This window comes from Mesocricetus auratus, unplaced genomic scaffold (genome assembly GCF_017639785.1).
Source record: "Mesocricetus auratus isolate SY011 unplaced genomic scaffold, BCM_Maur_2.0 Super-Scaffold_100003, whole genome shotgun sequence".
NCBI classification, from domain to species: Eukaryota; Metazoa; Chordata; class Mammalia; order Rodentia; family Cricetidae; genus Mesocricetus; species Mesocricetus auratus.
In genome coordinates, this window is record NW_024429188.1 from 72,892,977 (window position 1) to 72,963,892 (window position 70,916).

At 40.8% G+C, this 70,916-nt stretch overlaps 2 protein-coding genes across 4 annotated transcripts; both read right to left on the reverse strand.

Annotated features, from left to right (window-relative positions):
- Positions 1-4,269: 4,269 nt before the first annotated feature.
- Positions 4,270-31,295, reverse strand: LOC101837690 (T-complex protein 11 X-linked protein 2). Of its 2 annotated transcripts, XM_013115216.3 has the most exons (10): positions 31,211-31,295; positions 30,681-30,800; positions 18,062-18,191; positions 15,537-15,657; positions 14,637-14,857; positions 10,837-10,973; positions 8,830-9,047; positions 8,556-8,737; positions 7,385-7,548; positions 4,270-4,697 (listed from the first exon to the last, which is right to left on the reverse strand). In XM_013115216.3, the coding sequence occupies exons 2-10, from the start codon at positions 30,787-30,789 to the stop codon at positions 4,465-4,467; spliced, it is 1,515 nt and encodes a 504-aa protein (XP_012970670.2). In that variant the 5' UTR covers positions 30,790-30,800; positions 31,211-31,295; the 3' UTR covers positions 4,270-4,464. The 2 variants fall into 2 exon arrangements, with proteins under 2 accessions (XP_012970670.2, XP_040600345.1); XM_040744411.1 differs by lacking the exon at positions 30,681-30,800 and having other exon boundaries at positions 31,211-31,256.
- A 24,020-nt stretch (positions 31,296-55,315) lies between these two features.
- Positions 55,316-58,737, reverse strand: Tmsb15a (thymosin beta 15A). 2 transcript variants are annotated; one of them, XM_005072577.4, is made up of 3 exons: positions 58,650-58,737; positions 56,017-56,121; positions 55,316-55,395 (listed from the first exon to the last, which is right to left on the reverse strand). In XM_005072577.4, exons 2-3 carry the CDS (start codon positions 56,114-56,116, stop codon positions 55,358-55,360), a joined length of 138 nt encoding a protein of 45 aa, XP_005072634.1. In that variant the 5' UTR covers positions 56,117-56,121; positions 58,650-58,737; the 3' UTR covers positions 55,316-55,357. The 2 variants fall into 2 exon arrangements, with proteins under 2 accessions (XP_005072634.1, XP_021084278.1); XM_021228619.2 differs by lacking the exon at positions 58,650-58,737 and adding an exon at positions 57,848-57,954.
- Between the last annotated feature and the right edge of the window lie 12,179 nt (positions 58,738-70,916).

Below are 70,916 nucleotides of genomic sequence, written 5' to 3' on the forward strand. Positions count from 1 at the left end.
GCAACTCCCTACTCATTTCCTAGAATCATCCTGGAGTCTTAGTCTCACCTATCTTGCTTCCCTATTGGCCAACATTGTTTTATTGATCAACCAATAGGACAGACATATTTACAGAATGACATCTCCCATCAGTCAGGGGTCCTGATATGTGTTAATGTCTACAGGCCATGTTACCAGCAAAGCATGAGACTCTTAATCTCACGGTGGTGGGTTCGTGCCCCACTTTGGGCACCAAAATGTAAATGAAGTTCTTAATTGGTCTAGATAATAAAGACTTGGAGTCAGATATAGAAGAAAATGCTGAGGGATCAGAGAGAAGAAGGAGAAAGCCAAAGCTACACCTTACCTCCAAAGTAATGATCTCAGCAGACAAGAGATCATTTATCTGTTTCTCTCTGCTTACATCCTATTTCGGCCCAGCTACCTCACTTCCTGTCAGTCTGTACAGACCTCTATGGTTAGCAAGTGGCAAGCTCTGTTCTGACCCCCGAGACAGGCTTTATTTGTACAAACATGACATCTCCACATAGCCTATTGAGGGAGATTTGGCCTACCCCTTGGTGGCAGCTACATAGCTCTCCTCAGCTCATGGCTTCTGGCACAAATGCAGGTGAAGAAAGACGCATCCTCCCTTGGGGACTAGCCACAAACACAAAATGGGCTTTTGTTTTGTCTTTTCAGGGGGTTCATGGAATGGGGGAAGGGGTAGACATGGGAAGACTGAGAGCTGAGTGCAATCTGGGAACGTGATGAGATATTCCCAAATAATCAAGTAAATAATATTTTTAAAGAGTAAGCATTTTTAAAAAACAGTCAAGATTAAACACTTTTAGTAGCCACTATCAGGAAATCAAAAAAGATTTTAACTGTAATGATAAAAGAAATATGCAGTATGTTGCTCTTGAATGAAATGTTCTGTAAATATCTGTTCGACTCATTTTTTCTATAGTATGGCTCAAGATATTTCTTCATTGATTTTGTCTAAATAATATATCCACTGAAGAAAGTAGGATACTGAAGTCCCCAATTATTATTGTATTCAAATCTCTCTTGCCTTTTACATCTAATATTTGTTTGGTCACATACCGAGGGCATATATCTTTATAATTGTTATTCTTTCTTGATGAGTTGATCTTTCAATAATTTATAATGACATTTGTTGCTTCTTTTTACATTTTGTTATTTTAAATTTGCTTTATCTCATATGAATCCTGTCATTCTCAACAACCTGGCATGAACTAGAGTTCACTATGCAAAGTGAAATAAGCCAGACAAAGAAAGGTTAAGACCACATATTACCTCTCATTTTCAGTAATTAATAAATCATTCTCAAGGTAAAACAGAATAGAATGGTTGTCTCTGTCCTTCTTTTATCCCCCTCTTTTTCTTGGTTTTTCTCTCCCCTCCCATGATGTTCCCAAGCTGCTCAGGAGATCCTGCCTCATTCCACTTCTCTGGGGTATCATGTATATCTCTTGGGAACCTCCCTGTCTCCAAGACTCACTGGCACTGGGATTGTAGGCTGACACTCCTGTGGTCCATGTCTAAAATCCATATATGGGTGAGTACATACCATGTTTGCCTTTTTGTGACTAGGTTACCTCACTCAGTATGGTTTCTTCTAGTGCCATCCGTTTGCCTGCAAATTTCTTTTTTTTTTAATATTTTTTTGTGTTTTGTTTTGTTTTGTTTTTTTGGTTTTTCAAGACAGGGTTTCTCTGTATTGTCTTAGAGGCTGTCCTGGAACTTACTCTGTGGACCAGCCCAGCCTCGATCTCACAGAGATCTGCCTGCCTCTGCCTCTCGAGTGCTGTCATTAAAGGTGTGTGCCACCACTGCTGAGTAGTACTCCATTGTGTAAATGTACCACATTTTCTCTATCCACTCTTCAGTTGTGGGGCATCTAGGTTTCTTCCAGGAAGGCATGGGGGGGCAGGAAGGCTGAGTCGATGTAAGAAGAGTGTAGGATGAGAGATACCAAAATAGATGGAGTCATTATAGGTTTGAGAACTGACACTAGTGAGATTTCCAGAGATCTACAAGTATAACACCAACTGGCAAACTAAACAATAGTGGAGAGACTACATTAATAGCCACTACCTGATGATAAGGTTGATGACTACCTTATATGCCATCCCAGAACCTTCATCCAGTGACTGATGGAAGCAGAGACAGATACCCACAGCTAAACACTGAACTGAACTCCTGGAATCCAGTGACAGAAATGGAGGAGGGATGAGCAAAGGGGTCAAGACCGTGATGGTGAAACCCACAAAGACAGCTGACTGGACAAGGGGAAGCTCTTGAACCCCAGACTGATGGCTGAGAGGCCAGCAGGGGACTGATCCAGACTCCATGAATGTAGTGTCAGTGAGGAGGCCTCAGATATCTCTGGGGCCTTGGGTAGTAGATCAGTGTTTACCATGGCGTACAAATGGACTTTAGGAGACCATTCCACATGGAGGGATGCTCTCTCAGCCTGGACACATGGGGAAGGGCCTAAGTCCAGCCTGGATGAAATGACAGACTCTGGAGATTCCCCCCAAGGAGGGCCTCACCCTCCCTGGGGAATGATGTGGGGATTGGGTGGGGCACTGGTGGAGGGACAAGGGAGGAGGGGTGGGAGAGGGAGCTGGGATTGACATGTGAAGCATGCATGCATGTTTTAAGACATAATTTATTTTAATAAAAAAAAGAACACTGGCTGCTCTTTCAGAGGATCTGGGTTCAATTCCCAGCAATCTACATGGGCAACTCACAACTGCATGTAATTCCAGTTCCAGGGGACCTGACACTTATGGCTAAAGCACCAATGCTTATAAAATAGAAAATAATAGATTAAAAAAGAGATTCCCTTAAAAAAGAATAGCTGTCTCTGAACAGAGACTTGGATTATGAAGTTTGGTGAATGATATTGTTCAATTCTGTGCAATAAAACACACGTAAACTGGAAAATGGAAATCTGATTCTTCTTTAACATACTCAAGTAACTACTGGTTGAAAAAAATCTATGATATATCTCTAAATCACTAGAAGAGTATGACATTTCTGACACTCAAAATAACTGTTGAAGGCGTGGAAATGCATATTACTCTATTTTGATTATTATACACTGTAAGCATATATTGAATTACAGTATTTTACCACATAATGGCATCTTAATAGTGAATTACAATTTTATACTATATAATAGTATGTTAATATACTATCTGAATCAAAATGTGCATCACTCTTTCAATTGGCTATGCCACCCAGTTGGAATCTGTCCTTTGGAGATTTCAATTAGGTCGTCATGGGACTAAAAGAACTCAAATCCCATCAGCTATTTTTCTTGAATAAATCAAATTACATTCAGTCCTCTCACCATGAGAAACAGTAAGGACATTCTTTCTTGGAATTGGGATATCCTGTAAGTATAATTTGTTCCTTTTTTCATTCTAAACAATTCCAAGTTAAAATCTCACCTTTTTATAATTTTCGATATAACTGTTTCACATTGCTTGACTATGACAGAGTGAATATAATCTTAGAAAATAAACTAAAGTCCTTGTGAACCTATAACATTTGTGATGCTGGTTTAGTCAATGGTCATAACTGATACTTGAGAGCCCAAGAACATAAGTGGTAAAAAGCACAGTGACTGTCCTATCTTTGAATACTCACAATACTCATTCAAAAATAAGGTATTCAAAACCTAGAGATATGGAAACAGAAGCAACATTACATTATAACAGGAACAAGAATAGACTTGACACAAATCAATTACTGAGCTGACTTCCTAGGTGTGGGCCACTGTCAGTAACTGCAATCTCAATCTGTGAGATCACTTTAGAGAGAGAAATCCTATGGGTAGTTGAATCTTGGTTTTATTTGAATGTAAGCAGATAACAACTTCCATTCTTTTCGAATTTTCCTAATGCTTCAAATCATATGTCAAAGTAGGATGTAGTAATATTATCACTATATCCTTTAAATTTATAGACTTCAGTAGCAATGTTGTTTTGTATTCTCTTTTATTTTATAATTCAATATGTTTCTGATTTCAGAAGCACTTAATTCTAGATACCCTTGTAGATTTTTTGTACCACTTAAGGAAACTTTTTTAACTGAAGACAATGATGTTATTATCATTCCTTGGTGCCTGTTCAAGGTACCATACTGAAAACTGACCTGCCATTGCAGAGGAAACTGAGAGCCCAGTGTTTTTTCTGATAGTTAGGGAAAGGTGCAAGAGACATGGCTTTGGTTGCATCATAAAAGACACTGATATTTTCTTGCAGCACAGGAATTTATTAATGAAGGGGATCGGGCCATTGGGTATTCATATGTTTGGCCCCTGCAGTTGCATCCTGGCTGTTAGTGAGAAAGAGGGCTGCTTGTAATTGCTGGCCACAGATGATGTCATTCTGGGAGTATGATAAGCCCTCTCCATTTTCTTCATGCCAGGACTGTGGACCAACATTATCAGATAGGTTTTTCTTCATTTTCTTCTGCATTTGTTGCAGACATGATATTCTTGAGGATCTCAGCATAGTATGGACTAAATACATGCTGATTGTGATGCATCAAATTAACAAACTTCCAGCCTAGTTCTGCCAACTCTGGTTCAATGAAAAGAAGTCCTCCAGGGAAGTCTAGAAGAGATTCCCGCATGCCACGAATCAAACAGCATTTAAGAAACAAATGTATCCGTTGTTCTGTCATAGGGAAAAAATGAAAAGTAGAAAGAAGAATTTTGAGAAGAAACTCACCATTAACTGTCTGCTCTCAAAAGTGTTTCACTTTTTTTTTCAGTGTGGTGGTTTGAATAAGAATGGTCCCCATAGACTCATACTTGAATGCTTAGTTGCCAGGAAATGGAAATGTTTGAAAGGATTATAGGGATTAAGAGGTGTGGTCTTGTTGGAGAAGTGTGTTACTAGGGGTAGGCTTTGAGGTTTCAAATGTCCATTCCAGGTCCAGTCTCTGTCTCTTTCTTGCAAATCAGTGCTGCATTCTAAGCTACTTCTCCAGCACCACTCCTGCCTGCTGCCATGCTCCCTGCCATGGTGATAATGGATTATGCCTCTGAAACTGTAAGCAAACTTCAATTCAGTGCTTTCTTTTAAAAGATTTCCCTTGGTTATGGTGTTGCTTCACAACAATAGAGCTGTGACTAAGACAGAAGTTGGTCCTGAGAAATGAGTTATTGCTATGACAGGCCTTATCATGCTGTTTGTTTGTGGTGTAGACTTGGATTTGGATTAAGAAAGCAGCTGAACCCAATGCCATGAGAGTGAGCCAGGCCCTGACAGTGCTTGGAGCACCAGCACCCAGAGGCTGGATGATCCAGAGACCTAGGATAGAACCAAACACAATAGGAGGAAAAAAGGCAATGTAATGAATGATGCCTAATGGTACTCTGCTATACCCATAGATTGGTGCCTAGCCTAACTGTCATCAGAGAGACTCTACCCAACAACTTATAGAAACATATGGAGATACCCAAAGGCAAACATTAGACAGACTTCGGGGAATTCTGCAGAAGAGGTGGAGGAAGGGTTGTAGGAGCAAGAGGGGTCAAGGACACCACAAGTAAACCCACAGAATCAACTAACCTTGGTTCATAGGGGCTACAGAGACTGAAATGACAACCAGGGAGCCAGCATAGGATAGGCCCTCTGCATATATGTTACAGTTGTATAGCTTGATCTTTTAGTGGGACTCCTAACAGTGGGAGCAGGGGCTGATTCTGACTCTTTTGCTGGCTTTTGGGACCCTTTTCCTCATGCTAGGTTGCCCTGTCCAGCCTTAATATGAGGGGAGGTGCTTATTCTTACTGCACCTTGATATACCATTGTTGATATCAATGGGAGGTCTGCAATTTTCTGAATTGAAGCAAAGAAGGAGTGAATGTGGGGCACAGAGAGGAGGAAGAGGAAGGACTGGGAGGAGAGGAGGGTGAAATCCAGTTACAATGTAAAAATAAACAAAAATAAAGCAGTTGAACATTTTAAGCAGGTCTTAATGGGTCATACTGGTAAGAGTGTGAAAGGCAAAAGTGCTGAGAGCAGTTTCGATTATGATGACCCAGCTCAAGAGGTTTCATATGGGAAAGAATATTAGTAAGTGGCGTAGAGATGGTTTTTGTGGTATTTTGGCCAAAAACATGGCTGCTTTTTGCCCTTGTCTTAGAAATCTTCCTGAAGCTAAAATGAAGAGTTTTAGATTAATGTCATTAGCAGAGGAGATTTCAAGACAGCCTAGTGTTGACTTTGTTGTGTGGTTATTAATGGTCACTTTCATGCAGATCTATGATGAAAAGGATTGAAATAAGCAAGAAAAAATACAAAATGTACAGTTTGGGGAGATAAGAAACATCAAGAAGTGTAACGGAGATAAGTGCAGTGCTGAGATAAAATATTTAAAGAAAAGCCGGATGCTAAATGAAATAAAGAGAGTGGCGGCCTCAGGGCAAGACTCCACCCAGCTAAGCTTCCAACTTGTGAAAACAAAGAGGAGAGCTTAAGTAGTGAAGGAACCATCAAAACCAGAAATATGATACACATGTAATTGCAGGAGGGGACCTTGTTCCAGTCCCAGCAAGCCACAGAACTTGGCAAGCTGACCCAGGTGGTTCCACCTTTAGAGTCAAGGATTCAAGAAAAGAGTTGTGGAATCTTCCTCTCCAGCTAAGGAAAGCCACTGAGGCCAAGTGTGTAGCAGGAAAACCCTTGAATGGTAATCTGGAGAGGCCACTGAGTGAAGCTGCGAAGGTGAAGCCTGGATTATATTAGAGATGCCAGAGTCTTGTGATATCTACCAAGGAAAGCTGCAGGCTGGATGTGGGACCAGATCAAGAGAGAGAAGCATGCTGTAGAGAGGAAAGTGTTCTCTGACATCAGATGTGGAGATGCAGAACTTGGAGTTTTCCAAGCTGGGTATTGGTCTTGCTTTGGTCCAGTATTTCCTCACTATGCTTCTTTCACCCAGTTTTGGAATATTTATGTATATCCTGTGCTATTATGTTAGAAGTATGTGATCTGCTTTTTGATTTTGAGTTACAAGAGTTTACAGCTAAGGGATTGCCACAAGTCTCAGAGAATGTGAACTCTGGACTTTTTAAACAGTGTTGAGAATGTGACAGGCTTTGGGGACTTTTGAAGTTGGACTGAATGATTTTTTTGGCATTATGATATGGCTACAAACCTGTCTGGGTCAGGGGATGGGATGTGGTGATGTGAATAAGATGGCCCCATAGACTCATACGCTTGAATGCTTAGTCACCGAGGAGCAGAACTCTTTGTTAGGATTAGAAGGAACTGGAAGTTTGGCCTTGTTGGAGAAGAGTTCAACTCTCACCTGGCATGTTATTTCTATTTCTTACCATATTAGGGACTCTTACCAATGATGGTACGAATGCAATTCTCTTCCTTGGCAATATTCCGGAGTTGGCCTACAAGAGATGCCCTGTTTTCACTGCTCAGAGCAGTGAGCCCTGTGTCCTTGAGCCCTTGATGGATTTCCTGAGATACCTGGTCACTGACACTGAGCATAGACTCTTCTGGCCTGGACAGTGAAGACAGAAAAAAAGTTTCCCTTGACATAAGGACCAATCCCAAAACGCCCCATGCTAGAAATTAGGCATACCGAAGAAGAATTGTGACCCTCTCACCATCAACAGACAACATGAATCAATGAACATGTAATTCTGTTATTATCATTAAGGTACCAAATTATTTATACATGTAGTACTATATGCCAACTTTAAATGGAACAATATATACTTGGTAAGGGCTTGGGCACATCCTGAACATTAAAATATTGTTGAAAGATTCTTAGAGATTTTATGTAGTATTCTTTCCTACTTTACCAAAAGTGCAAATAAACTAATAAAACTAAATTTCTAATTCCTCTTTCTGCTTTGACATGGAATCTCTGCATGCAGGGAATTAGCAATCAATATTAATGACTACATGATCAACTTCTGGGTATAAATAACAAAATTCCACTGCCCCTTGATGAAATATATAGTCTCACTGTTACAAAACATAAAAATTAATATTTGTAGCAAAGTAGCCACCTTATTCTCCTGCTGAATAGTATATTGTTATTCTTCTCTATGCCAAACCTAAAATAAAAACAATCTTTTGGGATCTGGTTCCCAAAGGGCCTTTGTGTGAAGAATAGTGGGATGTTATAATGCCTGTCTATGGCCTAAATGTCACTCTAAAAGAAATCTGAGAGAGCTAGGAATCTCATTTGGTAAAATGCTTGCACACAAGCATGAAAACCTGAGCTTGGTTCCACAGTAGCCACACAAAAAGTCAAATGTGATGGTGCATGACTGTAATCACAGCACTATGGAGGTTGCTCCCTGGAACTTGCTGCCCAGCCAGCCTAGCCTAATTAGTCGACTTCAAGTTAAAAAAAAGACCCTTGCAGTTGGCTTCTGGCCTTGACATGTGCACACACTTTCATGGATAAATGACTGTGAACATACATGTTCATGTTCACACACACACAAACACACACACACACACACACACACACACACAAAGGTTGATGAAACATACTTGGAGCTAAATTCTTCTGTTAGAGCCTTGGTTATGCACTTCAGTTTATCCACAAATTCTGGTGAGCTGAATAAAACACCACAAGAGAAACTTCTTGCCACAAGTAAAACTGAAGCTAGAATAGTCAAGTGGCGTAATTTGGATTTCATAATCTGCAGTCGTGCTTTATCCATCAGTAGAGTCTGGTTAGGCAGAAAACAATAGGCTTTTAGGAGAGTTGTATTCGAGCTTCGAAGTAACAGACAACAAGGTAATGCCTCAACAACATTCCTACCTCAGGGAATTCTTCATTCCCATAGTCCCTGAGGACAAGGTTTAGATAGCCTTGGTATAGCACTGTTGTTAGACTAGGTGGCTCTCTGTCAGTTTTTGAATATGGAAATGAACTTATTGTGCCAGAAGAGGAGCTTGGAGACACAGATGTACTCGGCAGTGGTGTAGTAATATCTGTGGCAGCTCTAGTCATCCATTTGGTGGTGCAATCAAGGAAATCTATGAAAGGCAAGAGAACATATCTGTTTAAACTGCAAGGTTTTAAGATAGCCTCTTGGTGAAGAAAACAGTAATTTTAAAAGCTGGAACGGAACAGGGTATTTCCTTCCAGAATGGCTTTCACAGTACAAGAAGGGGTTATGCAGGCCCCTGGTAGGAAACTCACCACAACCTGCGGATCCTGTTTACCACAATACCAACTTTCTAGGCAAGATCTGAAACCTAGTGCAATGCTAACATGACCAATATAGGGGTAACCAATAGCTTTCTGATACAATTGGAGACCCACTCCATGGGTGAGAGTTCATACCGGGCTTTGTGAGGCTGGCAAAGACCCATGTATAAGGAGTTCATAGTCCCCAGAGATGAGCCCATTGCTTCATTTTTCTAAATAAAAACGTTGTTAAATTACCTCTAAAAGCCGGGCAGTGGTGGTGCACGCCTTTAATCCCAGCACTCGGGAGGCAGAAGCAGGCGGATCTCTGTGAGTTCCAGGCCAGGCTGGACCGACAGCCTCCAAAACAATACAGAGAAACCCTGTCTCGTAAAAACCAAAAAAAAATTACCTCTAAATATTTATATCCATACCCATGTGTTGTTCTCAACCTTGATCAGAGATGCTTCTATTTGCAGCAAACAGCAATTAGTGCAAAGATTTGTGGCTACTCCAAATGCTAAGAATAAGTAACTACTTTTGTATACTCAGCTCTAAACAGAAAGTCTATCATACCTCTTCCAAGAATCAGGGAATACCATAGAAGAGAAAGCAGAAAGAGTACAGAAGTAGGATGATAGAGAGGATGGCAGTGAATTGTTATATTCTGGACATGGCACGCTTACGACAGTTGTGATCTCAAAGCAGATAAGATAGCTAGGCTGTCCTGAGTATGAATAAGACTGGGTCTGTTAAAACCAAGCCGTGGGGAGCAGAGGGGCTCATGGAGCTGTGCTGTTTTCTAGGAACTACCTGGAGGTGGCATTGGTGGAGGAGTCATTCAATGACGTACCACCAAGTAAGTTGTTCCTACTCCAGTGGATGGTTCCATAATCATGATGACGTGGGTAATCTCCAAACTCAGGTGGTCATAAAGCAAAAAGACAGCAAAGTAGGACAGGGGATTCTTTGAAAGGGGAATTGTGGAAGTTGGGGGCATAAGAAAGACTGAAGTTGGGAGTGATCAGATTGCACTGTGTACATGTATGATATTGTCAAAGGATAAACTAATTTTTTCAATATTGAATTAGGTTTATTATAATAACTAAGAAGAGAAAATGATCCATTGAAGGAGCTTTTTATATATGAAAGGTATTCTTTTATGGAAGACCTTTGAAATTCATAATTGAGTCACCCTATCCCCATTAATGATATATTCATCACACAAATCTTCAGGGTACATGTCTACAGTAGTGAGAAGTAATTAATAGTGATAACAGGTAATCAGTCCTTAGGGAATCTGGAAACCCAAGATTATCAATCACAGCTAAGTTTAATTTGTATGATGGAAATTAAGTATACTTACTTAGGTTTAAACATTTACCATTTTATTTTTAGTAACATAAAAGTTGTGAAAAGATTAAAAGATAAATATTACTAGGTGTTTATGCCTTGTATAGGCATAGATAGATAAACTTAATTTTTAAAAGTGATTTGTATAGGTTTTTCTGTCTTAGAAAAGTTTGCTTCTCTTCACTCTTGATCCAAGAAGTAAACTTTTTATTCAAAAGTAGAAAAATCACTGTAAAAAATATCAAAGGCCAATTTCCCCCTCTACTTAAATTTTAAACATACTGGGCTGCTTGTCAAGGAGTTCCTGGAATTTAGCTCGTTCATATTGAACAGAATGTTCTTGCAAGTATGGCCGAATGTTCTTGATGGTATAGTTCATCATGTCCATTTTCATCAGACCAAGAACATGGAAGATTCCCCTGTCACAGACAAAAACAGAAAATTTATAGTTTGAAAGGAAATCCAGTGTTGAGGATTGGAGCTCAAGGAAGAAATAATACAATCCTAGTACTTAGAACAAAAATGGGCCTGTAAAGTATTTACTTCAATTACAGCTAGTATTTGAACATGTACTACAAAAAATATTTAATAGCTTTGAGTGGGGACCTATTAAGAGGTGTTTATGTTATTAGGGCTAAGTGGATTAAATTATAAAAGACCATGCAGCTACGAATTTAATGTTGCTTTATTTGACCAGGTAATGTTTTCCATCATGTTAGAATGCATTAAGAATGTTCTCGCCAGGCTGGGCGGTGATGGTGCACACCTTTAATCCCAGCACTCGAGAGGCAGAAGCAGGGAGATCTCTGTGAGTTCTACCTGTCTGGTCTACAAGAACTAGTTCCAGGACAGGTGCCAAAGCCACAGAGAGACCCTGTCTCAAAACACAAACAAACAAACAAAAAAAGAGGTCCTCACCAGATTCAGTTACTCAGTATTAAATGCTACGTCCTCCAGAATTCTAAGAAATAAGTCTGTGCATTTTAGAAATGACTGAAATTTCAGTACTTTGCTACAGCAAAATAAAACAGACTAAGGGAGAAAAATAATACTGAAAATTAGGACTGTTAATCTACCAAATACCTGGAAATGTGGGAAATGGGCAAAATCTGAATGAGTTTGGAGAAACAGGCTATAAAAATGTTAATACAAATGGAGTATCGAGGATATTTCAGTTGAGAGAGAATATCTGCAATATGTCTAATATTCTTGGACAATCCTAAGGTATTCATGGTCAAAATGTTGGTAAAAAACATACTAAGGGTCACTATAATGAAGTTTCAAATGAAAATGAAGAGTCTTACTGGAAAACATAAAGGCTTATCTAATGGGAAAGTAGAGTAAAAGTCATCCTTGATATGAACCAGCAAATATCTTGAATTTATTGTGTCCATATTCAAAGCACTTTACCCAAGGCAAGTTGTAAGAGCAATGGCCTGACACAATTAGGGGGAAACGTTTCTCAGCATAATACTGAAGGAGTTACATGGCTACTTTTATCATGTTCAGAAATACATGAAAGAAAAATGATTTCAAGATGAGGTTCATAATTGAATCATGAGGAGAGCAGAATAACTTGGAAAATTAAAGCTTGACAATGTAAGTAGTAAAGAGGCACCAAGAACAAACCAAATATAACCAAGTGATTATTTTTCTAAAGAGATTAGTATAGATAGAAGGAAATAGTGTGCTGTTCATAAAGGCAATGGGAAATATCCCCAATGAATTTCAAAGATCTTTAAGACAAGTAACGACCTTTTAGTGTAAGATTATAGAGACACACCCATTTGCTTCCCAAAAAACCTAAAGATTCTACTCCCTGAATTTCTGGATTAGTTTCCCTCAACCAGCAACACTACAGTGCAAACAAGCTGAAATGTATCTTCGGCTGACTGTGATTCCGATCAAAAGTCTAGAGAAGACAATGGTAAGACTTAATAACACCCTTGTGGGACTAACTATATAAGCATAAGAATACATGAGCTATGAAGCAATAACAGTCTCTGCCTTGATTCTCTCTCTCTCTCTCTCTCTCTCTCTCCTCTCTCTCTCTCTCTCCATATATATATATATATATATATATACACATATATGTATATATACATTTATATATTATAAAACAGGCTAAGAAAAATAAATATGTCATTCAGGGACCAAAGGTCAGAGGGTGACTTGATAGAAGATCTAAAAACAGACATACAGTCTGACTTTTCAACAGCCAGTGTAGAGATTTTTGCACTGTAGCTATTCTGATACGTTCAGAAAAGGTTGATCAGCAGAAGGGTCAAAGCACTAAAAAGTATCTATGAGTGGTTGCAATGTGAGTGATTAATTTCCAACTCAAACGACTCATTTATTTTTCTTTTCTGGATCCTATTTCTTTCAGCTGTGAAACACTGAGAGTCTTCACTTCTGTTTCTGCATCAAGTTTAGACTTGGAGAACTAGAAGAACATTTGAGATTGAATGGGTGGAAATCTATAAAGCTAGTACTATACTTAAATGTCATAAGAATATCATGTTAAATTTTCAAGTAATGGATGGAATCCAAATGACCAATTTAAATGGCATGGAAATAAATCAGAGAGGCTGTCCTTGACAAGTAAAATGACAGGGAATTTAAAAAGATGTTAGCCAGTAGTGTGTCTCAGCTTGGGACATAGAAGATGCTTTCTACACTGCATAACAGTTAATGCAGAGACAAATGGCAGGTCAAAGTGCTAAGAATGAGTGACTGGCACCCAGACATGAAAAGGACATATATATCAACCTCTTCATGGTCCAGCAGACACCACAGGTGAGAGAGCAGAAAGACCGTTAGAGCTGAAGGATGAAGAGGAGTGCTAGGAAATGCTGACTTCTGGGTTTGGCGAGTCCATTGCAATCATGGACACACAGCAGTAGCAGTTGCCTTCACACACCCTGCATAAACTCAGACAAACATCAAAAGAGGAACAATGGGGAAGAAGGGGACCATCAGGACTGGAAGAGGGATGATAAAATATAATAAGCATAAAAGAGAAGCTGGAGAGATTGCTCAGCTGTTAAAGGCACTTGTTGCTCTTGCAGAGGCCTGGATTAATTCCTAGTAATAACATAGTGTGTCAAAAACATGCAAACTCCAGTTCCAGAGGATCTAACACCGTCTTCTGACCATCACAAGTACTAGGCATGAATATGGTGCACATTAACACATTTTAGCAGGAAAAATATTCATACACGTAAAGTAAAATAAATATTAATGAATAATGTTAAAATGAAAAAGTAAAAGTAGAATATAAAACAAGTAAAAATGGCGTTAGGATGGTTAGGATGTAAGGGCGATCTGGCTGCGACATCTGTCACCCCATTGATCGCCAGGGTTAATTCAGCTGATCTGGCTGGCTAGGTGGGTGTTCCCTTCCTTCCTCACTGCTCCATGTGTGTCCCTCCCAAAGCTGCACCGCTAGGTCAAAAAGGATGACCTTCCCCACATAGAGGAGGACCGGTCTTTGGTCAAAGGTATACAAGTAGCTGCTCTCGCCTGCTAGAACCTCCAAACAAGCTCTCAAAAAATGGCATTAATCGGGTCTTCAGCTCAGGAGTAGAACAAATAAGACAGAGGTCTATCATAACATCTGGCTCAAAGTGTTTTTTTTCATGGCACACAGGGTAGATTTTAGGAACAGTGCATGCTATGGTTTGAAAATAGCTTGCTTCTCCAAAATGAGGAAACTTTAAACCCAACTGTGAGATACTGAGAGGGTAGAAAACTAAATCCAACTATGGAGTTTATGGATGATGCCTTCAGACCATCACCGGGATTACACAAAAATGGCAGGCTATAGCTCACATGATTGAAAACATGTGACTTAACAAAAAGATAGGAAACCCAGGACACACACAGGCTTTTTTTCATCATGGGGTGCTCCATACCACCTTGAGACTCCATCAGCATCAAAGCTTTCACTGGATGCAGCACCTCAACCTTGAACTTGTAGGACGGGAGCCAAAATAAATGTTTCTTTTTATAATTTACTCACACTGTGATATCACGCTATTAACAAGAGAAAGCAGATTAAAACAGCATGACTAGATTCTTGCCTCAGTAACTCTACTGGATCTTTTATGCTCCCTAGTTCCTGTACAGCTTCATCTCTAACCGGTGCACACAGGAGGGCCATCAAGTTGAGAATATAGTTAGAGAGATGAGGAACATCCAGAGCCCCATGCTCTGTTTCTTGTTTTAGGAGATCCATGTCTAGTGCTTCCTCAATCTCGTTTCTTAAACGATTCTGACGTGGTAACAGCAGTGACACCAAAATCTGCCACAAAGGAAAATCAAAGGAGACGCATTATGCTTATTATCCTAAACTTACACCCAATGAGTAGTGCTTTCAGGCTAAAGGTATGTCAGACTTTGTCTTCTAGGAGTCAAGAAAGTGGGTCTCTAAATTTCATGGACAGTTATTTATCTCTTTTTGGAAGACAATTATAATTCTAGACTTCACAGAAATCATTTATACAGTACTGATTATTTTCAAGGCAGAATGGCATAAAAACATGAATTAAAAAGAAGAATGAGGCAACAGTTAAGTATAAGTTACTACAACATATGCACCTCTACAGAATGTGCATCCTTAACAAAAGTTAAGGACATTTTTATATTTTTGCTCCAAAGACAAGGGTGAACCAAGCAAGGTATTCTTAAACTGTCACTTGAAATAGTTTTTTGACTCAAAAGGTAAATTCCTTGTGGGCAAGAGCTCGTATTATTTTCTGTGCTTCTGAAACACTTAAAACGTAGTGAAAGTATGTTTTTATTGAATGCTGTATTATGTTATTAAAATAATATCCTAACATACAAATAAAATGGAACTCATTCCATCCCATGTGTGTCCATAAAATAAGCTACTTAGAACATTAATAATGTTAATAATCTTAATAATCCAAGGCCTAAAGTCCAGAAACTTTGTATCAACAGAGAAAGGGCTGGCTACTCACATGTTTTATGTTGTTTATAAGTTCAAGAGCACAAGAAAAGTCGGGAGGAGTACTTGACAGCTGATCTTTCAAGTGGTCCCAAAATGCATTGTACATCGACTCCACAAACTTGCTTTCCAGACTATCAAGAAAGTTAAATGTGCAAAATGATCTTTACCTAGAGACTTGATACAGGAGTATGATCCTTCAAACAGCATTTATAATCATGAAGAACCATTAAACTGATAGGTCAGGCATGAGCTACATTTAGATTTGAGAATTGCTAAATAAACTGCAGTTATTCTCAGATTAAAAAAAACAACCTTAAGTCATTGCAGAAAGACACCAGAGTGCACAATCAGACTGCCTCCTATCCCACACCCCACTCCTTGCCTGCTTCTCCCCTTTCCTCCCAGTATCTCCCTGTGTCTCTCTTGTCTCTTTCTAACTTCTAATTCTCCCTATCAACATATCTGTCTCTGACCCTTTCCTTCTCCCTCTCACTCTTCCTTCATCTGTCTGTCTGCTCCCCCCAACCCTGCTCTTCTCTCCTTTCCCTCCCCCTACCGCCTCCCTCAGAAGAACCATAATTTAATATTGGGTTCGAACTCTTTGACCCTAATCCTTAAAGTAGCCTAAATGTGTGATTTCATTTGTATTTTTTTTCAGATTTATTTATTATGTATACTGTGTTCTGCCTGTATGCATGCCTGGATATACTTACATTGTTTGCACACACGCACACACAATATATGTATAGAGTTAAAAGAATGTAGTAATACAGTTTTTTTGCCATAATGTTATTTTATAGCTTTTTAACTTGCTATCTTGAATGCCTCTTTTATTTTGCCACTTTAGAGATTCTGCTACAAAAGCACCATGCTCTATCTTGGTTCTTGTGATTCTCTTGTGTCTTGGATTTATTCTGCTTGTTGCTAATAGTGACATGCTAAGTACACCTTCCATGGAAGGAGTTTTCACCAAAACATGTGTATCCTTCTTCATTCAGTTCAGAGTCCCTAGAATCTGAGTTATATTTATCTTTCTTGATTTACTTTCTAGTACTTAACATAAATGCCATTGCCATTCATTCATTTAACAATCATTTATTGAGCACTTACTAGTTGGAGAGAGAGAGAGAGAGAGAGAGAGAGAGAGAGAGAGAGAGAGAGAGAGAGAGAGAGAGAGAGAGAGAGCACATGCCCATGTACACACATACAAAGTGTCACAGAATCTGTGTGGAGGTAAGAAGATAAACCGTACAAGTTGATTCCCTCCTTCCACCATGCCAGTCCCAGGGATCAGACAGCTTGTCAGGCTCAATGGGGAGCACCTTTACCTTAGTCATTTTCCTGGCCCACATTTCACTGCTAATGATCCATGGGCAGTCAACTCATACCTACTGGATGAATTTCCTTCTCCAGCCTCTATATGCGAACCCTCACAGGAGTACATAGAGTGTACACACATACACCAGTCACTCACATTTATGTATTTCAATACCAATGTAATTGTGAAGAACTCCAATAAGGCTCATATTTTCTTATTAAATCAGAAAATGCAAATACTCTGAAATGTCTTACTCATGGCAAATGGCAATATCATTACTAGAAAAGTTGTTTGTGGGGTTAGAGAGGTGGCTTAATGGTTAAGAGCACTGGCTGCTCATCTCCAAGGCCAGGGTTTGAGTCCCAGGAATCACATGGTGACTCACACTGTAACTGCAGCCCAAGGGTATCCGATGCCCTTTTCTAGTCTTCTTGGGCACTGTATACATGTGATACACAGAGATATATGGAGGCAAAACACTCATACACAGAAAATGAAATGAAAATTGAAAAAAAGAAAGTTGTTTGTCTGCATTCACTTAATTTTCAGGGAATTAAGAGAAGCTTCTAGCAGCTACAACTTTCAAGTCTATCTGCAAGGATCTGAAATTCTTTTCTAAAAACCAAGAGTTAACATTCTGACAATAATTACAGTGGTTTATTTGGTATTTAGATGTAATTTGATACTTTGACACTTTGTGTGTCTATGTGAGTGACTGGTGTATGTGTGTACACTCTATGTACTCCCGTGAGGGTATGCATATAGAGGCTGGAGAAGGAAGTTGAATGCCTTTTCCCATCACTCCACATCTTACTCCCTTGAGATAGGGCATCTTAATAAACCTGGAGCCAGGGTGGCAGCCAGCCAGGCCTGGAGATCCTTTTGTCTTGGCCCCACATATTGCTTGGGTTACAGAGCATGGGTATACAACACCATGCCAGACATTTTACATAGGTTTTGGGGATTTGAACAGATGTCCTTGTGTTTGTGAAGTAACTGGTTCTAGACACTTGTTCACCTCTTTATCCCCACCTGAACACTTTTTTTTATTTTCCTTCTTTTTTTTCAAGACAGGGTTTCCCTGTGTATCTGTGGCTGTCCTGGATCTCACTATTTAAGACAGACTTAATGAAGCACTACACGTTTTAAAAAATTAAACATGACCAAAAATCATCTACATTATGCAATTATTCCAAGACAAGTATGTAAATATGTACCTGTTTTCAGACAAATCGTTCTCCTTTACAGCAAAATCTTGGTTTACTATGATTTCATGAGCAATACTCAACTTGGAAGCTTCATTAACTGTCTCTATATCTTCAGTAGAAAGAACTACAGGCTGGCTCGCTGGAAGAAAAACATAGTAGTCATTAAAAGAGATCCCACACACATTTGCAATTAGAGGGCAAACTATGCACGTAGAAAAACCATACTAAGAAAGTGTGTAGTATAAAATTGTATTATTAAAATATGTTAAACTGATTCTTCTTCTCAGCGGGCATCAATCACTTTTTTGTTGTTTTTAGCAGACAGGATTTCTCTGTATTGTTTCGGAGGCTATCGGTCCAGCCCAGTCTCAAACTCACAGAGATCCGCCTGCCTCTGCCTCCCGAGTGCTGGGATTAAAGGTGTGCGCCACCACCGCCTGGCGCATCAATCACTTTGAGATGACAACTGATGTTGGCAGTGTACAGGTCTTGTTTAAGTGACTATATTATTCTGGTTTCATGAGAGCAACTCCCTGTTATATATAGAAAAGTGCCCCACATCAAATATTCTGGTCTTCTGGTCCCCATCTTCCATAATGTTCCTTAAGCCTTAGGTACAGAGGTTACATCCACTGATAGGTTATCTGATCCTAAATGGTCACCCCTAAATACATATACACATACATATGCATATGTGCAACACTAAATGGACTTGAAGATTGTATTTATAGATGTTCATACATACATATATACATGTACACAACTGTCTACAATTCCAAAGGATACAAGGCCTTACCCTAGCTACCACAAGCACCTGCACTCATATACACATACAAATGCATGCAAGTATACAAATTTAAAAATCTGTCAAAGTCAACATGGTCTCTGACAGCAACATGGCCCAGGGACATCAATATGATTTCATGAGGCTGCATAGCCTATGGACATCCAAACGGCCCTCAGTGGTAATATGGGTCATGGTCGTCAACATAGTGTCTGGCTACAGTAGAACCATAAACCCACATGGCTGCCCGGCACTGCCACCTGAGGCCTTGTTGATGTCCATGGGCTGGGCTGATGTTGGACACCATATTGGCGCCCTTTTTTCAGTGTTTCCCTGGGCAGTGGTGGCACATACCTTTAATCTCAGCACTCAGGAGGCAGAGGCAGGTGGATTTCTGTGAGTTCAAAGCTAACGTGGTCTAGAGAACGAGACCCAGGACAGCCAACACTACACAGAGAAACTCTGTATTGAAAAACCAAACTAGAGACAGCAGATCCATATCCCACCCCAACGGAATTCAGCTCACCCAGAGACTGCCAGCTTCCAAGTCCCAATCTCTACCCACAGGACAGGGGAGGTGAAGCAAGTCTAACTTCTGGTGGCCTGAGCAGAAACACCAGAGACCTGAGGACTACTCACAGCAGATCCGGATCCCAGCTGGATAGGATTCAGCCTATCCAGAGACTGCCAGCTTCCAAGTCCCATAGTCCACCCACAGGACAGGCGAGGCAAGGGTTCAGCCTACCCAGTTTGCTAAGGTCCCAATACTAGGATGGCCTCCATCCACGCAAGGGGAAAGCCACCAGGGTATTGGACCTGCTCCCACCAACTGGAAAGGAACCGTGGTCACAAACCCACCAGGGGAGGAAGAGACTCCTTCTGCACCCACAGGAAGAAATGATGGGAAGGAGACAATACAAAAACACACCCACCAGCAGAAAAATCAATATGACACCACCAGAAACTAGAGAATCTACACCCACAAGACTTGAACAGTCCATTGCAGAATAAGCAGATGAGAAAGACGTTAAAAACAACTTTATGAAAATGATAGAGGCTCTCAAAGAAGATAAGAGAAAATCGCTGAAAGACATGAAAGAAAAAGCAAACCAAAAAATACAAGAACTGCAAGAAATAGAAGAAAAAACAATCCAAAAAATGCAAAAGATGCAAGAAATACAAGAAAAGACAAACCAAAAACTTCAACAAATGCAAGAAAGAGAGGAAAAGACAAAGCAAAAATTACAACAAACATTTCAAACAGTGCAAGGGTTGAAAGCTGAAATAGAGACAATAAAAAACCAAAGTCTGAAGGAATGCTGGAAACAGAAAAGCTGGGAAAACCATCAGGTATTACAGATGCAAGCATACCCAACAGAATACACAAGAGATGGAAGACAGAATCTCAGGTGTTGAAGATACACTAGGGTAAATAGATTCATCGACCAAAGAAAATCTATTGTTCTAGCTAAAGCAATATGACAACAAAAGGAGATCGGGGGATGCAAATTGGAAAGGAAGAGGTCAAACTTTCACTATTTGCAGATGATATGATAGTTTACATATGTAACCCAAAAAAAACTCTACCAGGGAACTCCTGCAGATGATAAGTACTGCTTCCAGAACATAACTCCAGTAGCACAGACACTAAGATAGACAATTAAATGGGACCTCCTGAAACTGAGAAGCTTCTGTAAGGCAAAGGACACAGCCAACAAGATAAAAAGGCAACCCACAGTTTGGGAAAAGATGTTCCCTAACCCCATATCTGACAGAGGGCTGATCTCCAAAATTTACAAAGAACTCAAGAGGCAAGTCTCCAAAACACCAAAGAATCCAATCAAAAAATGGAATACAGAACTAAATATAGAATTCTCTGTAGAGGAGTCAAAAATGGCTGAGAGACACTTGAGAAAGTGCTCAACATCCCTAGCCATCCAGAAATGCAAATCAAAACAACTCTCAGATACCATCTCACTCCTGTAAGAATGGCTAAAATAAAAAACTCCAATGACAGTTTATGCTGGAAAGGATGTGGAGAAAGGGGAGCACTGCTACACTGCTGGTGGGAGTGCCAACTTGTGCAGCCACTTTGGAAATCGGTGTGGAGATTCCTCAGGAAAATAGGAATCAGTCTACCACAGGACCCAGAGATTCCACTCTTGGGCATGTACCCAAAAGATGCCCATTCATACAACAAAGATGTCTGTTCCACTACATTCATAGCAGCATTATTTGTAATAGCCAGAACCTGGAAGCAACCTAGATTCCCCTCAACTGAAGAGTGGATAGAGAAAATGTGATGCATTTACACAATGGAGTACTATTCAGCAGAAAAAACACAATGGAATCTTGAAATTTGCAGGCAGGTGGATGGCACTGGAGGAGACCAACATGAGTGAGGTAACCCAGTCACGGAGGAAGAAACAAGGTATGCACTCACTCATTTATGTATTTTAGACATGAATCAGGGGGGGTGCCATCATACAATTCCACTGCCAGAGAGTCTAGGAAACAGAACCTTCATCCAGCAACTGATGAAAGCAGAGGCAGATACCCACAGACAAGCACTGAACTGAACTCCTGGAATCCAGTGTCAGAAAGAGAACTGATGGGCAAAGGAGTTAAGACTGGGGTGGTTTAACCCACAGAAACAGCTGAACTGAACAATGGGGAGCTCTTGAACCCAGTCACGGTGTGCTGTTTTGGACAACCAAGTGACCAGGAGCCTGCAGAGAGAGCCAGTCTACTCCTGCCCACACTCAGGGCAGAGAGCAGAAGACAGAGAGTAGAGGCCAGAGAGTATTGGATTTGCTTGCACCGACCAAAAAGGGAACCCTGGTCGCTTACCCACCAGGAGAGGAAGAGACTCTTTCTACAACCACTGGAAGAAGAAATGGGAAAGAACACACTCAGCAACAGAAAAAATATGACATCACCAGAATCTAGAGATTCTACAGCACCAAGACCTGAACACCCCAAAGTAGATGAAGCAGAAGGGAATGACCTTAAAAACACCTTCATGAAAATGATAGAGGCCCTCAGAGGCGATGTGAGAAAATCTCTTAAAGAAATGAAAGAAAAAACAAACCAAAAAATCCAACAAAGAAATGGAGGAAAACATGAAGCAAAAATTACAGGAAACAATTCAAACAATGCAAGGGTTGAAAGCTGACGTGGAGACAATAAAAAAACACAGTCTGAAGGAATGCTGGAAATAGAAAAACTGGAGGAATGGTCAGGTACTACACATGCAAGCATAACCAACAGAATACAAGAGATGGAAGAGAGAACCTCAGGTGTTGAAGACACAGTAGGAGAAACAGATTCATCAACCAAAGAAAATATTAAGTTCAACAAATCCCTAACACAAAATATCCAGGAAATACGGGACACCATGAGAAGACCAAACCTAAGAATAATAGGTATAGAAGAAGGTGAGTAAACTCAACTCAAAGGGGCAGGAAACATACTCAACAAAATCATAGAAGAAAACTTTCCCAACCTAAAGAAAGACATGCCAATGAAGGTACAAGAAGCTTACAGAACACCAAATAGAGTGGACCACAAAAAGTCCCCTCATCACATAATAATCCAAACCCCAAGCATACAGAATAAAGAATACTTAGAACAGCTAAGGAAAAAGGCAAACCTATCAGAATTACACCTGGCTTCTCCATGGAAACTCTGAAAACCAGAAGGTCCTGGATAGATATTCTATCAACATTAAGAGACCACAGATGCCAGCCCAGACTATATACCCAGCAAAGCTTTCAATCAATATAGATGGAGAAAACAAGATGTTCCAAGACAAAACCAGATTTATACAATACATATCCACTAACCCAGACCTACAGAAATTTCTGGAAGGAAAAATCCAATCCAAGGAAGTTAACTACAACCAGAAAAGCATAGGCAATAGATAATACAAATTTACCAACATCCAAAAGAGAAAAGGGGTGGAAATCAACATACAATTCCACCAAGAACAACCATTCCAAAACAAACAAGAACAAGCAATCAATGGTCATTAATATCCCTCAATATTAATGGTCTTAACTCACACATAAAAAAGGCACAGACTAACAGAATACATTCGAAGGCAGAATCCATCCTTCTGCTGCATACAAGAAACACACCTCAGCTTCAAAGACGGATGTTACCTCAGAGTTAAGGGTTGGGAAAAGATTTTCCAATCAAATGGACCCAAGAAACAATCAGGGGTAGCAATCCTAATATCTAACAAACTAGACTTTAAAGTAAAGTCACGCCGGGCGGTGGTGGCGCACGCCTTTAATCCCAGCACTCAGGAGGCAGAGGCAGACGGATCTCTGTGAGTTCGAGGCCAGGCTGGACCGACAGCCTCCAAAAAAATACAGAGAAACCCTGTCTCGTAAAAACCAAAAAAAAAAAAAGAAGAAGATGCAGTTCTCAAATTCTCATAAAGTAAAGTCAAACGAAAGAGATGAAGGAGGTCATTCATATTCATCACAGGAAATATCCACCAAGATGGCCTCGATTCTGAACATCTATGCCCCAAACACAAAGATATCCACATTCGTAAAAAAAATTACTAAAACTCAAACCACACATATAGTGGGAGACTTCAACACCCCACTCTCACCACAAGACAGGACTACCAGGCAGAAACATAACAAAGGAACAAAGGAACTAATAGAAGTTATGACCCAATTGGGTTTGACAGACATCTATAGAACATTCCATCCAAACACAAAAGAATATACCTTCTCCTCAGCATCATATGGAAGCTACTCAGAAATTGACCACATACTTGGCAACATAGAAAACCTCAACAGGTACAAAAAATTGGAATAACTCCCATGTATTTTATCAGACCACCATGCTTTAAAGGAGTTCAACAACAACACAAACTGTAGAAAGTGTACAAAATCCTGAAAATTGAATAATGCGCAATTGCACCACTCCTTGGTCAAAAAAGATATTAAAGACTTCCTAGAATTCAATGAAAATGAAGACACAGCATACCCAAATTTATGGGACACTTTGAAAGCAGTGCTAAGAGGAAAGTTCATAGCACTAAGTGCCCACATGAAGAAACTGAACAACTGAATTAACAGAACAACTGAAAGCTTAGAACAAAAAGAAGAAAACTCACCCAGGAGAAGATGCCAGGAAATAATCAAATTAAGGGCTGAACTCAATAAAGTAGAAACAAGTAAAACGATACAAAGAATCAATGTAACCAAGAGTTGATTCTTTGAGAAAATCAACAAGAAAGACAAACCTTTATCCAAACTCACCAAATGGCAGAATGTGAACATGCAAACTAACAAAATCAGAAATGAAAATGGGGACATAACAACAGACACTGAGGAAATCCAGAGAATCATCAGGTCATACTTTAAAAACTTGTACTCCACAAAAATCGAAAATTTAAAGGAAATGGACAACTTTCTGGATAGATATCACCTGCCAAAATTAAATCAAGAAGAGACAAGCAATTTAAATAGACCTATACACCCTAAGGAAATAGAAGCAATCATCAAAAGTCTCCCAACAAAAGAAAGCTCAGGGTCAGATGGCTTCATTGCAGAATTTTACCAGAAATTCAAAAAACAGCTTATATGAATTCTTCTAGAAGTATTCCACGTAATAGAAGCAGAAGGGTCTTTGCCAAACTCTTTTTATGAGGATTCAATAACATTGATCCCCAAGCCACACAAAGACACAACTAAGAAAGAGAACTTCAGACCAATATCCCTCATGAACATTGATGCAAAAATACTCACAAGACCCAGCAATTCCACTCTTAGGCATATACCCAAAAGATGCCCATTCATACAAGAAGGATGTCTGTTCCACTACGTTCATAGCAGCATTATTTGTAATAGCCAGATCCTGGAAGCACCCTACATGCACCATAACTGAACAGTGGATAGAGAAAATGTGATACATTTACTCAACGGAGTACTACTCAGCAGAAAAAACAATGGAATCTTGAAATTTGCAGGCAAATGGACAGCACTAGAAGAAACCATACTGAGTGAGGTAACCCAGTAACAAAAAGGCAAACATGGTATGTACTCACCATATAGATTTTAGACTTGGATCAGGGGAGTGTCAGCCTACAATCCCAGTGCCAGTGAACCTGGGAAACAGGGAGGTTCCCAAGATATATGCTCTTGAACCCCAGACTGATGGATAAGAGGCCAACAAGGGACTAATCCAGACTCCATGAGTGTAGTGTCAGTGAGGAGGCCTCAGAAATCTCTGGGTCCTTAGGTAGTAGATCAGTGTTTACCATGGCATACAAACGAACTTTGGGAGCCCATTCCACATGGAGGGATGCTCTCTCAGCCTGGACACATGGGGAAGGGCCTAGGTCCTGCCATGGATGAAATGACAGACCCTGGAGATTTCCCCCAAGGAGAGCCTCACCCTCCCTGGGGAATGATGTGGGGATTGGGCTGGGGGAGGTGGACTGGGTGAAGGACAAGGGAGGAGGGGTGGGAGAGGGAGCTGGGACTGACATTTGAAGCAGGCATGTTTCTAATAAAAACATATTTTTTAAAATATGTAGTCTGCTCAACTTTTCAGCAGTGAAAACTGACAGTGATGTTGGTCATGAGCTCAGAGTTCATAAGTGAACAAACACCATAGAAAAATAGTGATGAAGAAATAAGTATTTTGAGGCAAGCATAAATTAAGGCGATTTACGACAAGTAAACCAAGATTGTGAAATGTTTAAAGAAATGCTCTCACGAAGGAAGAAGTCTTATCTGCTAGGAAACAGGAAAGAATAGATATATAGTTCATAAGAGGATTAGGTGATGAACAAAGAACAACCAGGAAAAAGATCAATGTAAGAAACAAGAAAATTCCTAACATCAATATGAGAGGAAGAAACTAGCTTCCAATAATCCAACCAATCAGAACAACAACCAAAAAAATCATAAGAACTAGAAAACCTTTCTCAATAGTGATAAAAAATAGCCTCAACTCACTAATGCAAAAATCACATACTGGATTTTAAATCAAAATTCAACTACCTATGCTCTCTAACAAGAAACAGAGTGGCAAAGACAACCAAACACAGAGTCAATGGGTGGAAAACAACCTTCCATGTAATGGAAGCCATGATCAAACTGATGTGATTCTCATGTTTGATGAAAGTAGAATTAAAACCAAAATTAGCCACAAGGGATAAAGAGGGCTAATGCCTGTTAATAAATGGAACAAGTCATCAAATAGACATAACAATTTTAATTATTAGTACAATAAATAGTGGGGCCTCATTGTCATGAAAAAGCACTGAAGTTATGATCATATAAGTACTGATACAATGAGAGAGGAAAACTTCAATATTCCCCTCTCATCTTTAGATGGCCCTTTAAAAAACTCAAAATCCACAAAAATGGACCTAACAATACACATCAATTGGATTTGACATACATCTACGTAATATTCCAGGCAACAGACAGATAATAAAACAAATGAAGTCTCTAAAATTGATCACAATAGGGGACAAAGCAAACCTTAAAAACACTACAGTCAGTAGTGATGAATGTAGAGATCCATCCTACCCAAGACACTGAGAATAAATGACAGTTGAGGACACAGTCTTTTTGTTTTGTTTTGTTTTTGTTTTGCGAGACAGGGTTTCTCTGTATTGTTTTGGAGGCTGTCGGTCCAGCCCGGCCTCGAACTCACAGAGATCTGCCTGCCTCTGCCTCCCAAGTGCTGGGATTAAAGGCGTGCACCACCACCGCCCGGCAAGGACACAGTCTTAAACAAGACATTTATATAACACCCTCTAAGGCTCAGAGAACAATGAGGAAGAGAGGGCAAGGAAGTGTATAAGAACTAAAAGATAGTGTGGAGCTTTGAAATCCTGTCCTTGCATTTGATGTAGCCATTGCAGATAGGAAGTCATAATAATTAGGAGTCTTAGTTCCTGATCTGTTGCTGTGAAGAGACAACATAACCAAGGCAACTCTCATAAAATAAATCATTTAGTTGGGGGTCTTGTTTATAGTTTTAGAGAGTTATTAGTCCATGATATTCATGGTTGAAAGTAAACAGGCATGATGCTGAAGTAGTAACCAAGAGATTTACATCCTGATCGAGAGAGAGAGAGAGAGAGAGAGAGAGAGAGAGAGAGAGAGAGAGAGAGCGAGCCTGGAGTGAGCTTTTGAAACCTCAAAGCCCACCCCCCAAAACACATCTTCTCCACAAAAGCCACACCCACTCCATAACAAGGCCACATTTCCTAATCCTTCCCAACCAGTTACAGTCTCTGGTGACTAAGCAGTCAGTGACCCTATGGTGTCCATTCTCATTTGAAACACAATAAGGCTACCAGAACTGGTTCTGTAAATAATCTGTCTTGAAAGGGGTATGATGACTAATGGAGCCCTATCCTCTACTGCTGAAATATTTGGCTACTGATAAGAAGATTCTGTAAAAGGGAGCATCATTGTCTGGTACCCACTGCTAAGCCCTTCAGTTTCTAAAATAGTTCCAAATCTATGGTTATACAGATGGCCCTGGTTAAGCTCAATGGGTCACAAAATAAATCAAATAGACATAATATGAGAATGATTTTTTTAGAGAAGTAGGGGAGTAGACAGGTAGTAAGGAGACAGGAGAGTTGGAGGTATGAGAGGAGTCAGTATGCATTATGTAAATGTGTGAAATTTTCCAAGAATGAATTTAACAATGCTAATAGATAATTTATTAATTAAAAGTTCTAAAATGGAAAATTGAAAAACAGAATAAGAGTAATTACTTATATGCTATCAGAATATATTGAAATAAAACAGAAATCAGCACCAACAGAAACTACACAAACACCTGGAGACTTTAAAATACACTTTTGATTGAATAGTAGGTCACTGAAAAAATCAGGGAGGATTTTTAGTATTTTTTCATTTTTAATGAATAATTTCATAATTGTATATAATTCATTGTGATCATATTCATTCCCCTATTACCTTTTCTCTCTCCTAATCCTATTGACCCCCCTTTTCTTCTCTCTTTTTCTTCTTCTTCTTTTTTTTTGTGACTTTGGAGGCTGTCCTGTAACTAGCTCTTCTACAAGGCTGGTCTCGAACTCAGAGAGATCCACCTGCCTCTGCCTCCCGAGTGCTGGGATTAAAGACATGTGCCACCACCACCTCACCCCCTTTTCTTCTCAACAAGTATCCCAGCATATCACACCAATGCCACCATGTTAGCCTCCCAATTGTCCCTTGGACAGAGGCTGTCCAACTCCCACTCATGACCTCTGAGACCCTGTGCCCCGGTACTCCACCTGGCAGGTCCCACCTATTTCTCTTCCAGAGGCTGGCAAACTGGAAGCTTCCTCCTTTCTGGTTAATGTTAATAGTGCCAGAATGTGCTATACTGGTAGAAAAGGGAAAGGTATCAGTGATCATCCCTGCTGATGACCCTCTATGATACAATACCATCTTAGTTACCTTTCCATTGCTGTGATAAAATGCCCCCAACTAAAGCAACTTAAAGGGTAAAAGGCTTATTTTGGCTTAGAGTGCCAGGGAGATATAATCCATCATGGTGGAGGAAAACATATCAGTAGGCAGGAAAGGCAGTAAACAGAAAACTGGGCTGTATTGGTCAGAAAAACAATGACTCCCAAAGGAAGTAGCACTATTAGGAGGTGTGGCCTTGCTGGACTAGGTATGGTCTTTTTGGAGGAGGTGTGTTACTATGGGGGCAGACTTTGAAGTCTTTTTCTCAAGCTTCACTCAGTATGACAGTCAGTTGACTTTCTATTGCCTCTGAGTCAAGATGTAGGACTCTCAGCTCCAGCACCACATCTGCCCGCACATTGTCATGCTCCACATTGTGATGATAGTGGACTGGACCTCTGAAACTGTAAGTGAGGCACCCCAATTAAATGTTTTCTTTGTAAGAGTTGCTCTGGTCATGGTGTCTCTTCACAAGAATAGTAAACCCTAACTAAGACAGAGGCCATGCTATACGTCAAGGCCTTCCCCCAGTAATTCACTTCCCTGGGTTAGACTCCTACTAAATGTTACACAACCTTCCCAAACAGCAGCAACAGCTGGCGGTCAAGTATGAGAACCTATAGCTGGTATTTTGCAATCAAGCCAGAACAAATACCTACCTGACAATCAAGGTACTTCCAATGATACAAAAATGGCATGACTGCTATGGGACAAATCAACTGCTTTGTTGTTGGAGTTGGGGCCTCTTACATTGGACAGAACTCATGCCTGGGATTATAAACCTGATCAAAAGCCCACACTTAGGGGCAGGCCCAATGGAAAATCTATTACATTTAGTTTGCTAAATGGATGCTGTCATGACATCTTCTAAATATTTGTGCTTATACCCAACATAAGTGCTGCTGTAACCGTTCATCAGAGTTTATTTCTACAGTGAATGGCAGTTGATTCAGAGACTCAACTGTTCCAAAGACTGAGAGTAAGCGACTGTTCCATGTTCAGCATTAAATGGAACATCTTTATCACCCCCTCCAAGGACTAGAGAAAAGAATGTGGAAAGAATTGAGAACGAGAGATTGGGGAGAAATGCTATGAAATGCTATTTTCTGGACATGGTATGGCCACTGCAATCATGAACACTCAAAACTTACCTGCACAATATCCACACAAGATCAGGCCTATCAACTTTCATAAGATTCCAATGCACTCTGAGGCGCTTTGGGCAGTTAACTGGCTGCCAAGGGTGGGGTAGTTCTTTTCCACAGTAGTGTAGCTACTAGTAAGACCCAACCAAATACTACGAAATATCCCCCACCCATGCTCATTCAAGCAACTGTATTAAATTTATGTAGTCAAAAAAGCAAGCATGAAAGTAGGAGGGGAACTAGTTGGATGGAAGAGATGGTTCAACATGACAAGGAGTGAACAAGAAAAAATATTAGGAAATGAATCTGATACATTGTAGCCATGTATGAGACTGTGCATAAAACCTCATATTGTATACATGTTTGAAACTGTACAATTTTTTTTGTAAAAACCAGCAACTTTTCTAATTATCAATAATGAATTTGGAGGGAAAGAATTCATGAAAGTGATCCCAACAAAATCAGTCAGAAAAACACCTTAGAATAAACTTGCCTAATTGCATATAAGATCCCTCAAATGATTATTATAAAATGCTGAAAATACAAAAGGAAGACACTGAAAGTTGGAAAGCCTTCTAATGTTCATGAAACTAAATGAAGCTAACTAAATGAATGAAGCTAACTAAAACACAACTGATAATTGAAAATTGACTGTGTAGCCACCCACTGGAGAGTGGTTGACCTACCAGAGGCCATAGAAAACTGACTCTCCATTTCCAACAGCTGTCAATTACCAATAGGTTCACAACTAAGGCTAAAACTCTGTGGTTACCTCCTCTACCAATACTGACAGTGTGTCTGGTTTAGCTTGTGCAGATCTTGAGCATGCTGTCACAATCACTGTGACTTCATAAGAGCAACTGCCCTATGTGTCTGCTTTATATTTCCCATGTCTTTAAGTGATTCAAACACTAAGAAGGCTTCACTTACCAATCAAAGTCCTAATCCCTGTGTGTAAACATAAAGCTGGAAGAAAGACAAGAAGTGAATACAAAAGAGGACAGGCAGAGCAATGAAGAAGAAATGGCTCATTGCAAAAGGTTCTTTCACTATATCCCTTAAAGGCTACAGGTTTCATGATTTGTTTGTTTGTTTGTTTGTTTGTTCCGAGACTGGAGGTCTGCCTGCCTCTGTTGCCTGAGTGTTTAGCTTAAAGATGTATGCCACCATGCCCCGTGGTTTCATGATCTTTTAACCCGCCATAATAACTTCCATTACGGACCCACCTGGAGGGGTTTTATCTAGCTGACTATTGCTTGATGATTTAGGCTTTTGGACCCCATTTTCTGTCTCACTAGAGTCCTTCTTGGATGTAGTTTTCTTGGTCTTGGGCATGTTGGTGGTATCTGAAATGAAAGGGGAAAGATGGAAACATAACATACGGGTCCGACTCAAGGACAAGGTGGGAGGAGCTTTTCAACTGCTGTCGTGGGCCTTTGTGACTTAATTACTATTTCTTGTTGAGGATAAAAGTGCTTCGAGGGCGTCTCAGAGAAAAAAATTAGAGTCCTCAAACGTATCTTAAGGATAACTTGCGACCAGTGAAACTTCCTTTACTAAAATAGAAGATTAGTGTTAACATTGAACAAGCAAAAGAGCAACTATGATCCAAAAATGAACTCATCAAAAGGAAGACACAAGACGTTACCGGCAAAACTAAGAAACGGTTGTTCCTCGTTCATTTTCCTTCCTGGTCTACCTAGAGGTTTTGTATCCCAACCTTGGATAACAGGGAATATTCACACACAAAGCCTACCTGGTTCCTTAACTCTTACTGGTCGTTGGTATTTGACTGCTTTCCCCCCGTGATGGCTGCTTGTAACTACTGAAAATCCTTCCGGCTCCCCAGTCAAGGAGATCCCTGGACCATACCATAGCACCCAGGAAGAGGGGATATCATCCGGGAATGCTTTGACAGAACCATTGAAATAATGAGGCTCATGTGGCAAACACCCCTACACATGATGCTAAGTTAGAGAGTCCAAAATGAGTCACAAAGGATGGCAGACTTCCTGGGGAATAAACTGGGAGTTATTTTACACCAAGGGTACCCCCAAACACAAGGCAGACAGACAGACAAACATGTTCACCTTACTACACAATAGAGGCAGGAGGCTAAAATTTCCTGTGTGGACCTTCAGGCTGCTATCCTTCTTTTCAGATTAGAACTAGGGCTTGGTTTCATCTAAAATCAAGAAACCATCCAAAGCTTTTAATCCCACTCCCCCAGATAAGACTCAAAGCTTAGGAAAAGGAACACATTAGTTAGGAAAAGGAACACATTCTTCTTTAATTTCGTGCTGTTCAAAAGTCTCTTTCTCTTACGTTAATTTTAACAGTGAAATACTAGAATAGTGTTTGTATTTCTTATAAGTAAATGTGTCCACAAAAGGCAATGGAGAGAGGTGCCCCCAGACTTTACTAGGCCTACAGACCTTAGCATGACTGACCCCATGATGGAAGTGCCATTCGGGCTGTAAAATTCAGCACATAGAGAGCAACACTTGCCAAAATGAAAACAAAGACATAGTCCATCAAAGTCCGTAATTCTGATAAGGTCTCTAAATGTACTGACCTTGGTTTTCGGTTTCTGTGGCTTCCCTTTGGGCTAATATTTCTTGTTAACTGGAGTAAATATATCATACTTAAAAATCTAACCCTGCCAAAGCCTCAGGGCTACACTGAGATCCCAAATACCCACTGTATGGTCACTGGCCAGCTAACAAAGAATTTCTATTAGCTTGGACCCTTATCTGAGATGCCACATCTGGGGGACACCCCACAGCAGAGGGATAAACTGTTAAAGTCACATTTTACAAACATAGAAATTAAAAGTCATTTAAATTTTCAAGTCATAGAAATTATGTAGTTCACTCTTAGGCATATATCCAAAAGAGGCAAATTCATACAACAAGGGCATCTGCTCCACTATGTTCATAGCAGCATTATTTGTAATAGCCAGAACCTGGAAGCAACCTAGATGCCCCTCAACTAAAGAGTGGATAGAGAAAATGTGGTGCATTTACAAAATGGAGTATTACTCAGCAGAAAAAAAAATGGAATCTTGAAATTCGCAGGTAAATGGATAGCACTGGAAGAAACAATCCTGAGTGAGGTAGCCCAGTCACAAAAAGGCAAACATGGTATGTACTCACTCATATATGGATTTTAGACATGGATCAGGATAGTGCCTGTCTGCACTTCCACTGACAGAGAGTCTGGGAAACAGGAAAGAACCTAAAAGATATGCATGGTACCCAAGAGAAGAGAAATGAGGCAAGATCCTCTGAACAGATGGGGAACATGGCGAGGGGTGGAGGGGGTGGTTGCTGGGAAATAGAGAGGGGTAGAAGAGGAAGAGAGAGTACATCATGGGGAACAGGAAGGTTGAGTGGGGGGGGTAGGATAGGGGGAAGAGGGAATCATAGGTTAGAAGACAGATCAGGCACCATTGTGACCTCTAGTGATCTAAAGGGATAACACCAATTGGCAAGCTAAGCAATAGTGGAGAGACTACCTCGAATGCCCATTCCTGATAATGAACTTGATGTCTATAACCATCCTGGAGCCTTCATCCAGTGACTGATGGAAGCAGAGGCAAACACCCACAGTTAAACACTGAACTGAACCCAAGGAACCCAGCGACAGAGAGAGAGGAGCGATGAGCAAATTGGCAAAGAATGGGCTAGCAAAACCAGCAGAGATAGCTGATCTGAACAGGGGAGAGCTCTTGGACCCCAGACCGACAGCTGGGAGGCCAGCATGGGACTGATCCAGACCCCCTGAATGTGAGAGTCAGTGAGGAGGCCTGGGCAACCTATGAGGCCCTAAGCAGTGGATCAGTGTTTATTCCTCGAATACAAATAGACATCGTGTGTCCATAACACAAAGAGGGATGCTCTCTCAGCCTGGACTCTTAGGGGAGTACTTGGACCCTACCCTGAGTGAAATGATAGACTCTAGATATCCCCTATGTGGAAGGAATTGACAATAGGATGGGAGAATGGGGGGGGACGATGGGGGGATGCAGGAGGAGGGGAGGGAGAGGGAACTGGGATTGACATGTAAAACAAGCTATTTAAAATTAAAATAACAAAAAACATAAAAAAGAAGTTATGTAGTAAAAGAACCAGAGTATGGGGCAGAGAAGGAGCCTAGGTTTTTACTCTTCCAACTGAATTAACAGTCCATTCTCCGTTACAATTCAGTTTAATACTAGCTTACCAACATTACTACCTAAACATAAGCTGAATGGAGGACAGTAGTCATAGTAAAGTAAACCAGGGGGGAAGCTTGGGAAGCCTCAACTCCTCAGAAAGAACTTGAGGCAACTAAGAAATGCTAAGAGAGGGGGGACAGATAGTCTTACCAGGAAAGAACTTTCAGATCAGTTATCCAATATCAAATAGTCTTGAATATATATCCATAGAAGTAATATTATACTGACAGCATGGCACATTTATGTATTTAGAAATTATATAATGTATGTCTAACAACAATTAATGAAAAATAGAAGTCATGAATTTGAAAGATAGCAAGGAGAGATATGCAGGAGTGTTTGGAGGGGAAAGGGAAGGGTGATATATGACCTGAAAATTTAAAAATGATTTTAACAATATTAAATGCTCATATAGAACACAAGGATGCTGGAGTAGATGACTCTTGAGGTACACATGTTGCTTACTTTTAACTTTTAGCCTACTTTGTCACTCCACTAGCTGATTACAAGAGCAAAGTTGACCTGCTTCAATGTTGTAAAAAGATGTTCACTCACTACTATAGTTTGTCCATTGTTTAACTTTACTTAATTTCTCTTAAAAATACTTAATGTTTTATTTTATCTTGTATGTGTGATTTTTAGAATGGGGTATGTGCACCAGGACCTTTACTTAGTTTCTTAACACATTAACTTATGTTTTTCATAAAATAAGACTGTACAGTTCCCAAATTATTATCACAATCATTCCTCACTAGTGACAATAATAGAATGTAGGTATCTTCAGAAAGCTAATTTTGAAGAAATTATAAGTGGTTCAAGAACATCTTAGTCTGAGGAACATGAATTCTACAATCTTGGCATATTCATATACAAGGGAACTTGGACACTAAAGTACCTGTTTAAATGGAGACTATAAAGACTAGAAATTTGCCTCCCTCCTCACCTCCCAGATGTTTATCCTCAGTCATGTCAACTGTTAAATTGTTGTCACACTTAACTCAGGAAAAATGTTCAAAATATATTTCATATTGTTACAGAATTCTCGTAGAAAGGCAAAAGACAGTGAAGGCTTTTACTAGGAAGGAGCCTTATTTGTGCAGGCACTAGCTTGGTGTATTTATTTCCAAAGGCAGAGATCTCTTAGTGCAGTAGAGGGCTATCCTTTCCTCCCACTTAGATACAAACATATATTTTCATTGAGTATTCTATGACTATAGACCTATGACACTAAGATTACAGGAATGTTATCGGGTTGTCATCACACTGTCCACACCGGAACATAAGGCTGCCCATGCATATACTGACATTATGTCATGGTGTACTAAAAGGTCCCCTACTGCTGACAGCCAGGTCTGGCAGGGGCCAGGACCCAAAGAGGAGGTAAGGAGTAGTCTAGGGAAGAATGAGTCAGGCATGACTGACTAGCAGCCAGAGTACTTCTTTATTATACAGAATTCAGTGAGCAGGGATAGATTCATGTGTTCCAAAGCATAGATCATATCATTTTGTTTTCATATACATGTTTCATTTCCATTTGCACATCTTTTAGTCATCATTAGTAAAGAGTTACTGTTTACAATCATTTTTCCTCAAGTTTAGTCATCACTGATAGACAGTTATCTTTTACAATCATTTTTAGTCAACCCCATAACCTGATTTTTAAGAATCTAGAGGCATATAACAACCTATTCTCAGGCTGCCAGTTTTTGCAGCTTCAAGGATGCTATATAGAATGAAAATCTCCAAGCCAGCACAGGCAGAATGCCATGCCCTGTACAGTGTATTATTAAATCTTGATGGTCACAGAGCTCAAGAAAAATGCTCAGGCCAAATCTGTTACAGTTACTACTCAAATTCTGGCATAATAAAAAATTTATGTTTTATATCTTTATAGAACATATTTATTTGTCTAATCTTGGCATTCTTTTGTTCCTTAGTCACTTTTCTAAGAAAGGGAGGTCCTAACACCTCATTCTTTTATCATCCTTCCATCCTTCCACTCCATTCTTTGCCCATCAATAGAAGTCTCTGTATAGGGCAGAGGTTAACTTCAGCTAATCTAATTTTGTTGCTGGATATGTCACATAATCTCCTAAGTGTATAATGTGAAGAGGCTAGCCCATAAAACCTTATTGACCTTGTAAAGTTTACTTTGTTTTCATCATGTTGTTTCTGAATAAGTACAGGGGCAAATGTTTTAAGAATATCTCAGCCGGGTGTAGGTGGTGCACACCTTTAATCCCAGCACTCGGGGAGGTAGAGGCAGGCTGATCTCTGTGAGTTCAAGACCAGCCTGGTTTACAGAGCGAGTTCCAGGACAGGCTTCAAAGCCACACAGAGAAACCCTGTCTCGAAAAACAAAACACAAAGAAAGAAGAAAAAGAAAGAGAAAAAAGGAATATCTCATAGCCTTATAAAGAGACTTATAGCTTCTTTATGTGTGTCACAACCTCCAAGGCATAAAGAAGACATTCAGGTAGATGGGGATATCTCCTTAAAATCGGGAGGGGTGGTATGCTAAGGACTTTAAGGGGGCTTAGAAGGAGTACTCCTGGAAGAGGGCACAAATGATTCATATGAAGTTTCCATCAATACAACATCTCCAAATTGTACAACTATTAAAAACCACCAAGCATGCAACATATAGAGAACACAACCAAAAGTGTCAGAACAGCCATTTGTTGGATCTTTGACAAGCAGCTGTGCTGGCTTTATGACTTTTTGTCATTTCTGTCAGATGTGGTTGTACCACCCTACTACAATATTATTTATATATGAATTTCTATATTCCTAAATTACATATTGTATTATGCCAGAAATTAATTTTTCAATTTCATTTTTGGTGAGTAGGGAGTCAGGGAGGATCTGGAAAGAGTTGAGGGAGGGGGAAATGACCAAAATATGTTGTATGAAAAGATTCAAATGATTTCTCACTTTAAAACAGAAAAATTCTATTTAGTTTTGCTCTAAGAAAATATTTCCAAAATGGTACAAATTCATTTTATAACAAAATTGCACTGTTTAAACAGTTCAGCTAGTGATCACTAAAACTGTATTTAGGATTTAATTCTAATCAGGTTGGCAGGGGTGATGGAGAAAATAGATGTGTGTCAGTTGTGGGGCCTGGGCAGTCTAGGGGACCTCTGGCAGTGGAACCAGTATTTATCCCTAGTCCACGAATGGGTTTTTTGGAGCCCATTCCCTATGGAGGATAATCTCTCAGCCTACATACACAGGGAAGGAACTAGGTCCTGAGGCAAATGATGTGACAGACTTTGATGATCCCCCATGGGAGGCCTCACCCTCTCGGAGGAGTGGATGGGGAGTGGGTTGGGAATATGATAGGAGGACAGGAGGGAGAGGGACCTGGGATTAGTATGTAAAATAAGATTATTTTTAATTTGAATAAAATTAATAAAAAATGAAGCAAACTCTTTCCTCTCCAGTTTACTTTTGGTCAATGTTTTATCACAGTTAGAAAGAAGCAAACTAAGAGAAGAGGCATGTTGTTACTGTTTTTATTAGCTCCTTGAATCTTTTATAAACTCTGTATGGTAACTTCCTATTGAATGAATAGCTTACAAAATGTTTTCTTCCATTCTGTGGCTTATGTAATCACTCTCTGGTTTCCTACGCTATGCAGAAGATTTTCTTTGGTATGATAATACTAGAATGATTTTTCTTTTGTTTCCTATGTGTTGCAGAATATTTGTTTACACTGTGAAGATATATCTATGCCAAGGTGCCTTCTGATTGTTTAATAAAGGGCAGAATGGTCAATAGCTATGAAGGAGTTATAGGCGGGACCTCCGGTGAAGAAAAAGTAAGTAAGAGGAGATAATCAAGAAGCAGAGATATGCAAAGAAGGCAAGGAAGGAATCAGAAATACAGAATGAAAAAAGGTAAAAAAGTCACATGGTAAAATGTAGATTAATAGAAATGGGGTAAATTAAGTCATAAGAGCTAGTTAAGAAACAAGCTGCCAGGTGGTGGTGGCACACTCCTTTAATCCCAGCACTCAGGAAGCAGAGGCAGTCAGATCTCTGTGAGTTAGATTCCAGCCTGATCTACAGAGGGAGTTCCAGGGCAGTCTCCAAAGTCACAGAGAAACCCTGTCTCGAAAAACCAAAGAAAGAAAGAAAGAAAGAAAGAAAGAAAGAAAGAAAGAAAGAAAGAAAGAAAGAAAGAAAGAAAGAAAAGAACAAGCCTAAGCTTGTGAGTTTGTAAACCAAAGAAAAATCCAACTACACCTGTGCTTTGGGATTTTTTTTTTCTTAGCAGTTTGGAGATCTACCAAAGGACATTTTTAACACAGATCATAAGCACAATCGCTAATAGAGAGAGAAGTGCAGAATAGTTGATAAAGCACAATTAAGGAAGAACAAAATGCATGAAAATCCCAGGGTCATTTTACCAATGGGATTTGAGTGCAATCCTTGTTAGTTTGGGAGTAATAGTGCATCCTCCATAGTCTTCGAGGATCTTTTTTTTAACCTGTTTTTTTTATTTGAATTAGAAACAAGCTTGCTTCACATGTCAATCCCAGCTCCCTTGCACTCCTCCCCCGTCTCCCCAACCCCCCCCAACCCCCCCCAACCCCCCACCCAATCCCAACTCCACTCTCCAGGGAGGGTGAGGCCCTCCATGGGGATCTCCAGATTCAGTCATATGGTCCTGGGGCAGGGGCTAGTCCCACCCCTGTGTTTCCAGGCTGAGAGAGCAACTCCCATGTGGAATGGGCTCCCAAAGTCAATTTGGATGCCAGGGATAAATACTGATCTATTGCCTGAGGCTTGAAAGAATGCTGAGACCTCCACACTCACACCCACATTCAGGGGGTTTGGATCAGTCCCAGGCTGGCCTCTTAGCTATCAGTCTGGGGTCCATGACCTCCCCCTTGTTCAGGTCAGGTGTTTCTGTGGGTTTTACCAGGCCGGACTTGACCACTTTGCTCATCGCTCTTCCCTCTCTGCAACTGGGTTCCAATAGTTCAGTTCAGTGTTTAGCTGTGGATGTCTGCCTCTGCTTCCTTCAGCTACTGGATGAAGGCTCTAGGATGGCATACAAAGTGGTCATCAGTCACATTATTGGAGAAGGGCCTTTAAGGTAACCTCTCCACTATTGGTTAGATTGCCAGTTGGTGTCATCTTTATAGGTCTCTGGAAATATCACTAGTGCCATATCTCTCCTAAACCTATAATGACTCCCTCTATTATGGTATCTCTCACCCTTATTTCCTCTATTCTTCCCCCGACTCAAACTTCTTGCTCCCCAATGTCCTCCTCTCCCCTGCTCTTTGACCGCTCTCTTTCTCCCAGCTCCCTCTCAACTCCCTCCTATGCTTCCATTCCTCCCAGGAGATCCTGACCCGTTCCCCTTCTCTGGGGTACCATGCATTCTCTCTTAGGGTCCTCCTTGTTTCCCAGACTCTCTGGCTGTGGGATTGTAGGCTGGCACTTCCCTCCCTGTTTCATGTCTAAAATTCATACAAGAGTGAGTACATACCATGTTTGTCTATTTGTGACTGGGTTACCTCGCTTAAAAAGATTGGTTTCTTCTAGCATCATCCATTTGCCTGCAAATTTCAGGATTCCATTGGTTTTTTTTCCGCTGAGTGGTACTCCATTGTATAAATGTACCACATTTTATCTATCCACTCTTCAGTTGAGGGGCATCTAGGTTGCTTCCAAGTTCTGGCTATTACAAATAATGTTGCTATGAACATAGTGGAACAGACAACCTTGTTGTATGAATGGGCATCTTTTGGGTATATGCCTAAGAGTGGAATTGCTGGGTCTTGTGGTAGACTGATTCCCATTTTCCTGAGGAATCTCTGTACTGATTTCCAAAGTGGGTGTACGAGTTGACACTCCCACCAGCAGTGGAGGAGTGTTCCCCTCTGTCCACATCCTCTCCAGCATAAACTGTCATTGGTGTTTCTGATTTTAGCCATTCTAACAGGAGTGAGATGGTATCTCAGAGTTGTTTTGATTTGCATTTCCTTGATGGCTAAGGATGTTGAGTACTTTCTCACGTGTCTCTCAGTCATTTTAGACTCCTCTATTGAGAACTCTGTATTTAGTTCTGTAACTCACTTTTTAATTGGATCCTTTGGTGTTTTGGAGACTTGCCTCTTTAGTTCTTTGTAAAGTTTGGAGATCAGCCCTCTGTCAAATGTGGGATTAGTGAATATCTTTTCCCATTCTGTGGACTGCCTTTTTGTCTTGTTGACTGTGTCCTTTGCCTTACAGAAGCTTCTCGGTTTCAGGAAGTTCCATTTATTAATTGTTGATGTGAGTGTCTGTGATACTGGTGTTATGTTCAGAAAGTGGTCTCCTGTACCATTCATTCAAGGGTACCTCCCACTTTCTCTTCTAAGAGGTTCAGTGTGGTTGGATTTATGTTGAAGTCTTTGATCCATTTAGACTTAAGTTTTGTGCATGGCGATAGATGTGGATCTATCTGCAGTCTTCTACATACCAATATCCAGTTATGTCAGCACCATTTCTTGAAGATGCTATCTTTTTTTCAATGTATAATTTTAGCTTCTTTGTCAAATATCAAGTGTTCTTAGGTGTGTGGATTTATATCAGAGTTTTCAATTCGATTCCATTGGTCTACCTGTCTATTTTAGTGCCAATACCAAGCTGTTTTCAGGACTACAGGTGTATAATAGAGCTTGAAGTCAGGGATGGTGATGCCTCCGTAAATTCCTGTATTGTACATGGTTGTTTTAGCTATCCTGAGTCTTTTGTTTTTCCATGTAAAGTTGATTATTGTTCTTTCAAGGATTGTGAAGAACTGTACCAGTATTTTGATGGAAATTGCGTTGAATCTGTAGATTGCTTTTGGCAAGATTGACATTTTTACTATGTTGATCCTACCTATCCAAGAGCATGGGAGGTCTTTCCATTTTTGGTATCTTCTATAATTTCTTTCTTTAAAAACTCAAGGTTCTTGATATACAGGTCTTTCACTTGTTTGGTTAGTGTTATTCCCAGATATTTTATGTTGTTTGGAGCTGTTGTAAAGGGTGATAATTCTCTGATTTCTTTCTCAGCCCAATTATCATCTGTATATAATAGGGTTACTGATTTTTTAGAGTTAATCTTGTATCCTGCCTGTTTGCTAAAGGTGTTAATCAGCTGTAGGAGTTCCCGTGTAGAGTTTTTGGGTTACTCATTTAAACTATCATATCATCTGCAAATACTGAAAGTTTGGCTTATTCCTTTCCAATTTGTATCCCCTTTATCTCTTTTTGTTGTCTTATTGCTCTAACTAGAACTTCAATTACAATATTCAAGAAATGTGGAGTGGACAGCCTTGTCTGATTCCTGATTTTACAGGAATTGTGTTGAGTTTCTCTCCATTTATTTTGATGTTAAGTGTTGCTTTACTAACTATTGCTTTTATTATGTTCAGGTATGTTCCTGTTATTCCTGATCTCTCCAGAACCTTTATTGTGAATGGGTGTTGGATTTTGTCAAAGCTTTTTCAGCATCTAGTGAGATGATCATGTGATTTTTGTTTCTCAGCTTGTTTATATTGTGGATTACACTGATAGATTTTAGTATGTTGAACCATCCCTGCATGCCTGGGATGAAGCATACTTGATCATGGTGGATCATTTTTCTGATGTATTCTTGGACCCGATTTGTTAATATTTTATTGAGGATTTTTGCATCAATGCTCATGAGGGATGTTGGTCTGAAGTTCTCTTTCTTAGTTGTGTCTTTGTGTGGCTTTGGTACCAAGGTAATTGTAGTCTCATAACGAACCTCCTGCTTCTATTGTGTGGAACAATTTAGGAGTATTGGAATTAGCTTTTCTTTGAATTTCTAGTAGAATTCTGGACTAAAGCCATCTGTGACTGGGCTTTTTTTTGTTGGGAGACTTTTGATGACTGGTTTTATTAAGTTAGAAGTTATAGTTCTGTTTAGATTTCTTATGTGTTCTTGATTTAATTTTGGTAAATGATATCTATCCAGAAAATTGTCCATTTCCTTTAAATTTTCGAATTTTGTGGAGTACAGGTTTTCAAAATATGACCTGAAGATTCTCTGGATTTCCTCAATGTCCGTTGTTATGTCCTCCTTTTCATTCCCGATTTTGTTAATTTACATGCTCTCGCTCTGCCTTTTGATTAGGTTGAATAAAGGTTTGTCTATCTTATTGATTTTCTCAAAGAACCACCTCTTTGTTACATTGATTCTTTGTATTGTTTTCTTTGTTTCGACTTTATTGATTTCAGTCCTCAATTTGATTATTTCCTGGAGTCTACTCCTCCTGAGTGAGTGTGCATCATTTTGTTCTAGAGCTTTCGGTTGTGCTGTTAATTCTCTAGTGTAGCTATTCTCCAGTTTCTTCATATGAGTACTTAGTGCTATGAACTTTCCTCTTTGCACTGCTTTCAAAGTATCCCACAAGTTTGGGTATGTTGTGTCTTCATTTTCATTGAATCCTAGGAAGTCTTTAATTTTTTTTCTTTATTTCTTCCTTGACCCAGGAATGGTGAAAATGTGTGTTGTTCAATTTCCATGAGTTTGTAGGGTTTCAGCAATTTGTGTTGTTGTTGAATTCTAACTTTAATGCATGGTGGTCTGATAAGATACAGGAAGTTATTCCAAATTTTTGTACCTGTTGAGGTTTGCTATGTTGCCAAGTATATGGTACATTTTAGAGAAGGACCCATGTGGTGCTGAGAATAAGGTATATTCTTTTGTGTATGGATGGAATGTTCTATAGATGTCTCTTAAACCCAATTGGATCAAAACTTCTGTTAGTTCCTTTGTTTCTTTGTTAAGTTTCTGTCTGGTGGTCCTTTCTAGTGTTGAAGTCTCCCACTATAACTGTGTGAGGTCATATGTATGATTTGAGTTTTAGTAATGTTTCTTTTAGGAATGTGGGCGCCTTTGTATTTGGGGCATAGATGTTCAGAATTGAGACTTCATCTTAGTTGATTTCTCCTGTAATGAGTATGAAATGACCTTCTTCATCTCTTGATTGATTTTAGTTTAAAGTCTAATTTGTTTGATATTAGGATAGTTACACCATCTTGTTTCTTGGGACCATTTGTTTGGAAAATCTTATCCCAACCTTTTACTCTGAGGTAATGTCTGTCTTTGAAGTTGAGGTGTGTTTCTTGTATGCAGCAGAAGGATGAATTCTGTCTTCATATCCATTCTGTTAGCCTGTGTCTTTTTATAGGCAAATTAAGCCCATTAATATTGAGGGAGATTAAGGACAATTGAGTGTTTGTTTTCGATTTGTTGGTGGTGGTGTTATTGTTTGTGGATTTACCCCACTGTTTCTTTTGGCTTTTGGCAAGGTTGAATTATCTATTGCCTGTTTTTGTGAGCATAGTTACCTTACTTGGATTGAAGTTTTCCTTCTAGTACTTTCTGTATGGATGGATTAGTGGATATGTATTGTTTAAATCTGGTTTTGTTGTGGAATATCTTTTTTTCTCCATTCATAGTGATTGAAAGCTTTGCTGGGTATAATAGTCTGGGCTGGCATCCATGGTCTCTTAGTGTTGGTAGGATATGTATCCAGGACCTTCTGGCTTTCAGAGTTTTCATGGAGAAGTCAGGTGTGATTCTGATAGGTTTGCATTTATATGTTACTTGGCCTTTTTCCTTTGCTGCTGTTAACATTCTTTCTTTATTCTATATGTTTGGGTTTTTATTATTATGTAGCCAGGGAATTTTTTATGGTACACTCTATTTGGTGTTCTGTAGGCTTCTTTTACCCTCATTGACATGTCTTTCTTTAGGTTGGGAAAGTTTTCTTTTATGATTTTTTGAATATGTTTTCTGCACATTTGAGTTGGGTTTCTTCACCTTCCTCTATCCCTATTATTGTTAGGTTTTTTCTTTTCACGGTGTCCCGTATTTGCTGGATATTTTGTATTAAGGACTTACAGGATTTAATATTTTCTTTAGTCGATGTATCTATTTCTCCTAGTTAATCTTCAACACCTGAGAGTCTCCTAACTTCTGTATTCTGTTGGTTATACTTGTGTCTGTAGTTCCTGATCACTTCCCCAGCTTTTCCATTTCCAGCATTCCCTCAGACTGTGTTTTTTTATTGTTTCAACTTTCAAACTTTGCACTGTTTGAACTGTCTCTTGCAATTTGTTGTTTGTCTTTTCCTCCATTTCTTGACTTTTTTGTTTTTTCTTCCATTTCTTTAAAGGATTTTCTCATTTCTTCTTTTAGGGTATCTATCATCTTCATAAAATTGATTTTAAGTTCCTTCTCTTCTGCTTCATCTGTGTTGTGACATTCAGATCTTGCTACTGTACATTCCCTAGATTCTGGTGGCATCATATTGGTTTTTCTGTCATTGAATTTGTTTTTATATATTTGCCTTCCCATCCCTTCTTTCAGTGGGTACAAATGGGATCTCTTCCTCTCCTGGTGGGTACAGATCCAAGGTTCTCTTCCATGGGTGCAAGCAGGTCCAGTACACTGGCAAGTCGCATGGTGGGTGCAGACAGATTTGAGGCACTCCCTCTCCCAGTGGGTGGGTGACACTGTAATGATAAATGGCACACTTACTGAAAGTAAAACTAAGTATTTATTGTAGAAATTACTCACAAGATACCGAACAAGTAACACAGATGAGCCCAATAGGTTTCCGCTGCCGAACTGGAAGCCAAAATCCAGAAAAAAACACCAAGACTTCCGTTCTTTGGTCTTTTATGCCTTCCCCCGTAACTCCCCCTAGCCATGCCCAAAAGTGGGCCTGGCTAGTGACGTAGTTCACTGCCTACGTACATATATGTCTTTACGTCCATCTGTATACGTCTTTAGTCATGCCTAAAGTGGGTGTGGTTAGCGGTGTGGTAAACCGCTCTTTTATTACCTCATCTGTATGCGCCTCTAGTAAGTCACATGGCTAATGGCGACATACAGGCTTCCTCCTACAGGTGGGATCTGTGCCCTCTGCCCTGAGTGGGAGCAGTAGTAGACCTGCTCTCTCAGCAGGCTCCTGGTTGCTAGGTCCTCCTGGCGCAAGTCGAGCTGGCTGCAGTCTGCAGGCCTGGAGATCCCTGAGAGGGTGAGCAAAAGGAAGTAGGAACCAAGATGACTTTGAGGGTCTTATAGGGGATTTCATGCCGATTATCAAATTCTACTAAACCTAATGAGGTCAAATCATTAGATTCATGACACAGCTCAAATCTTAACTGAAAGAAATACCCCCTTCTAGAAAAAGCTATTGTGAAAAACAAAACAAACAAACAAACAAAAAGACCTTTAAATAATTTAGATAGCAAAAATGGTTGAAGCATGCCCTCTCATGGAGAGTATGGGAAAATGCTTTCCTGAACATTCCTGCGGATCTGCTTCCTCAGTAAAAGACTTTTTTTCTTTTGTTTGTTTTGTTTTGTTTTTAGAGTTTGATGAGATACCCAACAAGAAAGTGTTGGATAGGTCCTGGGCCACCAAGGGTTTAAGAAACAACTCTAGAGCCAGGCAGTGGTGGCGCACGCCTTTAATCCCAGCACTCGGGAGGCAGAGGCAATTGGATCTCTGTGAGTTCGAGGCCGGGCTAGACCAACAGCCTCCAAAACAATACGGAGAAACCCTGTCTCATAAAAAAAAACCAAAAAAAAAAAAAAGAGAAGCAACTCTAGATCGAAATGTGGGAGTGTAACCATTACTAATACTCTTCACTCCTTCTGCCTCTCTTGATGCTACCAAAATCATATCTTAAGGTTTTGGAGATGTCTCAGTGATTAAGAGTACTGGCTGCTCTTCCAGAGGACCCACGTTTAATTCCTACCATCAATATGGTGGCTCATATCCATTTATAACTTCAGATTCCAGGATCTGAAGTCCTCTTCTGACTCCTAAGTGAACCAAGCATGCAAATAGTGTACAGACACACAGACAAAACAAACCTGCACATAGAATAAAAGTAATTTTATGCTGGGTTGTGGTGATGTGTGCCTTTAATCCCAGCACTTGGGAGGCAGAGGCAGGTGGATCTCTGAATTCAAGTTCAGCCTGGTCTACAGAGTGAGTTCCAGGAGAGTCAAGGCTGTTACACAGAGAACCTCTGTCATGAACAGCCCATCCCCACTAAAAGTCATTTTTAAATATCAACACCTTAATATTTAACCCAATGAGATTTTTAACAAGCCCTAATTTGTCACTAATTCTTTATCTATAAAATGATAGTAGAGTTAGATAATTTTAATATTTTAAGTTCTACATGGGCGAACATGTGTTGCTGCATAGGTGCGTGACTTGCTACACACACACATACACACACACACACACACACACACACACACACACACACACACCAGTTGTTACAGAAGTTCTCTAAGTTTACATGAACCAAAGACAGGACACTGACCTCTAATCAGTTTCAGCCCATTTCAATGGCAAGTACTCATGTTGAATATTTATCTCTAAAAATGGGCTTATTAGTGGGATTGTAAAGCTGAAAACAACCTTATCACTAAGAAAAAGTATCATATTTATGCTATCCATGGTTCTTGGCTTTTAAAACTTATATAACAACAAGACATTTCAACAGCATATTTTGACAATTAAGGCTAATGAAAAGATACCAAAATAACATCATGATATAATCTCCCTTGGAGTAATATTTAACTATGTACATTTCCTACTATGAAGGACTGACTCACTGAAGGAATTTCTGGCTTATATATGGAATACTGGTCTGAAAATTCTATGTGTTATCAGTTTTGTTATTTTGGACCAAAGCCATGTGCTTAAAGTACCATAAACTCCTGTGGTGGCTTACTGTCTTCTGTTCCCATCTGTGGTGAAATTGGACATATGGTTTGGAATTTCTATAGTCAAGGTTTCAGTCTTCCTCCCCTTTTTGAGTCTTCCCCATTTCTCCTTATTATCAATGGCTCCAATAAACATAAAGTGAAATTATAGGCTAGAGAGATGGCTCATCTGTTAAGAGTGGGTATTGATCTTGCAGAGATCCTGAGTTCAATTTGTGTCAATTTGTATCACCCACATGGATGGGTGTATCAGCTCCATCTGCAGGGGATCCATATACTCTTCTTGCTTTTGTGGGCAACTGCACTCACATCCACATACCCAAATATAGACACATACATACATATAATTTCACAAATAATTAAAAGTTCTTTACAAATAAAATGAAGTTCTACTGTCAGTTGAAGGAACAGTGGAGATTAATGCTGCTGAATATGTTTTGTGTGCCTATATGGTGGCTTTGTGTCATGGTCATGGGTGCACACGCACAGGATAGCCAAGACTGTTACACAGAGAAACCCTGCCTTGAAAAACAAAAAAAAAGTTTAAAAGTCAGGAAAACTGATAACAGCAGAGAAAATCTTAGACACAGAAGTAAGAATCAGCTAGTAAAGAAAGGTTTTCTTAAAGGGTGAGGGAACAGATACAGCAAGGAGCAAGGCAAACTTGCAAAGCTGAAGTAGTTAAGGATCATTAGCTGGAAGAGCTGGAGTGTTTGTGTGTCTCAGAGTGGGGGTGTCCTTCCCCTAATTTATAGTTGGTTAATTTAAACAAAGAAAGATAATCTATCAGCTATAAAATGTCCTGTCTAGCCTCGAACTTGTCAGACATGTCAGCCAGCAGGGAGGCAACCCTACTGGCAGGACAAAAAGTCCTCCAGCCCTTTGTTTCAGGTCCAGACAGTAAGAAGGCAAAAATTTGCCTTCTTTATTATTATTATCCATTTGTGGTCCCTGTTCTTTTTTACTAGTTGTGAAAACTGATTTTTTTCTTTAAATTACAAATAAGCTTGTTTTACATGTCAATCCCAGTTCCCTCTCTTTCCCTTACTCCCCTGTCCCGCACTAACTCCCTATTCTGTCCCCTTTCTGCTCCTCAGGGAGGGTGAGGCCTTCCATGGGGGATCTTCAAAGTCTGTCACATCATTTGGAGCAGGGCCTAGGCCCTCCACTGTGTGTCTAGGCTGAGAGTCTATCCCTCTTTATGGAATGGACTCCCAAAGTCCATTCATATACCAGGAATAAATACTGATCCACAGGTAGAGGCTCCATAGATTGCCTGGGCCTCCTAAGTGACACCCACGTTCAAATGGTATGTGGTTCATGAGCTCCCCATTGTTCAGGTCAGATATTTCTATGGGTTTATCCAGCCTGGTCTGTTGAGGACCAGGTCACTGAATATCTTTCTTGACCCAAGGCACTTCCCAAAACTCAGGTACCTTCCCATAGATGACCTGGTGCCATAGAGATGACCCATCACTTAACAATGCTTTGTTAATACCTGCATTCCCTGGTGAGATCTCCTGTCCATTGCATATCATACCCTCCACACTCCCTCACTTCTCAGCGTCTCCAACCTCCACCCCATGGTCAATGCCACATTCCCCTATTTAAGCCTGTACAGAATTCTCATTAAACACAGCTTAATAGGAAGGTCCATCTCTCTTGTGTCTTTTGTCTCATTCATTCCAGGTTCCCGTGGGCTCAAATCCTGTTGTGCTCTGCTGGGCAGGGCACTGGTCTTGAGCCCTTTACTCATCACTCCTCTCTCTCTGAAACTGGATTCCAGGATTTCCACTCAGTGTTTAGCTGTGGGTGTCTGTTTCTGCTTCCATCAGCTACTGGATGAAGAATCTAGGATTGCACACAAGGAAGTCATCAATCTCATTATAGGGGAAGGGCATTTAAAGTAGCCTCTCCACTGTTGCTTAGATTCTTAGTTGGGGTCATCCTTGTAGATCTTTGAACATTTCCCTAGCGCCAGATTTCTCTTTAAACCTATAATGGATCCCTCTATTATGGTATCTCTTTTCTTGCTCTCCTCTATTATTCTTCTGACTCAGTCTTCCTGCTCCCTCATGTCATGTCCTCCTCTCTCCTCTTCTTCTCTTTCTCCTAACTACCTCTACCCTCCCCCCATGCTTCCAATTGGCTCAGGAGATCTTGTCCCTTTCCCCTTCTCTGGGGGACCATGTATGTTTCTGTTAGGGTCCTCCTTGTTTCCTAGCTTCTCTGGCAGTGTGGATTGTAGGCTGGTAATTCTTTGCTCTATGTCTAAAATCCACATATGAGTGACTGGGTTACCTCACACAGGGTAGTTTCTTCTAGTGCCATCTATTTACCTGCAAATTTCAAAATTCCATTGTTTTTTTCCACTGAATAGTACTCCATTGTGTAAATGTACCACATTTTCTCTATCCACTCTTCAGTTGAGGCGCATCTAGGTTGTTTCCAAGTTCTGGCTATTACAAACAACACTGCTATGAACACAGTTGAACAGATGTCCTTATTGTATGAGGGTACATTTTTTGGGTATACGTCTAAGAGTGGAATTGCTGGATCTTGTGGTAGACTGATTCCCATTTTCCTGAGGAATCTCTGTACTGATTTCCAAAGTGGCTGTATGAGTTGGCACTACCACCAGCAGTGGAGGAGTGTTCCCCTCTGTCCACATCCTCTACAGCATAAACTGTCATTGGTGTTTCTGATTTTAGCCATTCTAACAGGAGTGAGATGGCATCTCAGAGTTTTTTTGATTTGCATTTCCCTGATGGCTAAGGATGTTGAGCACTTTCTTATATGTCTCTCAGCCATTTTAGACTCCTCTATTGAGAATTCTCTATTTAATTCTGTACCCCACTTTTTAATTAGATTATTTGGTGTTTTGGTGACTAGCTTCTTGAGCTCTTTGTAAATTTTGGAAATCAATCTGTCAGATGTGGGGTTGGTCAATGTCTTTTCCCATTCTGTGAGCTGCTGTTTTGCCTTGTTGGTTGTCCCTGTTGTTATCTGCCTGTCAATACTCTGTCCTTAGTCTCTGGGATGCTGAGACCTGAACTCCTGTCTCACTTCCACTTTCATGTCCTTTATAAATGATTTTATGAATCTATATAAATATAATATTGACAAATGATAGAAGACATGCAATAGATGTGATGCTTCACAGTTCCATCACTTTTGTGCAAAAGAAATAATTTATTCTTCTTTATGAATGCATGAGTGTTGCCAGAGGTCCTTGTCCTTCTAGGTCCTGCCACCCTTCTCACCCCCAAATAAACACACGGATGCTATATTAGTTATAAAACTATTGCCGATGGCTAGGGCTTCTTATTAGCTAGCTCTTCCTTAACTATTAACCCATAACTACTAATCTATGTATTTCTACATGGTCTTATCTTACCGGAAAATGCCTGGTGCATTCTAACCTCCTGGTCCCTCCATGGCATCTGTGTCATGGTTTTCTTCTTCCTACCTTTCCTGGAATTCTGCCGATCTTCCTGCCTCATGTACCAAACAGTGCTTTATTCATCAACCAATAAGAGAAACATATATACAGAAGGACATCTCCCATCACATGAGCCTCTACCCTCTAAATGTGTCATGTTTATTTTATGTAGCTTTTGGCTGTCATCTAGGCTGGTTTTATAAAATTAGTTTATTATAAATAGTGCTGCACTAAACACAGGTGCTCAGTAATTTCTGTGATACAAATGATTTAGAGTTCTTCAGGTATGCACTTCAGAATTATATAGCTGGACCATATTTAGTTCTACTTCTGTTTTGTTTTGTTGTTTGAAGAACATTCATGCTGATTGCCATAGTGCCTGGATGATTTTCATTTCCACCATGTATGTAGAAGGGTTCACTTTTCCTTGTATTTTCAACAGCAATTGCTACTTGCTTGCTTGCTTTCTGTGTGCTTTTTCTTTTGGTGGGGGTTGAGACAGGGGTTTTCTTCTGTGTAGCTTTGGAGCCTGTCCTGAAACTAGCTCTGTAGACCAGGCTGGTCTCAAACTCAGAGAGATCTGCATGCCTCTGCCTCCTAAGTGGTGGGATTACAGGCATGTGTCATCACCACCTCCCACTACATGCTTTCTTAATGATAGCCATTCTAACTGGGGTGAGAAGGAATCTCAATATAGTTTTGGCTTGCATTTCCCTGATGTATTTTGTGGGATCTTCCTTTCCCCTTTGAGGTTTACCTGAGCATAGATAGCACAGCTAAAGGTTGCATCATTCATCAGGCCCTCTAAATTGGCAACATTGTACATGGGTCTGAGGAGTGTGCCAGTTTTTGTGGCCACTAGGTGGGTGGCTTGATGGAGTTACTAAATAAGTTGCTGCCTTAGACTTACAGAAAGGATGAGTCTGCCATCTGACAGCATCCATCAGCCTTGTTATCCTGTGTGTCCAGTTCTCATTTCACCCAGGATATATTCCAGTCATCCTAGTATTCTGGGCACCAGAAGAGCTACCAAGACTTGAAGAGGCTCCACTGATTCTAGAGCTACTTCCTGGCTAGTCATCAGCCACTCTGTTACCTCTGGCTTCTGGGGAATCCCCTTTCTGGTATCCTTTGCAATGAAAATTGGATACCTTCTTAGGTAACTTCCAATTTTGTCTTCACAGCCAAAGTGTCTCAAAGTATGACAAAGGTATTAAATATTAATTGGAAAGTACATTGTGTAGATAGGCCACAAAGCTCAGGTCAGATAGAAAGGATAAACAGAACTGGAAATTGAAAAAAAATTGAGCCAACCTCCTCCCTTTGCATTTCTCAAGGCCCGGTGTGTTCCTTAACCGGAGGAGCTTACTCCTTTTGAAGTTATGTTTGGAAGACCACCTCCCATCTTCCCCAAATTTCAAGATATTCTTTTTCCAGGCAGAAATGTCTAATCACTCCCTTCTCGAGTCCTTGTGGGTGCTCAGGTCTGACCAGTATCAGTCCTAGGCTGCAAGAGCCACCTATTCTGGACTGATGCCTGTGGGACTGTTTAGAACCAGTCAAACAGCCCCGGGTCCTACCCTGAGTGGGGGAGTGTGGATCCGGGAAGTCCTAGCTACCCAGCGGTGTACAGGACGAAACAGACACATCATGTCATCTCAGGAGGGCTCTCAGTTAATACTGGAGACCGCGGTTTATTCAAGAATCCTCTTCAATAGCTTTCCAAAAGCAGGGGTACTGGCAGATGACATCTATTATCATGTATATAGGGCTGACTAGGAAACACTTCCTTTAACCCTAGAGATGGTCCTAGAATGCAAGTACACAAGCCTTCAGACACATCCCACTAGTCTCCAGGTACATCCCACTAGCCCTTATGATGTGTTTGGAGCCTTGGTCTATTGTTACACAAACTAGAAGCCATTCTCCACTGTGGCCAGGCCATCTGGAGTTAACCAGCCGACACCTAAAAGACAATAGGAGATTCGAGCTCCTGGAATTGAGCTTAGGCCTATATCCAAAATATCATATTCAGCCCCCAAAATGTGGGCCATCAAAAGAGACCCAGGGACTATGTTTACCACTTAGAAATGGCCATCTCCCTAGGCCCCCCAGTCCTATGGCTCTCAACAGAGAACTACTACCCATCCCGAGGGGAAAGACTCAACCCTGACTAATGCTGCCTCCCATGAGATTGGTCCCCTAAGTGCCAAAACCATTACCACCCTAGGCCTCATTGACACTAGGGCCATGAATCCTTCTATATTATCTCCCATTGACAAGGTTCACCATTTGCTTAACCAATCCCAGCCAGGTATTGGTCAGGATTGCTAGCTGTGCCTGAATCCTTGACCCCCTTACTGCACTGGTGAAAGGACTAACTAGATCTTTGGTCTACCAGCAAATAAAAACAACTGTAACTGGGAACAGCTTAAGCTAACACTAGGGGAACTATAGGGAACTGGGTCCTGCCTGTTGTTCATGACTTTACTCTTATGTCCTGACATTGTACTCTCCAGGTCAATTCCTTTTATTAGTAACAATACCATATGCCCTCACCCCCAAGATCATTTGGTGGGCAAGCACAAATGGTTTGACTAAATGTGCCCCCTCTAAGGCATTCCAAATCAATAAGTCCCTCTAAGGCATTCCAAATCAATAAGTGGTTCTCAATCTGCGGGTCATGACACCATGTCGGGCGGGTCATATATCAAATATCCTGCATTTCTGATACTTACATTATGGTTCATATAACAGCAGCTAAATTACAGTTATCAAGTCGCAAAAAATAATGTTGTGGTGGAGGTGTCACCACAATGCAAGGAACTGTAGTAAAGGGTCACAGCATTAGGAAGGTTGAGAAATGTGGGGATCATAGACCCTGGCCGGAAACCCACCCCTCCATCAGCCTGGGAGCAGGCAGCTGTGAGATAATGTTTACTGAAAACATGTTTACTGAAAACAATTCAGTGCCACAAAGCTCCTGATAGGGCTCCAATAAGGGCTCGCTCACTGAAACACCATGACTTTGACCCCCCCCCCGCAGACTAGCTGCTTCTTCCTGCTCCCTGCTGTTTCTCCCCGATTCTGGTGCCAGAGATTTAACCACCAGCCAGGAGGGTGAGAAGTCTGTGAGAGCTGTGAGGTGTGTGAGTGCTCGTTTGGAGAATTGTGTGTGTATGGATGGCAGAAGTCTTTAAAAAGGGAAGCGTTTTTTTCTTGGGGAGTTCTCCTAAGCCAACTGGGGGAGCATAAAGTTTTCTTAATGCAACCGACCCGTCCCTGTGTCATCAATCCTTGCCACATTCTCGGATACAGGCTGCTCAGCAGGTGCGACAGAGAAATACTGCTCTTATGTGACCTAGTACACATCCTGCCCCAGGTATATTGGGAAGAATGGAGAGCAGATGAACCTCAGGCTGCAAAGGGGGGAAATGAGCCACATCAAACTCATGGTTGGAGCTGGTTTTGCTGGAGCAATAGCCATAAGAACAACTGCCCTCATAGTTGGTGATAAGAACTTCAAAGAATTAGGTAAACAAGTGGACAAGGACTTAGGCATATTAGAGAACACTATATCCAGACTGGAGAAGCAAGTAGACTCTTTAGCTGAAGTGGTTTTGCAAAATCATAGAGGCTTAGATCTTCTCTTTATGGAACAAGGATAAATGTATGGCTTTAGGAGAAACCTGCTGTTTCTATTCATACTAATTAGGTATAATTAGGGAAAATTTTACCATGGTCAGGGAAAACCTCAAAGAAGGGGAGGAAAGGAAGCACAGTTCAGATAATTTGTATTAATCTCTGTTTACCTGGTCCCCATGACCGACCACCTTACTGTTAGCATTAGCTGAACCATTGATTCTTGTCCTGATTGGACTCATGGTGGGACTCTGCATCCTCAACTGCATGGCCAACCACATCAGAGAATAAACCCTATTAAGCTACTTGTTCTTGGGACCAACTATGCCCCCCAGAACAGAACGAGTCAACAATTAGACTCATGCCCATAAAATCAGTGGAGAATATGATGCAAGACAGTGCAAGAGGTTCCTCCATCCTGTATTATTGCTGAGGGCATTCCATGTTTAAAATCTTGTCTTCTTGATGGGCAATCCCATGAAAAACCACCCACTCTATTCTAGAGATCAGGATGTCCTAGTTGACTTAGCTTCTGTTAAACAGCAGAAGCTCCTCCAACTGTTTATCTTGCTTGCTTCATAATGCTTGTTTCTGCAAAGCCCCCCAGCAGCTGCTAAACAGGATGCAAGGACATGGTTCTGCCTCTAAAAACCCTGAGTTCTGGACACTGGGAGCTATACCCACGTTCCCAAACACTTCAGTGTGGTCCCAGATGGTTGAAATAAAGATACTCAATTGGCTCTATACTGTGTCTGAGTGGTCATCTCTGGTGAGCTACCTATAACAATTGCACAGATACCTGTAAGCTGTATTATGTGGCATGGGAACAAAAGTATTTTTGGTGCTTGCTGGCTGTCAGTTTAACCAAGAGAACATAAGCTCAGGTTCAGGGCGGAACTCTGCTTCAAATGAATTAGGAAGAGAGGAATGGAAGATAGCCAACACAGTCTATGGTATACATATATACAACACTACCATCCTTACACATACGCATACGCTGCATTATTACACACGCGAAGTTCAACAAAGCCTGTATGGAGATACATGCCTTTAAGTCCCAGCATTAAAAGGCTAAGGTGGGAGGACCGCTACAAGTTTGAGGCCAGTCTGAGGTACTGAGGTACTGCTAAGTTCCGCAGTTGAGACCTTGTCTCAAAAATCCAAAATATAAATACTAAAACCTTTAAAAATTAAAAAAAAATAAAATGGGGCCAACAAAATGGTTCAACAGGTAAAGATGTTTGCTGTCGATGTTAAGGATCTCAATTTGATCCCCTGATTTTGATCCCTGGATCCTGACCCCTGTGGTAGAGGGAGAACCAACTCTTTTAGGTTGTCCTCTGATCTCCGTATCATCACTGTGACTCCCATACCCACACAAAATAAACAAATGCGGGGAAAGGAAACTAAGAAAAATTTATACCATAGGAATACTAAGATAATGACCATATTTATTTTTATTGCTAATTAGAAATGAAAATAAAGTGTTTGAAGCTGCAAAAGCCGACAGCTTAAGAAAGATCACAAAGCAATAGAGTCACACATTATAGGTTAAAACTGGCTTTCATTATAAAGGGCAGGACTACATAAGCACTGTGGTTCTTAGTGGTGAGATTGCTGTCAGCATCTACCATCTGCATCGATGGGGAAGTTTAAAAACAAGGGAATGCCTGGTACTGATTACAGCTTAACTGGGTACTGATTAACACGTAACTGCAAGGTATGCATGAGAAACCATTATCTAGAAACATAGGTTTACAAAAAACAAGCCTAAAACCGAGACTGTTAGTCAATGTTGAAATTTATTTTTCAAAAAGAGATCATCTCATGATCTTTTAAGAAGATCCTTCTCTTGCTGGATTGCTAGGAAAGAAAAATAGAAAAAACTCATTAGAAGGGATTTTCTTTTATTTCTTTTGCTGGTTTTCTTACAATTAATTTCAGTTTGTTCACTAAGTCATTGAGTCTTATGCTTATACTTATGCCAAGTAACTTCAGTTTTATGCTTATACAACTAGGAAGTTAGATCTTTTCAGATGATTTTCTTAAATTTTTGAATTCCCGATTAAAGCTGACAAGACAAAAAGTGCCACTCAGTGTTGAAAAGTACACTTTCAGCTTCTGCAGCAACCTGCTATTCTGAATAGCAAACTGGTCCTTTGCATTTAGGAAGCTTGAACAGACACAAGCTCTGAACTTATCCTTCCACCTTACTTAACATCTATTTATAGAAGACCAAAACCACAGTTTGCATAGTTTTTTATGGATGAAATCATAGATTCAAACTGTTGCATCCTGAAAAAATATCTAATTAATATTTATATTAAAATTTAAAAACTGGCAAAATTGAGAATTATATAGTACCACATCAAATATTCCAAGATTAGCTTTAATGTAGCTTTAGTGATTTTTTAAGAAGAACTGAATCTATGATAACATTACTACTACTAGTTCTCCCCCTAACTAGGAACCCCCACTACTTACTTTCCTTCGATGGAAGGGTATTTTTTTCTTCAGTATTAGTTTTCTTCAGTTTTGATCTGTCAAATCTTTCCACTTCTGACAAGTCTGGTCTATCACTCATCTTGACTGAAAGAAAGAACAACAAAAAGTTACCTATTAGAACTCTGATCAGATTAAGAATAACAGCAAATATTGAGTGTTTTTTACTATCCATGAATATTTTGCATGGTGATTTTCAACAAGAAAACAGCAGATCTTAGAAAGTCATATTTTTCTTAGAGTACTCTGATTGCAAAGCATTAGCCCATTTCTGGTGGCAGTAAATGACAGCAGATGTAGACGCTCTAGAAACCAAGATACTGTAGAAACCCTGGGGGGGGGCTGACTTCAGGGACTACGAGCATCTTTACCTTCTAGTCAGTTACTTTTAGGGTATTTGGAAAAGGTGGTGAGCATCTCACACCAGAAGAGTGGCACACCCGGCTGTACTAATTTCTATTGAGCCAGGTGTTGGTGGTGCACACCTTTAATCCCAGCACTCGGGAGGCAGAGGCAGGCAGATCTCTGTGAGTTCGAGACCAGCCTGGTCTACAAGAGCGAGTTCCAGGACAGCCTCCAAAACCACAGAGAAATCCTGTCTCAAAAAAAAAAAAACACCAAGAAAAAAAACCGAATTTCTATTGAATGTCCAAATCAGTACTTTTTTTTTTTTTTTTTTTGGTTTTTACGAGACAGGGTTTCTCTGTATTGTTTTGGAGGTTGTCCGTCCAGCCTGGCCTCTGAACTCACAGAGATCCGCGTGCCTCTGGCTAAAAAAAAAAAAAAAAAAAAAAACTAATTTCTATTGAATGTCCAGATCAGTATTTTTTTTTTTTTTGGTTTTTAGGAGTCAGGGTTTCTCTGTATTGTTTTGGAGGTTGTCAGTCCAGCCTGGCCTCGAACTCACAGAGATCCACCTGCCTCTGCTTCCCGGGTGCTGGGATTAAAGGCATGAGCCACCACCGCCGGGCTAAAATCAGTATGTTAAAGCACTACAATAGTGAGGAGGGTTTAACCTAGTCAGTGGCAATTACAAGTCTCGTGATACCTTCTTGCAGCCTTAGTAAACGCATAAGGGGGGAGCTAATTAGGCGCAGACTCAGAACATTAGTAGAATGAGGAACGCCAAATACAGCTGAGTCCTATTTCCAAAAACGTAAGAAGGCAGAGCTCTTCAGTGAATGCCTATCCTTAGCTGGGCTAGGACACAATCTAGTGACCAGAGTAGAATAAAGAAGCCCTGTTCCTCACCCCATCCCACCCCTAGCTCCAAAGTTTCCACGTGTCTCAAACCACCCCATTCAATCAACGGTATCTTTTTTTTTTGCGGTTTGTTTATCTATTATATAGTATTCCTCCTGCATGTACGACTGTAGGCCAGAAGAGAGCACTAGATCCCATTACAGTTGGATGTGAACCACCTTGTGGTTGCTGCAAATTGAACTCAGGACCTCAGTGCTCTTAATCGCTGAGCTAACTCTCCAGCCCCAATCATCAGTATCATTCTTTTCATTTTTATTTTTTTATCTCATTTCATATTCCAACCACAGTTTTCCCTCCCACCCCCCTCGACTCCTCCAAACTTTGTCACCTCCCCCCCAGCCCACTCCTCCTCACGGGTAAGGGCTCCACTGAGGAGTCAACATAGTCTGAATCAATATCAATGTGCGAGATGGCCTAGGCAGGGAGGGATGCCGAGGAAGAGCAATGAAAGAGATATCTTCATAGAGAGCCATTGTGGGCTTAGGGAGAGAGCTGGTGCTAGGGTAACTCCCAAGAAGCCACAAGGAGGACCGCAACCAATCATCTGTACCTTAAGGCCCTCCTTAAAAGCACCAAGCTCAAAGCTGGGAAAACTGGGATTCACACATTTGTAATTGCAGGGCAGGGCGAGGGCATTTGTCTGGATTGTGCCATTTACAAATAGCTTGTCACTGCCCAGTACCTAGCATAAGGGGTAGAAGGACAAGAGTCAACCCTAGAAGGCCGCTGCCCCTCACCCCCATCCCACGCCTGCAACTCTCCTCCTGGATTTTGCCCTGCCCTCCGGGTTGCCTGTCCCCTTGGGCGTTCTAAAAAGGTGGGAACCCCCCCCCAGGATCACGATGTGTGTGCTGAGAAAACCTCAATGCCAGAAACAACGCTGCTGTGAAGTGGGCTTCCAGATGGGATCCCAAAAGCCCCAAAGCGCTACCAGTTGAGTGCCATTTTGCCTGCCACCCTCCTCAGCCCCCAACCCCCTATCCCCTGGGCAACAAGTTCTCACCTGTTCGCTTCAAGGCAAGCCCGCCCCATCTTGCCTGCCTCCCTCCTCACACCCAACCCCCATCCCCAAGCCCTCCCCACATCCCCAAGGCCCCCCTGCCCCCAACCCCCCCGCCCCCACCCCCCTCCCCCCATCCCCCCACCCCGGGCTAGACCACTCCCAACAAGTTCTCATCTGTTTTCCTGGCCTGGTGCCTTGCCTGCCTCCCTCCTCACACCCAAACCCCACCCCAAAACCCCCTCCCCAGGGCTACAAGTTCTCAACTGTCTGTTTTGCCTGCCAGATGCCTAGCCTGCCTCCCTCCTCACACCCAACCTGGCCTCCAACCACTGGGGCCACAAATTCTCACCTGTTTGTTTTGCCTACCGGGTACCTTTACCAATAGCTTGTGGGACAGACTGGTACTGACCAGCACAGGCCTACACTTCTGCCACAAGCCCCTCCCAAGCCCTGCCCAGGCACCACCCAGGCCCCGCCCATTCTTCTGTGATTGGATAGTCGACCATGAGGTCATGACCCTGAGTAATACACAGCCTCTCAGATTGGACAGCAGCCCTGGCTTGTTGCATCTCCTGCTTTGAGCTTGGTGGGTGTTGGAATTTGTTCTTTAGGACGTCTGTGCTTATAAATATAATATTTAATATTTAGACTGTGTCTGATAATAAGAACAAAATCTTTATGGTAGTCTCTGCCTTCTTGTATAACAGAAATCATAACGGTCTAAAGAGACAGATATTTAGTTAAGCATAGTGACACAATCCTTTAATCTCAGCACACAGGAGGCAGAAGCAGGCAGATGGCTGAGAGAACCCAGCCAGGCCTACAAAGTGAGTTCCAGGACAGTCAGAGATGACTTGCCTCAAAAAAAAAAAAACAGAAAAAAGGCAAATATTTACTACTGTATGGAAGTTGAGATGAGAGAGGAATCATTGGGGTATTCATATTTTCTCACAACATTTACTCAATCAAAATTTACTATTAACATTTTTTATATTCTTTTTACTAGCTTAATTAGGGAGGACTGCTCCAGGGGTGATCAAAACTTTGTAATAATAGCATTTTATTAAACATGCTTCATACTTGGCTATACTAATTCTTGTTTTACAAAAATCAGCTCAAAGGAATACCTCTTATTTCATATTTTTAATTAACTTTTTACACATGTCACTCTCAGTTCCCTCTCCCTCCCCTCCTCCCCCACCCCTAATCCTCCCAACCCCTCACCCCAACTCCATTACCCCCTCTACTCCCCAGGGAGGGCAAGGGCCTCCATGAGGGATTTTCAGAGTCTATCACATCATCCTGGGCAGGGCCTAGGTCCTCCCCCATGTGTCCAGGCTGAGAGAGCATCCCTCCACATGGTATGGGTTCCCAGAGTCCTTCTGTATGCCAAGAATAAATACTGCTCCACTCTCCCCGGTCCCACAGATTGCCAAGGCCTCCTCTCTGTCACCCAGGTTCGGTGGGAGGGTGTCTGGATCAGTCCCATGCTGGCCTCTCAGTCATCAGTCTGTGGTCCATGTCTTCCCCCTTGTTTAGGTCAGCTGCCTCTGTGGGTTTGCCAGCCTGATCTTGATTCCTTTGGTCATCACTCTTCTTTGGAATTGGGTTCCAGGAGTTCAATTCTTTTCACAGCTGTGGGTGTCTGCCTCTGCCTCCATCAGCCATTGGATGAGAGTTCTAGGATGGCATATCAGGTAGTCATCATTCTCATTATCATGGGAGGGCATTTAAGGTAGACTTAGTGCCAGTTGGTGTCATTCTTGTAGATCTGTGAAGATCTCACTAGTGCCAGATCTCTCCTCCATCTTATACTGGCTCCCTCTTTTATGGTATCTCCCATCCTTTTCTCCTCTATTCTTACCCTGGCTCAAACTTCATGCTCTCCCATGTCCTCCTCTCGCCTCTTCTTTTCTCCCTCTCTTTCTCCCATCTCCTTCTACCTTCCCATCCGCCCCCCAATCCAATTAGGAGATCGCATCCCCTAACCCTCCTCTGGGTTACCATGCACATCTCTCTTTGGGTCCTCCCTGTACCCCAGACTCTCTGGTGGTGGGACTGTGGGCTGGCAGTGCCCTGCTCTGTGACCATACTTGTCTTTTTGTGACTGGGTTACCTCACTCAGGATGGTTTCTTCTAGTTCCATCCATTTGCCTGCAAATTTCAAGATTCGATTTTTTTTTCTGCTCAGTAGTACTCCATTGTGTAAATGTACCACATTTTCTCTATCCACTCTTCAGTTGAGGGCCATCTAGGTTGCTTCCAGTTTCTGGCTATTACAAATAATGCTGCTATGAACATAGTTGAGCAGATGTCCTTGTTGTATGAGGGTACATCTTTTGGGTATATGCCTAAGAGTGGATCTTGTGGTAGACTGATTTCCATTTTCCTGAGGAATCTCCATACTGATCTGCAAAGTGGCTGTATGAGTTGGCACATCAGCAGTGGAGGAGTGTTCCCCTCTGTTCACATCCTCTGCAGCATAAACTGTCATTGGTGGGTTTTTTTTTGTTTGTTTGTTTTGGTTTTTTTTGTTTTGTTTTTATGAGACAGGGTTTCTCTGTATTGTTTTGGAGGCTATAGGTCCAGCCCGGCCTCAAACTCACAGAGATCCGCCTGCCTCTGCCTCCCGAGTGCTGGGATTAAAGGCATGCGCCACCACTGCCTGGCCGGTGTTTTTTATTTTAGCCATTATAACAGGAGTGAGATGGTATCTCAGAGTTTTTTTATTTGCATTTCCCTGATGGCTAAGGATGTTGAGCACTTTCTTATGTGTCTCTCAGCCATTTTAGACTCCTCTATTGAGAATTCTGTATTTAGTTCTATTCCCCACTTTTTAATTGGATTCTTTGGTGTTTTGGAGACTTGCTTCTTGAGTTCTTTGTAAATTTTGGATATCAGCCCTCTGTCAGATGTGTGGTTAGTGAATATCTTTTCCCATTCTGTGGTCTGCCTTTTTGTCTTGTTGACTGTGTCCTTTGCCCTGCAGAAGCTTCTCAGTTTCAGGAGATCCCATTTATTAATTGTTGATCTGAGTGTCTGTGCTACTGGTGTTATGTTCAGGAAGTGGTCTCCTGTAAAGGGAAACCTTTTCCTTGAGAGAAGCCTTCATGCCAGTCTGGTTCTAGAGCCCCATCAGTCCCAAATAAACACGCAAGAGGCTATATTAATTATGAAGCTGTTGGCCTTGCTTGTTTCTTACTGGCTAGCTCTGACTTAAGTAATTACCCCATAATTGTTAATCTAAGTATTTCTCTTACCGGAGAAGTTTCCGGGCTTCCTACCCCATGGCGTTACATCTTGACTCTCTGTGTTTCTCCTTCCCAGAGTCCTTCTGGACTTCTAGTCCCACCTATCTTGGTTCGCTATTGGCCAACAGTGCTTTATTGACAAATACACAGGACTTCCCCAACAGTCTCCTGTACCAATTTGTTCAAGGATTCCTCCCACTTTGTCCTTTAAGAGATTCAGTGTGACTGGATTTATGGTGAGGCCTTTGATCCATTTGGACTTATGATTTGTGCATGGTAATAGATATGCATCTATCTGTTGTCTTTTACTTGCCAGCATCCAGTTACTCCAGCACCATTTGTTGAAGATGCTTTCTTTTTTCCATTGTATAGTTTTAGCTTCTGTATCAAAGACCAGGTGTTCAAAGGTGTGTGGGTTGATATCAGGGTTTTCGATTCAATTCCACTGGTCTACCTGTCTGTTTTTGTGTCAATACCAAGCTGTTTTCAGGACTATAGCTCTATAATAGAGCTTGAAGTCAGGGATGGTGATGCCTCTGGGAGTTCCTTTATTGTACAGGGTTACCTTGGCTATCCTGGGTCTTTTGTTTTTCCGTATAAAGTTGAGGATTGTCCTTTCAAGGTTGGTGAAAAATTGTGCTGATATTTTGATAGGGATTGCATTGAATCTGCAGATTGCTTTTGGTAAGATTGCCATTTTTACTACGTTGATCCTACCAATCTAAGAGCATGGGAGATTTTTCCATTTTCTGGAAAAGCAGCAAAGGAAAAAGGCCAAGTAACATATAAAGGCAAACCTGTCAGAATTACACCTGAATTTTCCATGGAAACTATGAAACCCAGAAGGTCCTGGATAGATGTTCTACAAACACTAAGAGACTACAGATTCCGGCCCAGACTACTATTCCCAGTAAAACTCTCAATAACTATAGATGGAGAAAACAAGATATTCCATGACAAAACCAGATTTATGCAATATGTATCCACAGATCCAACCCTAGAGAAAGTTCTAGAAGGGAAACTCGGACCTAAGGAAGTTAACTACACTCAAAATAACATGGGCAATAGATAATCTAACTTTACCAGAAACCAGAAATAGGAGAAAAACTCACACACAAAACCACCACCACAAACGGATCCAAAGCAAACAAGAATCAACAATCAATGGTCATTAATATCCCTGAATATCAATGGTCTTAACTCACCTATAAAAAGACACAGGCTAACAGAATGGATACGAAAACAGAATCCATCCTTCTGCTGCATACAAGAAACACACCTCAATTTCAAAGACAGATGCTACCTCAAGGTTAAGAGTTGGGAAAAGTCTTTCCAGTCAAATGGAGGTAAGAAGCAAGCGGGCGTAGCTATCCTAATATCTAACAAAATAGATTTCAAACTAAAATTAATCAAAAGAGATGAAGAAGGTCATTTCATATTCATCATAGGAAAAATCCATCAGGAAGAAGTCTCAGTTCTGAACATCTATGCCCCAAATATAAAGGCACCTACGTTCATAAAAGAAACATTACTACAACTCAAATCACACATTAAACCCCACACACTTATAGAGGGAGACTTCAACACCCCACTCACACCACTAGACAAGTCCACCAGACAGAAACTTAACAAAGAAACAAAGGAACTAACAGAAGTTATCACCCAATTGGTTTTAACAGACATCTATAGAACATTCCACCCGAACAAAAGAGAATATACTTTCTTCTCAGCACACTTTTATATTTCTTAAGTAACCTATGTTCCAGAAAATTATGTTTGAAATTTTATTTCAGGGCAGAGTATACCAACTAGAACCACTTGACTACAGATTATACAATTTCATAAAACTAAAATACCACATGTCATCTTGCACATTCCTGTACTTTGTGCAATTAAGTTCTAATATTTCAAGAAGGTTTCTACAATGGAATAGGAGCAAAGATTTAAGTAAAAGGTAGAACATTAAACTAGATAACAAGGTGGTTAGATATCCAGATTAAATATATTTTATTCCTGTTTATATTTTTATTTACCTATTATGTGTATGAATCCTTTGGTCACATGTGTATATATATATAATGTGCATGCAGAAGCCTCCCTGTGTATCAGATTCCCTAGAACTGGAACTGTGAGCTGCCTTGTGGAGACAAACTTGGGGCCTCTGCAACAGCAGGATGCACCCTTACCCATTGAGGCATCTCTCTAGTCTCTAGTTACTGGATTTAAAATCTTATCATCATTAGACATATGGAACTACCTATTATTGCTACATCAAATAGCATGATGAGGATGAATTTATGAATATGAATTTAATAAGATAATACACCTTCTCTGGGAGTAGTTAAAACTCAAATGAATATACTTGAAGTTCTTTTTTTAAAAAAATAGGTCTTGCTGGGTGGTAGTGGTGCATGCCTTTAGTCCCAGAACTTAAGAGGCAGAGGCAGGAGGATCTCTCTGAGTTGGAGGCCAATCTGGTCTACAGAGCTAATTCTAGGACAGCCAAGGCAACACAAAGAAACTGTTGTGAAAAACCTAAGTAAATAAATAAATATAGGTTTGAACAAAAATAAAGAAAAAAGAACTGAGTAAGACTTGTTCTTAGTTGAACACTGGTCTAAGTTAAAATAAACCAGAGGCTTCATGGGCTACTATATTCAGTTATATTATTTCTTAGTATAAAAGAATATTATTGGGTGTATTTTTTTCTGGGCACATATTTGTAGATGGAAATTTCTGTCCCACCTGGTCCTGCAGTCATTCAGACCCAAATAAACACAGAGAGACTTGTATTAATCATAAACTGTTGGACCTATTGCTCATGCTTATTACTATTAACCCATAATTCTCATCTATGTTTAGCCACATGGTTTGGTACCTTTTCTCAGTAAGGCATTCTCATCTTGTTTCCTCTGTGTCTGGCTGGTAACTTGTATCTGCCTTTCCTATTCCCATCATTTGATAGTCTTGTAGCTCTGCCTATACTTACTGCCTGACTACTGGACAATTAGCATTTTATTAAACCAATATGACTTGGCACAGTGAACAAGAACATTATTCCATATCACAGCTTAGTGCAGCATTTACCCAATATTTCAGGCCTCCCAAACCTTGTTAATAATTATGAATTAAGAAACACGGGGTTTGTGGATGAAGAATTGGATCAGTGGCTAAAACCTCATGCTACTCTTGCAAAGGACTCAAGTTTGACTCCCAGCAACCAAATCATGTAGCTTACAACCATTTGTAACTCCAGCTCAAGGGGAACTGAAACAAATGTCTGGACTCTGGTAAGATTTATACTCATACACACACACACACACACACACACACACACACACACACACACACACACACGGGGAGGGGGGAGAATTACAAACAGAACTAAATCTTGAAAAAAGAAATAACATGTTTTAAAATTGAGCTACGAGTTGGAAACAGGGCTGGGGAGATGGTTCCTTGGGTAAATAGGGCTTGCTGCCCTAGAATGAGGACCTGAATTTGAATACCCAGCACCCACATTAGAGCCATATCTGACAACAGTAACCACAGTGTTGCAAGGGACAGAGGCAGGTGAATCCCAAAGAATCACTGGCCAGAGAATTCAATAAACATCTCTCATTAACCATAGAAATTGGTTTCAGCAGACCACTGCCTCCACTCTACCACATCCCATCCCTATCCCACAATAGCTAAGTCCAGATTTCACAGGGTTTTTCTGAGGAAAGCTGTGGAATATTCCTTTACACTGTGTAAATTATTATGCTGTGGTTGCTTTAATAAAGAAGCTGACTGCCCAATAGTTGGACAGGATAAGATTAGGTGAGAGAACCAGCCTCAAGACACTGGGAAGAAGAGCAAAGTCAGGACAGTCCCTAGCTAGACACAGAGAAGAAACAGGAGGTGCAGGATGAAAGAGAGGCACCGTAGATTAATATAAACGGATTAATTTAAAATGTAAGAGTGAGCTAGTAAGCCGGGCGTTGGTGGCGCACGCCTTTAATCCCAGCACTCGGGAGGCAGAGGCAGGCGGATCTCTGTGAGTTCGAGACCAGCCTGGACTACCAAGCGAGTTCCAGGACAGCCTCCAAAACCACAGAGAAACCCTGTCTCGAAAAATAAAAAAATAAAAAAAATAAAAAAAAAAGAGTGAGCTAGTAACAAGCCTGAACTATTGGCCGAACACTTATAATTAATATTAAGTCTCTTTGTGGTTGTTGGGGAGCTGGCTGATGGGACAGAAAAGTCCACCTACAGAAAGTCTGTCCCAGGGAGTCTACTAAAGTAGTATTGGTCTCCTGATTTTTAAACCCACATGTATTGTTTAATAAAGATATAACCTTCGGAAAAATGTACCTCAGCTATCTTAAACTATAACCTGGGGATAGCAATACACTTACAGTGACTGGGGAGATTGCTCAGTGAGTATGGCGCATGCACAAGTTTGAAGATCTAAGTTTGGATGCCCAGTAGCCAGGTAAAATCCATGTGTGTTGGCTTGGATTTGTAACTCTGGCATTGAAAGTGGTGGAGATATTAATTCTAGGGGTTTCCTGGCTAGCGTGAACAGCAATCTCTGGGGTCACTGTGAAACCTTGTCTCAAATAATAAGGCGGAAAACAATGGATGAAGATAAAGGATGTTGACCTCTGACCTCCACATGTGCTTGTTTATGCACACATGCACCTAAATACAGCATACATACACACAAACACACAAAATATAAATTTAAAACACTACCTGCTACATTAGGCATTATATATTCAGTTTTAACAGTTTCTTTATCTTGGCTGAACCACTCTGTAAAGACAATCCCAGCGTTATTTATTTCAGCCACTTTTTATTCTGTACGTTACTTACTAAAATCTGTGTGCCTTCATGGGAAATAGGCTCCCAAAGCCCTTTCCTGCACTAGGGATGCATCCTGGTTCCACTGCCAGAGGCCCTAGCTCCTACCTGACACCCATGTTCAGGGGGTCTGGTATAGTCCTATACCTGCTGTCAGACCGGGGTCCTTGAGTTCCCACTTGCTCAGGTCAGCTGTTTCTGCGGGTTTTCCAGAGTAGTTTTGACCCCTTTGCTCAGCACACCTCCCTCTCTGAACCTGGACTCCAGGAGTTTGAATCAGTGCTTAACTGTGGGTGTCTGCTTCCCCACTCAATCTTCCTGATCCCTCATGTTCTCCTCCCCCTTCCTCTTCTCCCTCCCTCCCCATCTCCCATATTTCCCATTTGTTCAGGGGCTCTTGTCCCTTTCCCCTTCACTGGGGGACCGTGTCTGTATGTGGAAGTCTGGGCACTGTGGGCTTGCCTGGTGTCAATGAAGGCTAGAAGTGGGCACTGGATCCTCTAGGTACTACTGGAGGTAAGGATGGCTGTGTACCACCCTGTGAGTGCCAGTAATCAAATTCTGGACCCCTAGAAGAGTAGCCAGTACTCTCAGGCACTGAGTCATATCTCCAGCTCTTATACTATTTTTGTTGTTTTTATCTGTATGGAGGTTAACAAAGCAACTCAGTAGTTCTGTGCTTGAAAAAAATGTGTGCTTATAGTAATAGATTAGAGTGAGAAAAATATGAATTTTAAGTAAATCTACAAAAAACATTCATAAAATACTGAATTTTATGCCTTACCCTGAGATGGTGAAAAAGATTAGTGACTATTTGTTTGGGGAGATAATTTCCTGTTCATTTATATAAGAACTCAGGTGAAGTTGTTCACCAGTATTGAGAACAGAGATAAGTCAGGTGGTGGTGGCACACCCCTTTGGTCCCAGCACTTGGGAGGCATAGGCAGGAAGATCTCTGAGTTCCAGGATATCCAGAGCTGTTCCACAGAGAAACCCTGTCTTGAAAACCAAGCAAATAAAAGAGAGAGAGAGATGAAGGCTTAGGTAACAAGTGTACTCATCTGAGTATTCTTCTGCTCTAAGTGGTAAAAAGTCATGGGCAGCCAGTGTTTTCTCATTTTATCTGAGGCCTGCTCCATAGGAGCACATGAACTGTAAAGATGATCAAAAGACTGGAGAGGTCACAGGTCAGGGCGGGGGGTTACTAAAGCTGCATTCTAAATATTCATGTTTATACCTGGACTAATGCTGTTCTCATCCTCTGCTAGAAAACTATATATCAGAGATTAATAGAGATCCATACCAACCAAAGTGTTGTCAATAAGTGACTCCTGAATCTCAGCTCTAAACATGACATCATAACATCCCTCACCAAGGCCCAAGGAACACCAAAGAACATGGGGATAGAAACAAGCCCACGTATTCACTAAGTTTCCTTTTGTCTGGGTATTTTACTACATCAACATAAATAAAATGAGGGAAGTAGGTAGTAACATTCTTGAGTTGTTGAAATGAAGGAAAACAGAATGAGGCAGGAGCGTTGCAATTTTGAGACTAGTGTGGACTGCATACTACTGTCTTAAAAACAAACACAAATAAACAAAATTCAGCCAGGCATAGTGACCCAAATTAATTCCAGGACTTAGGAAATATAGACAAGTGGATTTGGGAAAATTAGAGGCCACCTTCATCTACATGGTGAGTTCTAGGACAGCCAAAGTGACATCGTGAAATACTGCCTCAATTTTTTTAAAGAAAAAAACAAAACCAAATATTAACATGCAGGCAAAATCTCGGAGTCCCTCTCCTTCTCCGTACACGTGTATGTGTTCTATGTGTATACATGTGTGGATGTGTTGTGCCCTTCATGCGCAGAGGCCAGAAGAGGAGGTTTGGTACCCTGCTCTATCACTCTCATCTGAGTCCTTTGAGAAAGGAGCTCTCCCTGAACCTGGAAGTAGGCTGCCTATCTGAAGCCCCAATGATGTTTGGGTGTTCACTAACATCAAATTGCACAGCACAGGGCTTACAGGAACCTTCATGTCCACACTCAACTGTTTACATGGATACTAGGATCTAAACTCAAACTTTTGTGAATGAACAGCAAGGACACTTAAACAATGAGTAATCTCTCCAGCCCTCAGTTACAAATTTATTATGACAAATTTCCAGAAGTGTTTCTGCAAGTTCAGAGGCCTCAAATTATGTAAAATTGAAATAATAGAATATTTCTCAAATATAATTTATGCTGTAAAATTAATACAAGGTAAACTTTTAATTTTATGAAGCGAATAAAAATATAAAGGAAAACCCATTAATGGTTATTCACTTAACAACATCAGCAGCAATTTTCTTCTGCTTCTCTCCTCCCATCTTCATTATTGTGCAAGTGTGCATGTGGGGGGATGCAAAGCACACAGGGAAAGAAGTGGGTATTGCTCTGCAAATTCCAGGTTGTGAGAAACTGTCTCAAAAACAAGTTAGAGAATGACAGTTAAAGACAACAGGAGAAAGCCTGGTGGTGGTGGCAGCGCACGCCTTTAATCCCAGTGCTCCAGAAGCAGGAGCAGGCGGATCTCTGTGAGTTCAAGGCCAGCCTGGTCTACAGAGTGAGTTCCAGGACAGTCTCCAAAGCCACAGAGAAACCCTGTCTCAAAAACAAAACAAAACAAAACAAAAAAACCAAACCAAACCAAACCAAAACAAAACAAAAAAACCAAGCTGAGGCTGGAGAGATGTCGCCTCAGTTAAGAGCACTTGTCGCTCTTGTGAGAGAACCTACAGTCAGTCCTCCATACTCACAATCACCCCGGTTAAACTCTTGCACCTCATTAAACCATCACAATTTTGGGGAGCAAAAGCAACAGGTAATGCTGTAGTTAGGCTTCAGTTCCACAAGAGTGTGTAGTCATCTGACACAGCCAGGCAGAAGTTACAGACCTCTGGGTTGTACGGAATCACCTTTGCAGGCCTCTCGAATATAAGGAATGGCCTTTGCAGACCCCCATACTTTAAGAACTACCTTTATGGGCCTCCATGCTGTAAGAAAACTGCCTTTGCTAGGCCACTGAAAGTAACAAAATACCCTTGTAGGTCCCCTGAATGTAACGAGCTATGTCTGCAGGGGTTGTAGATGTCTCGCAGAATGTTCCATTGCAAGCAAACATAGGGGGTGTAAGAACCGAAAGTTACATTTTCTACCCCCAACCTCGTGCTTCCATCTTGGAGAAGGCATTTCCTGTAAGGGTTCTGTTTTCTTTGTGTGTCTCGTAGGAAGTGGTTGGAGCCCGCCATTACTCCTCATCAGCTTCATGGATCTCTAAGGCACCAGATCCTGACTACACAGTTTCTCCCTTTGGAAACCCTGTGAGGCGGTTCTGTGGTGAAGAGTCCCTGCCCTTAGAAGCCACCTATGGGTGAGTTGCTCAAACTTGAGGCAGAAAGGATTCTGCTTCCCCCTTCCCACTATCAAGACACCTTAGAAAATGGGAATGCATGTGGTGAGGTTGCAGGCCTGTTGCTTTTGACTCATAGAGACCTAGTGAAGCTGGGTAAATTATCATGGGAAAACTTTCCTCCCGTATCTAGGATCACGATCACGGCCAGGGTTCGTGGCTGAGCTGTTTATTCCTCGGGCTTAAAGGAAAGATTTGAGACATTTTGTTTTCTCGGGTTTGTTTGCCAGCCGCAGCGTGAGGAGTGGGGTGGGGGCTGCGGTGAGGTGAGGTGTGGGGGGACATGGCTGGTGGAAAACTAAAATTAATGATAGAGGGGCATAGAACACACAGTCACCTTTGAAACTTCGCAGCCACAATGAAAGGTAAACTTGTGGCCCAGCTGACCATCTATTCTAAAATGTCGCCTTGTTCACTGGAGGCTATCTTTTTCGAATCTTATTCCTTTTTGAATTTCAAAGCTTAACTGCAGCAGGCTTGGGTTTCATTTCGGCCCTGACCCACTGTGCCTTTTTTAAATTTCTTGAATATTTGATCTTGAAATACTGTTTTGACATTCTCTTACCTATTTTAAGGACTTAAACATGTTTTATTTGCTTACCCCTTTAGTTTTACCCCATTTTATTGTGAATCATTCATTTAATTTATCTATTCATGTACCTTATTCTGAACTTTTTCTTGAAATTCTTTCCAGATCCCCTTTCATTTTCTCTTTCACTGTGTCTGGTCTTAATTTCTGGTGTCACATTATTTTTGTGTTCTCAGAATTCTGCCCTTTTTATGTATTTTTCAGTTGTTGGCTAAAGATTTCAATCATTATTGTCAATTTTATTTTATTGACAATATTGTCATTAGCTGGATTTCATGCTTAGTTTTTAATTGTTCATTTATTTTTTGGTTGTGGTGTTGTTTTAATATTTATTTATTATATATACAGCATCCTGTATGCTTGTGTGCCTGCAGGCCAGAAGACAGCACCAGATCTCATTATAGATGGCTGTGAACTACCATGTGGTGCTGGGAATTCAACTCAGTACCTCTGGAAGAGCAGCCAGTGCCCTT

Excerpts from the sequence above, each read along its gene's own strand:
- LOC101837690 (XM_013115216.3), bottom strand. The coding sequence starts at position 30,789 with ATGCCCAAGACCAAGAAAACTACATCCAAGAAGGACTCTAGTGAGACA. Across the intron at positions 15,658-18,061 it reads AACGATTTGTCTGAAAACAG|TCTGGAAAGCAAGTTTGTGG; the intron begins GTACATATTTAC and ends CTTTCTTGATAG. Across the intron at positions 10,974-14,636 it reads GATCCAGTAGAGTTACTGAG|GGGAATCTTCCATGTTCTTG; the intron begins GCAAGAATCTAG and ends TGTCTGTGACAG.
- Tmsb15a (XM_005072577.4), bottom strand. The coding sequence starts at position 56,116 with ATGAGTGATAGACCAGACTTGTCAGAAGTGGAAAGATTTGACAGATCA. Across the intron at positions 55,396-56,016 it reads TACCCTTCCATCGAAGGAAA|CAATCCAGCAAGAGAAGGAT; the intron begins GTAAGTAGTGGG and ends TTTCTTTCCTAG.